The sequence below is a fragment of the Helianthus annuus genome, chromosome 4, assembly GCF_002127325.2.
Source record: "Helianthus annuus cultivar XRQ/B chromosome 4, HanXRQr2.0-SUNRISE, whole genome shotgun sequence".
Classification (NCBI taxonomy): domain Eukaryota; kingdom Viridiplantae; phylum Streptophyta; class Magnoliopsida; order Asterales; family Asteraceae; genus Helianthus; species Helianthus annuus.
The window spans coordinates 73,970,635-74,037,841 of NC_035436.2; the positions used below are offsets into that span (position 1 = coordinate 73,970,635).

A 67,207-nucleotide genomic window follows, 5' to 3' on the forward strand; every position below is an offset into this window, starting at 1 on the left:
CGCAGATTCAAAGTTACCAGTTAATTTCTGGGGTGAAGCTGTTTCTGCCGCATGCTATACGCTCAACAGGGTTCTCATTGTCAAGAAGTTCAACAAAACCTGCTTTGAGCTGATCAATAATCGCAAACCGAATTTGAAGTATCTAGAACCGTTCGGGTCACCCTGTACAGTTATAGAGCCTTATGGAAAGTTTGGTCCGAAGTGCATTGAGGGTATTTTTGTGGGATATTCAAGTCCTACACGACGTGTCTTCGTTCCAAGTGAGAAGCGGATTATTGAAGCTGCAAATGTTGAATGTCAAGGCTATACTATGCCACCACAAAGTCCAGGAGATTCATGGCGATATCATTACGACAAGTTGTGGGAATCGTTTGACATGATGAAAGAAGAAGAAGAAGATTTCTTTGACGAATTGGATATGTTGCGTGAATACGAGTCACAGCAAAGGTTCCCAGCTGAGTATTCAAGACGACCACGGGACACTTCGAATGACAATGAAGCAGGTCCGAGTAATGCTGGTGAACACGATGATGTCCAACAGAATGAAGTTGCTCAAGATAATTAGTCAGATCAGAATGATAATCAAGAATCAGAGAACATGTCGATCTTTGATCATGGAGATTTAGATTCTGAGGGGGAGCAGATTCAGGATTCAATTCAAATAAACCAAGTTGGTGAACAAAGTGCAAATCAAAGTGTTACTCATCTGGAAGGTGATGTAGATGTTCCAAGCGAAGTGATGCCGCAAACTCTTTCATATCATCCAAAGGAGTTGATCATAGGAGAATTGCATTCAGGCGTTCGCACGAGACGTTAAATTGACCAGGGCTTAACATGTTTTTATTCTACAGTAGCACCCTTACAAACTGAATTTTCACTAAGTTGTTTCATTTCGCAGATCGAACCGAGAACTTATAAAGAGGCGTTTACTGAAGACTCTTGGGTCATAGCGATGCAAGAAGAGTTAAGTCAGTTTGAAAAGTTGGGAGTGTGGAAGTTAGTGGATTTGCCGGATGGTCATAGAAAAATCAATACTATATGGGTATTTAAGTGTAAGAGAGACGACAGAGGAGTTGTTGTACGTAACAAGGCTCGACTCGTTGTTCAGGGCTTTAGTCAACAGGAGGGGATTGATTTTACTGAAGTCTATGCTCCTGTGGCACGACTAGAGGCAATCAGAATTTTCCTAGCATTTGCGTCTTGGAATAACTTCAAAGTTTATCAGTTGGATGTAAAATCGGCGTTTCTTTATGGGAAGGTCAAAGAGGAGGTTTATGTCGGTCAGCCGCCAGGCTTTACTGACCCAATCCACAAAAACAAGGTCTACTTATTGGACAAAGCGCTGTATGGTTTACACCAGGCCCCGAGAGCTTGGTACGAGACTTTGTCTCAACACCTACTAGCCAACAAGTTCATACGTGGAAAAGTGGATGCCACTCTCTTCACTAAAGAGGTCGACAGACATCTTCTGACAGTTCAGATTTATGTGGACGATATAATTTCTGGGTCAACGAATGAGAAATTATGCAAAGATTTCGAACAGGTGATGAAGCAAAAATTCGAAATGTCATCAATGGGGGAGATGAAATTCTTTCTGGGACTACAAGTTGAACAACTACCTGAGGGAATTTTCATTCACCAGACGGAGTACGTGCATGATATTCTAGAGAAATTTGGAATGTCAAGTTCTACTCCAGCTGCTACCCCACTTGCAATAAATCATGGGATTCACCCAGATCTCACCGGAGATAGGCCTGATGAAACGTTCTACCGTTCCAAGATAGGTTCTTTGATGTATCTAACTGCTTCACGTCCTGATATCATGTACCCAATGTGCCTCGCAGCAAGATATCAATCTAACCGGAGAGCTTCGCACATGATTATTGTGAAGAGGATATTACGCTACCTGAAAGGAACTCCTACATTGGGGTTGTGGTATCCTAGAAAAGGCGATTTTACGCTCGAAGGGATTCCGATTCGGATTTCGGATGCTGCAAAGTCAATACCAAATCAACAACTACAGGATGCCAGTTATTTGGACCTACATTGGTTACCTGGCAGTGTAAGAAACAAACGTCTGTGGCGCTATCTACATGTGAAGCGGAGTACATTTCTGCTAGCAGTTGCTGCTCTCAGATCCTGTGGATACAGCAACAGATGCGCGACTACAGTTTGCAGTTTCTTAACACACCTCTTTTTGTTGATAATGAGGCCGCTATAAATATAACAAAGAATCCAGTACATCACGCTAAAACTAAACATATAGAGATTCGTCATCACCTTATTCGCGATTGCTTCGAGAAAAAGTTGATACGAATTGATAAAATCCACACTGACGAACAAAAAGCTGATTTACATACCAAAGCTTTTGATAAAAATAGGTTTAAATATTTGTTAAAACTAAATGGTATGAAGCTTCTTTCGGTGTCGGATGGTATAATTGGCGTTGATGAGAGTACTGTTGCGGATGAAGACGAGAAACAATCTGCAATGGTTTGTCGATTTTTTACCTGTTTTGGTATTTAGGGGGAGTAGATATAGATGTATATAGTTTATCTTTCAGAAAATAGAAAAACAGTAAAAATGCAAAAAATACAAAAACATGATAAAACTAATAAAGAGCTTGTGTAAAAAGGGAAAATGATAGTACATTGGCTAGACAATTACAGTATGCTAAAGAATTGTAAAGTCTAAATGAGTTAAACAGTCTCACTAATGATGTGTCGATAGGTTTTCGCACATTTAGTAGATTTATTCGGGATATAAACCTAAAATTTCAAACTTGTGAAATTCGTGGGGAACACTACTTGGATATATAGGTAACCCCTGAAATCTCGTTTGATAGGTCCCATATTCTGAGATACTAGGTCTTTATACTCAGTGACATCTGGGGTATTATTCCGGGACTTCTGCTGAATGGAAGTTCTGACCTAGTCCTCGAATAATACTTTCTGCAAATGCTTGAAACATAGCATCGCCCTCAGCAAGCTGATGAAACAATAAAATTGATAGTCGCTGCTGTTGTAACTAAAAGATCCTCTAAAGGGGACACACCAGAAAGTCGAAGCCATCATCTCTCTGCGTATACGAAAGTATCGACCTGAGCTCTCACGGCCCTCGCATTTAACCCCTTACAGATATCATTTGTGGTATACTCACCTGTAAGACTGAATATCTGGGATTCTGGATACGGGAGTATATTCAAGAGGTGGGACACATGAATGAGCTAAGTTCATAAGACATCTAAATCGTATCCTGAGTAGATTGAAATCTATGTGAGAATTTAAGATGGATCAGTATATCGACAATCGAGGTGAATTGTTTAAGTCATAGTATGTAATAAAGCTTAACGGTACTTGTAATTTGTCTGAAAAGCTGATATGATTCCCTGACACGCTCACCAAAAATAAGTTTGTATATAGTTTACTTTCTGCAATTTAAGTTTTCTGTATTTCATTTATTGGTTTAGAACACTTTATTAAAATCCAAAAAGATTTTATTTCTGCTTTATTTTTTGACAAACCAAAGTGGAGAGTTAATCGTTGGATTCACAAAGATTGAAGCAGATGCAGGAAAGTTCTGAGCTGAAGAATGAGGAGAGCTTACTTTGTTGAGGTTTGAGATGTTTTCAAAGTTAAAACGAGTTCATTAATTTGATACTTTTTATTTTTAGGAAACTGTGAAAATTGTTGTTTTAAAATCAGTTTGATTCGTCAAAAGATCAACCAAGGTCATTAAGTTGGACTTGGTAGATTAATTGAGTAATCAGGGTCATTAACTTGGACCTGAATACTTGAATGGATTTCTAAAGCTGATTAAGTTTGTGATTTATTGTTGAAAAGATGGTTTGTAATGTTTAAAGTTTGAGACACAGGTTTTTGGACTTCATTATTCCCAACGGAAGCTAAATGTCAAAGCTTGAACCAGATACCTCAGATTCTAGCATATTGAGAGGGGGAGTCTGTGAAAGGGGGAGTCTGGATCAACAGTCCAAGAGGAGTTTGAAGTTAGAGCTAGGTTGTGATCCTAAGCCTGTGAAGATAGAGTGCTTATGATGAGAAGACAGAGAGTTGGAGAAAAGACCAAGACTGAAAACTCGGAGCTGAAGACTTCGTCAACATCCAAGGGGGAGTCTGTTGGTGCATGAAATATCTGTTGACTACGTCTACATGAAGTCTTAGGTCAAGATTGGATCTTTAGAGTCAAAATTAGGGTTTATTATGAGGTTTAGCTTATTTGTACATAGGTTTATATGTAGTTTCGCTTATGTGTCATAAGTTAGATATAGTTCCGCTCATAGGGTATCAGGTGGTTCCGCTTTTATGTCATCTTGGTAGTTCCGCTCATATGGCAGTCCATATGAGCGAAACCTGCTAGACTATAAATACCTGATCAGTTCATTTGTATAGGCAGGTTGGAGCGGAACCTTGTCATACATTGTGTAACGAAACTCTGTCAAATTTGTATCAGAAAGCAATAAAAGAGAACGAATTGAATAGGAAAAGCTGTGTAACTTCATTTACGTTGATTCCGCCTTTGTATGTGAAGATGAACGTTCTCAACTGACTGTTTAGGGTCGGAACACAGTCCAACATCAATCATCAGTTGTCGAAAATCTTTTTGGATTTTTCAAAAATTTATGCTAAAACACACTCAAAATCTTTTTGGGTTTTTTGATTTTAAATAAATGCAGTAAAGAAATATTTACATTCAATCTTTTTGTGAGTTTGTGTAAGAGGATCATATCAGTTTATGAGACAAATCACTAACACCGTTAAGCTTTAAACATTTTCAGTTCTAAACAATTCACCTAGATTATCAGTATACTGATCCACTTAAGTTTTCACACAAAGTTCAACTGTTTCGAGATACGAGATTAGTGTTTTAAGCACTTAAACTTATTCGCGTGTCCCACCTTGAATATACTCCCGTATCCAGATCCCAATATTCAGTCTTACAGGTGAGTATACCTAGATGATATCTGTTAAAGGGTTAAATGCGAAACCATGAGAGCTCAGGTCAGAACTTCCGTTCGTGCAGAGAGATGATGGTTCGACTTTTGGTGTGTTCCCTTTAGAGAATCTTTTCTTCAATAGCACATGATTAGCATTTTTCAATGTTTCATCATTTTTTGTACTGAGGACTAGCTTTAAAAATAAAGCAAATGCAAAGTATTATACGGGGACTAGGCCATTGCAAACAAGATATCACTGAGTATAAAGACCTAGTATCTCAGAAAGAGGGACCTTTCAAACAAGATTTCAGGGGTTACCCATATATCCAAGAAATGTTCCCCACGAGATAAGCAAGTTTGAAATTTAGATTTATATCTTGAAAACAATTTACTAAATGTATAAAAACCTACTGGCATATCCACAGTGAGATTGTTTATCACATTTGACTTTTCAATTCTTTAGCATGTTGTGATAGTCCACTGATGTACTATCATTTCCTCTTTTCACAACAAAACTCGTTTTGTTTTATCATGTTTTTGGTTTTTTCAAATTTTCTAATGTTTTTTGGATTTTCTGAAATTTCTTACTCCTCCTAAAATTCATAAACATTTAAAGAAACTTGAAAACAAACTGTACAAGAAACTGACAACTGTTGAATTACTTCAATTCTCCATTCACTTGGCATAAACAATTAGAACTCCCCCTTACAACAAACTATTTTCCCATTATGATTGCAAAACAGTTAAGTTTATTTTAATCAAAATGGTTTTTCTGGAAAATAAGTGTTGTTGATGTTACCATTTGTAGGTTCGGGGTTCAATTCATCACCTTGTTCAATTTTAACTTTTTGAAAAATTTAACAATTTTAGGTTTCATAATTAATTATCACTTGTAGAAAATCAAGTACAACTTAATGTCCCTGATTTACCACTTGTAGATCAAACCAATTACCAATTGTAGGTATGCACAATCAAACCTGATACAAAGAATGATGCCGATTCCTGCTCCACTCTTACCAATCTGGGAGCTCCGGCAAGTCAGGTTTTTAATCAAAGAATATATCCACCCAAGCCTGACCAGCCTTCTTCTCGTAAAATTCCTTTACCCCTTTGACTTTATGATCAATCATTTTTTCCAAAAATATTTTTCACCTTGGGGTTAAAGACCTTTTCAACATCAAATTCTTTCTTTTCAGAAAAGAATTGATTTGAAATCTCAACTTTTCCAATCTTTTGTTTAAAATTTCCAGCCCTCAATGGTGGAAAATTTGCATCATCCATTGCAGGAACTGAGTTTTCACCTTTTGGTTCAACCTGTGGCTCTTCTGACTTTGTGGAATCAGATTCATCGCCAGAAAATAGCTCCTCTGATTTTGATGAATCAGAATCATTGCTAGAACTATCCTCAGATTTCTTAACAACCCATTTTTGGTTGTCAAGATTTGCTTTCCTCTTGTAAAACCTCTTCGAACACTCACCAACCTCAAATTTCGAATTTTTGAAAATTTTAGATCTTTCAATTGGTGGTTCAAACTCAACCACTTTTTCTTTACTTTACGAGACACTCCCTGTTTTGATTGAATTGCCTTAGAACAATTCTTGGCAATATGACCACTTGTTTTGCATTGAAAACAGGTTCTCGTTTCCTTCTTCTGATCTATAGTCTTCATCTCTTCTTGCTTCTTCGCAAGAATTCTTTGTTCGTCTGCTTTCTGAACAAAATTTCTTTTTCTTCTTCAGAAGATGTACCTGAAACAAATACAGTTTTTGGTTTATAAATTTTCTCATTTTTATGGTTTTCTGGTGGAATAAAACCCAAACCTTTCTTTTTGAAATTACCATTATGGTTTGGTTTCTTTCGAACACCAGAACCAGAACCGTAACCCTTTTTCTTGTTTAAACATTGTTGGACTCTTGAGGTGTATGTTTTAGGTTTTTCAGAAAGATTTACATCTTTTATTTTAGAAATATTAATTTATGTTAGTTTGAAAACCTTTTTGATTATTTCTAGTTTAACACCTCTTATTGGAAATTCCTCATCAGAATATAATTTGTCAGAATCATTCAAAGTATATACCACTTTAAATGTTTCGTCATTCAAATTAGATTTTGATAACAAGAATTCTTTATTGTAAACTCTTTTGCCCTGTTGGAGGTTTGACTTGACGTGTCTAACTCAGACTTTGACTCTGATTTTGACTCCGACATTGACTCCTCTGACTCATCCTTTTCCAACACCTGATCGACCACTTTCTTTATTAACTCAGACTCATGACCAGTGTCAGATGATGTAAAAATGATGTCAATGTTTTCTGGCAAATTAACTGAAGGATCAGACTCCCACTGTAAGTTTGTTGCCTTTTCAACTCTTTCTGAATTTGGATTTCTTGGCGAATATCCATTTTCAAGTGGGGGTGGACACTTGTTGTAACTGACACCTTGTTTCTTACCAGAATTCTTCACTTTAGTACACGTTTTCTTCTCAGAGTTCTTTTTCTCAGATGTCTTTTCTCCTGTGTCTATCTTCTTTTCTTCAGAAGTGTCCTCTTCAAAAGCCTTCATGCCTTCCACAGTTGGATAAATCCTGTCAATGACATAAGAAGTACATGAGTAACTTTTTAACAATCTATTAACTCTTTCTGTTTCAATTCTTTGTGTTTCCAATTTCTGTTCCAGAGCAGTACACTTCTCGATGTAATTGTTGACAACTTTCTGTTTTGTCATGAATGCTCCTTGAAGTGTCTTCATTGCTGTTGCCTGTTCATTGCTTGTTTCGTTGTACATATTCATGGCTTTGTTCAGAACATCGTATGATTCTTTCAGTCGGTTCATGTTATTAATCAATTCACTGTTTTTCTTTTTTATGATCTCACAGTTTTCACAAATCACCGGAATATTTTTCGCGTCAGCTTCTACATCAACTTTGAAAGCTGGAACTTCTTTCACTTTCCTTTTGATTACTGGAACTTCTTCATCATCATTGCTGACTGGTGTTTTAATTTTCTTCTTTTTCTTTTTAACTTTTTCATCATCACTGTTACTCTCTTCTAACATTCTCAAGTGCTTCTGCATTCGTTTTGCATAATAATCATCATCATTATCACTGTCTTCAGCAACTCGAGCAACAAAAGCTTTGTGATTTGAAGTTTTGTTAGAATCATAGTTATCCCAACTGAAATTCTCCCAGCTAAACCCTTCTGGTAACTTTTCATCATCTTGATCTATCAAACACGCTTTACCATCAGCTGAAACATATTTGTCCCAACTGAATCCTTTAGATGAGTTGTTATCTTCTTGATTCACCATACGTGCTCTCTTTGACGATTCTTCAATCTCCTTCCTGGCATGAGCAGTTTGTAGTTGTTGTTGTTGTTGAGAAACTTGATGATAGATTGCTTTCCGATAGTAGTCATTGTTGTTGAACGGATTTTGAGCTCCACCTGCTACGCGATTTGTGCACTCTCTTTTGAAGTGTCCTTTTTCCCTGCAATGAAAACAAGTAACTTTAGATTTATCAAATCCTAAAGTAGAAACATTTGCATCACGGAAGTCATCTTTTCCTGTGATCTGTTTGAATTTCTCAGCTCTTCTCAACACACTTGCCAAACACCACTTTATGTCTATTAATTCCATCTTTTCAGCATCGATCTGATCGTAATCCTCTTTTGTCAGCATTGGATTCCTGATCCGACCTGCAACTAAACTACCATATGACTCCAACACAGTTCCAACAAAGACATATGACTTTTTGCAACTTCTTCTGAGTAATCCTGATCATTTTCAAGATTCAAAACAATGTTGCATTGTAACTTCTTGCCATTCTTTGTTGTTGTCAAGTTTGGATCAAATGAAGGATATGACGAAAACTTGTTTTGCTGTTTGATCCTTTAGATGAACCTCCCGATGAACTTTTTGCATTGAATGCCATTTCAACCTTTGGTGACATGTTGGTTTTATCACCGATACCTCCTTTGTAATGCAAACCGATATCTTCTTCACCATCGAAGTCTTTCATTCTTGAAATCTTCCTTTGTTCCATCTCTTGAGCTTCCAATTTCTCAATGAACTTGCTCAAAGTTAAATTGTTAAATCCTTTCTTATTTCTTAACATCATCAAGTATGTGCCCCAAGTTTCATGTGGCAACGCATCTGCTAATTTCTCAATCAATTCTTCATTGTCCTTATTGATGCTCACCCTTTTCATGTTTACTAACAAATTGCAGTATCTTTCAATTATCTGCTTTGTGCTTTCAGTTTTCAAACCATGAAATAGATCAAACTCCTTTTTTAGAAGCGATTTTTTGTTCTTAATTATTTCTTTACTTCCAACAAACGGCTTGTTGCAGTAAACTGATCATCATTTTTTCAGTAAACTGATCATCATTTTTTCATTTTTGTATTTCTTTTTCTCATCCGCACTAAGATCTTTGATAGCAATATCCTCTTCGTCATCATTCGTTGGTCTAACATATTTCGTTTCAACGCATTCCCAAGCATCCAAATAATTTGCTTGCACACAATTTTCGAAACGTTCCTCCCATCCTTTATATTCCTCGATGTTCATGAGCTTAGGCGGTTTTTGCATAGTCCCCGTTTCATTTCCCAACATTGCTTGCTGGGTAATAGTAATCGGGGTAGCAAAGGCGTTATAAAATTCCTCTTCCATGTTTAGGTTTTCAAAGTTCACTAATCAGTCAATTCAAATGAAATTACTTTTCAAGCGAAATTCCTTTTAAACGAAATTATCCAGTCAAACGATATTAGCTTTGGAACGAAATTACCCTAATCTCGTTCGAAGTAACACTCTTTCAAACGGAATTGTGATTTCGTGCGGAATTATTAAACGGAATCAGTACTTCAAGCGAAATTACTAATTTCGCGTGGAACCTTTCAAACGAAATTAACTTCTGGAACGAAATTAACCCCTAATTCCGTGCGGAATTATGCTGATGTCATCATCTCGAGCTGAATTTTGTCAAATTGATCAAGTTATTAGCCGATTTTAGTTCTGAAACTATCTAAGGTTTGTTAAAACAGTAATGTGCATATGATATGTGAAATTCAAAGCATTTTGACCGTAAAATCAAGTTTAATTTGAAAAAGAAGGTGTAGAAATCAGAATTTGCAGCTGAATTGGTATGAACTCTTCCTTCTGAGCTCTGATACCACTTGTAGGATCATTTTCAGACCCGAACGAGTCGATCAGAAGAGTTTTTGCTTGATACGAGAGGCGGAAACAAACGTATTAAGTTCAATTCAGCTAGAAATACACCTAAACTGTCTTCGTGATTGATTTGACAAAGTTTTACAGCTAGTCGACACTTCGGCAGCACTTCGGTACACAAGCCGGAAAGTGACAAATGAAATCAAGGCACCACTATATATAGGCTGAGTAATTCCGTGTGGAATTACTCACACGAAATTACATCCAAACGGAATTAAGTTCCATACGAAATTAGATCATTATTTCGTGCGGAATTACCCTAAGGGTAATTTCGTGCGGAATTAGCTCCAAGCCCATATTTGACATTTTCTCGTACTACGTGCCCTAATCTATCTATCTAAATACATACAAGACTCTATACAAGACGAAGTCGACAGACGCATGCACTAACAAGATCTGGCCCTTCTTGATGGTTTTTCCATGTTTAACCCGAAATCACACAACACTTTGATTAGATACATAGATTCTAGGTGAGATGGTTATAAAAACATGTGAAAATCACTCAGATCTGAGTTGTTCATGGTGAATTGAGGTCACACTTTGAGGTTCATATGAACTCTTGATGACAACATCTTAGAACATCTCAAATCAGTAGATTTCACGGTTAAAAGTTGATTTTTATAAGATGGAAAGGTGTAGGATTGAGTGTAGATCATAGAAGTACAAGATTTAGGTTGAGATCTTACCGGATTCACGAGAAATTGAGAGAAAATGGCCCCAAAGCGTGCTGGTAGAGTGGGAGCTGTCACATCACTGTTCAAGTGATGTGACATGTGCTATTTATAGGCAAGAGAGGAGAGAAGGCGGTGCAGTGTGTTGGATCGGATGGCTGTTCGATCGGATGGATGTCCGATCGAATGGCTGTCCGATCGGATGGCCATTCAATCGATGTGCCATTCGATCAAACGCCTTCGGTGAGCTGAGTTTTGGCGTTCCGTTTCGATCGTTAAGCGTTGCGATAGTTTGGGTATGCATTTTCATCAACATTTTTGTGTATTTAGTATAATTAGTCACATTGGGTCGTATATAAATATCCATATTTCATATCCTGTGATAATCGAGTCACGCGTGCCTGCGAGTGCGTTTTTGAGTATTGAGTTGCACTGCGACACTTCACGGCTATCAAGGAGGGTAGAATTGGTCCTCACTTGACATCTTCGTGGTTGTCAGCAAGTACAATGTGATGTGATAGCGATAAAATATGCGTAAGATGCGAAAATACTTCGAAATAGCGGTGTATGCGATGTAGCTACATGATGATCTGAATCTCTTGTGTTAGGCGTACCGAGTATCACGAGCAGTAACAACGCATGAACGTGCGGGTTGTTACAGTCTCCCCTGCTTTAGGAAATTTTGTCCCGAAATTAATCCACAAGAAGGGTCACGAGAGTTGATGCGAATGAGTAAGCGATAAAAGCGACGAGAAAGCGAGCGATCGACAGAGAATTAACACGCGAGAGCATTGTGAAGACTAAGCAAGAGCGACAAGTTAAAGCGATTCGTATGATCAAAGGTGAACACACACACAAGAATGCGATTCCAATGCGATTTAAATTTTCGAAAAGTTGATTAATTAGGAAAACTTGTTTATGAAAATCTTCCCGCAGTACGACGTTAACTTGCTTCGATGTTCACACCAGCGCTATGAATGTGGTTTTACTAGGTGATTAAAAAGATTTTAAGGGCGTTAAAACTCGTTTTACGAAATTTTCTCGTCACGCGGTGGTAACTTAAGTCGATTGTCACACCAACGTTACAAGATAATCTCGTTTTGTACAAGGGTTTTGATCAAATGTTTAGAAAAAGTTTTTTGTAAGAAAAGATTTGTTTAAAAATTTGTGTAAACATAGCCTTTTAATAAAGCCAAAAATTTAAATTTAAGGTCGGCCCCGCATGGCACCTTTCTACGAAAGTTCGACAATATGGTTAAAACACTTATATATAGGAAGTACCATCGGCGTATCCACCATGCTTTAGCCATATGGCTTCTGTCTCGTGAGGCAGTGTGATACGTGTCGACATAGTATAGACAGACTTGCGATGACTCGATCCAAGCGAGAAAGGGTTGGATCAAGTCTTGAAAAGCAAACTGAGGGATGAAGTCGTTTTCGAACTTAGTTTAGCGATACGAGCGAGTGCGGGAAGCGATAAGTGGTACGCGATAATTGATAACGCAACACCAAACACCAAGCATAGTAAGTGAAGACGGCGGCGATAAGCGAAAAGCGGTAAGCGACAAGCGTAAAGCGATTAGCGATACGCGACAGTCGATGCGTTGCAAGTGATGGAGACATGCGATTAGATTTTGATTAGATTAAGCAACACCATAAACCTCAACTAACAATAGACACCACATGGCCTTTTTCCATGAAAGTCTGGTGATACGGCTAAAACACCACCATGTCTTAGCCTTATTAGCTTCATCTCGTGAAGCGAGGTCATGTGTGCTAACATTACGCAGATAACACAGATAACACAAATAGCAATAAGAGATAGCGATAAGCAATAAGGGCATTGAAGCGATGAGATAGATGCGAGAAGCATTAAAGCGAAGAGCGGTGAGTGATTAACGATACTTGTCTAGCGATCCACGATAAGCGATTCACAGCAAACGATACACAGTAAGCGGTAAGCGAAGAGCGATACACATGTAATAAGCGATTAAGCGAGAACACACCAAGAGCGATAGCGATTCACACAATAAGCGATAACCAACGGTAGAGATTGCGAGATACGCACAATACGCGATTGCGATTTCGGGCCACATAATAAGCGATAGCGCGAAACACATAATGAACGATTGCGATTGTGAGATAGATTCCAGCGATAATGCGATTGCGAGCGTGTTGACTTACGAAAAGTCTTGCGATCACACGCTTGAGTTGCGATTGAGTTTGTTACGCCTTGCGATATAGTGTAGTGTGTCGAAAATAACCACAATTGTATAATAGGTCTACGTTCCAACTCCACATGGCACTTTCTTCATAAAATTTCGGTTAGCATGCCGAAACACCGTCATGTTTCCACCATACGCCTTCGTTCCGTGAATAGGTGTCACACTTTGTCAGACATGGTCAAGACGCTTATATATAGGAAGTACCAGCGGCGTATCCACCACGCTTAACCATGTCCTGAATGTTGAGGCATCATTGAAACTCACTACGATCTCCGTGCACTAGCCAAAATAATCCCGTGTGCACCCGTGATTAATCTGATCCTTGCACGTTTATCGTACCTTATCTCAAGAACGCATAGTAGGGGTAAAATACATTATATAGTACATAGTGCTAGCATATAGATTGTGCGCGAGTATAAGGGAGAAATAGAATCCACATGCGTCGAGAGATAGAATAAGTTCAACACATAAAAGAAATTAACGGCGAAATTCGTAGCATTACAACAATATTGGAAACAAAATAACGTTGTTGTGGAGGACTTCTGCGGACACTTCGGTTGTTGCTGGAAATTCTCAAGGCTGTGGCCCCGTGCGACAGTGCTGCGTAAGATGACCATACCAGTTACAATTTGCGCAATAGCGACAACTAGCTTCTGGCGGGTGATGATACGTACACGTGAAACACAAGGGATGAGCTCCGTTGTAGGCGCGTTTCAAGTGAACTGGAGCTGCTTGGAGAGGTTCTGGTTGCGACAGTCTAGTTGTTAAAGAATCTGGGCTCATGGTCTTTCGTTTACGGCTGGGCTGAGCTTCTTGAGATGATGCAGTGTTGTCGGCGGATTCGTCGGATGATTCGCTGGAGATATCATCGGAGGAATCTTCAGAAGAATCATCGGTACAATCGTTGGAAGAATCGTGGGATGATTCGATTACGATTGCTGGATGAGCTTGCTTGACAGGATTCTTGGAGAAGAATCCGTCCAGGACTCATTTGTCGTTGATTTCTGCGGCCAAACGGTAGGTTTCTTCGATGGTAGCGGGTCTTGCAGCTTCAACAAAATCGCCCACACATTCAGGTAAGCCGCGAATGTACTTCGTGATGGCTTTTTTTGAAGTGTTGACTTGACTTGGGCAGGTTATGCTAAGCTGTTTAAACCTTGCGGTGTAGCCATCATTGTCACCTTCGACTTGCTTGATTTTCCAAAATTCGTCTTCCAGCTTCTGGATTTCGTGGGACGGGCAGTACTCTTCCTTCATGAGCACTTTCAGCTCATTCCAAGAGAGAGCATAAGCCGCGGAGATCCCACATTTGTTACGTTCGGCGGTCCACCAGTCGAGTGCTCGCGATTGAAATACTCAGGTAGCGCAAGTAGTGCGAAAACCATTGGGACACCCACTCTATCGAAGGGTAACTTCGATAGAATCGAACCACTGGAGTAATTGGGACACACCTCCTTCACCCGTGAACTCCATCGGGTCACAAGCTTTGAAGTGTTTGTAGAGGAAAGCAGATTGCGGCGCTTCCGTCTTAGAGTCTTCCGGGGTTCGAGAGTTGCTGAGAGAGTGCAATTGAGCGACAATTTGAGGAATGACCTTGGCCACTTCCTTGGCCACAAGCGAGGCAATCCTCTTCTCGGCGCTTCGTTTGGCTCTTCTCCTAGCTGTACGTCTCGAGGTAGAGTCGTTGGAAGGCATCTGGACAGAGAGATATCTGGAGTGAGATCCGATCATAATAATTTTTGAGTTTGCGATGCGATTGAGTGCGATCAAAACTTGTAGCGTATAATATATTAGATTTCACATAGGAGCCACCTAGGAGACACGAGATTCCTAAGTTCTCACACAATGATTTGTTTTGTATATATAAATAGTTGTAATTTATACTTACCCACATACATATCGGTGTAGAATACGCGAGGACGCGATGGGAGAGAGAGAGCGAGAGCGTAAGCGAGTAATTAGACATTAGTTTTTTTGCGATCATTCGGTCTTCGTTTTAGATTGCGATGGCTGTGCGAGTTGTGCTTTTGTAAAACAAGGAGCGAAAATTGATAAATTGAGAAATCGATAAGGCGTAAAATAAACACATGAAGCGTAATTAAATTCGTTAAAGCGTAAAACCGGCGAGTCGTAGGCTTAGTAAAATAATTGGAGTGCCTCGGGTGTTTAAGCGTCGACTACCCAACGTAACCCAACTATACCCAACAAGTTCGTCCAAGCGCGTTGACCTAGAAGACTTATGCCTCCACTGGGATGTAGCTCATGACATTCATCCTCCTAGTCATCGCGTGGCTCGAGTCATCGTTATTGTCGAGTCCTTGGTGAGAGCTTTTCGAAAACCATTTTAGAGAGTGGAACGGTTTATTAAGATACGGGTTTCACCCCTAACTTAACAACTTCGTTCCTGATTGTGGTAGTGCTCTTTGAATAAATTCATGAGTTCCACTAGATTCTGACAGTGAGACTTTCGTCGAGATGTGGATGTCACCCCTAGCTTGATGAAAGGTTCTCGTGCTAGAAAAATGCTCTGAGTGAGCGATCTCATCGGGAGTTCTTGGTTTTCATGTAGGATCGTTTTCACGACCGAAACGAGTCATTCAGAGTGTTCTTCTCAATTCAAGAGGCGGAAACTAGTGAATTGAGTTCGATACAACTTGATATTCACTTTAATTGTCCTTTTGATTGATTTGACAACGTTTTACAGCGAGTAGACACTTCAGCAGCACTTCGGCTTTGGAATCGGAAAGTTACAAATGACAAGGCACATAAAGTATTTATAGGTGAGCTGATTTCACACGAAACCATTCATGCGAAATGACTTTGCTATTTCGTATGCTATTTCGTGCGAAATGAGCATTTCTTATTTCGTGCGAAATCAACTTCTTAACATGTTTTCTCGTTTTGTGTGCCCTGATCTCTCTAATACACTACAAGTGTAACACCCCATGTGTTCGAAAGTCAAAGTCAAAGTCAAGATTGAAGCCAAAGGAAGAAAAGATCGCTAATTGCGATCTGTCTCTCCTTGTTCAATTCCTGTTTTGACTTCTTTGACTGTAGTTAGTTATTTTATCATACGTTGGTTGTATTATGTGGAGTAATTATTAATAATCGAAGTAATCGAATGTTTAACGCTACGAATCGCTTTACGACTATGAATAATAGGAAGTAACAATGCGATAAAGTTACCTAAACGCTAATCGAAAGCTAATCAACATCACGCTCGCAAACTCAAAATACGCATTTTGGTTTACTGTTATACGTGTGTGTGCCTTATGTGTTACTTGTAAATGTTTAATTTACGTTATGTGTGTGGTAATCAATCGAATCGCAATCAAAACTCAATCGCAATCGAATCGCAAACGCTAAACGCAAAGTGAAGTAGGATGATTGTACGTTAGATATAGTAGTTGGGATTAAAAGTAATTTGAATAGGAAACTCTATCATATTCTCATCAATCGCAATGGAAATTGAAATATCAAAAATTGTCGCACCGAACACTCGAATCTGGCAACTGATCGATCAGGCTGACCAGCCGGCCGATCGGACTGCTGTCCGATCGGACAGGCTGTCCGATCGAGCTGCCTGGCCGATCGGCCATCACTTTCCTCATTTGGAAGCCTATAAATACCCCTGTCATTGTCATCATTTCCACTTTTGGAAATCCTCTGACCGACCAGCTCGTGCTCTCCATCTTTTCTCAAATTTCTCACGATTCCGGTAAGATCTCGTCCTAAATCTTGTACTTTCTTGATCTACATGCACTCCTACACCTTTCTATCTTTTAAATCTTAACTTTTAACTGTGAAATCATCAAGATTCAAGGTATTCTAGGAGGACGTCATCATGTGTTCTTGAAGAACTTCATGTTTTGGCCTCAATCCACCTAGAATAACTTGGATCTAACCGATTTCCACATAAACAAACAGCGATCTTTCATAGATCTAAACATATTCACTGTGAAAGGGATTGAAAGATGGATTTCCAACTTCTTTCAACTCTTTTACACTCAATGCCTTCAAAACCGATAGAAACGGAGCTAGTGCCGACTTACTAATCATTCCGGTGGTTGCGTGGCCCAAGATCTGGATTCTATCCATGAGGTTCACCGATTTCGGGTTAAACGTTAAACACCGTCCCGAACCGTTCACCGACCGGATTCGGGTGATTCCTGTCTGATCAGGAGAACTAAGTAATGACGAGATTTCTATTGGTTGACTCGTTATCAAAATACCTCGATAAAACGACGATCAATCAAAACAACCAAGTGTTAGACGAACAGCCCGACCAGGACAAGGTGTTGTCCGATCGGACTGCTGTTCGAACAGACAACCAGCCGAACGGACAGACGGCCGAACGACTGGCCAGCCGATCGGCTAGCACATGGGTCCCACACTTAATCGACTTATTTGAAATGGAGTATTGAACGAACTGCTATCCGATCAGACTACCATCCGATTGGATAACTCTTCGGATCATGAGATACTTGACTTCAACACTTAAACGATTTTCAACATGTCAATGTACTAGGAATGCCACCCGATCGAACTGTTGTCCGATCGAGTGTCTTCTGCTGAGAACTTGTTTATACTGAGGTGCCTAGCCGATCGGGTTGCCGGCCGATCGAACGACCGTCCGATCGACCGACCTGAAAGGTAAAGATACTTCAAGGTTTTCAAATACTGCAACAAAAACTTCGAAAGTCAGACCATCATACACAAACACATCTTACTCAAAGGAAGAAACAATCCACTCGAACAGCCATCCGATCGGACTACCGTCCGACCGGACAACTGTCTGAACGGACTGTCAACCGCACGGTCAGCCGACCGATCGGACTACCATTCGATCGACCAGCTGTCCGATCCTTCAGCACTTGTTTCCGTTTTACGCGTACTTATCATTATGCTGTCGAACCATTCAGGCTAACTCTACTCTCAGGCACTCCCTTCAATCCATCAACCGCTGTGAGTATACTCGATCCCTTTTTAAATCACAATCAAACACACTATGCAATACATTTAAACGCAAACCGTTATCGCATGTTATACATGACTTAATGAATGCTTGTTTGTTATGTTTACACATGGAATGTTGTCTACCTGCCTTAACGACGATAGTATTATAGTTTGGACTCAGCACCCGCTCATGCGGGGGGTTGTTAAGGACAATTATTTGCATGGATTACAGTGGTGATCATGTATTACGAACTGCCTTGGGCAGTCAACCCGCAGTTATTGGTATCGATAGGTTCATGTCGATAACTAACATGCTTCGTTTTCCGCTGTGTACGTGCTGGTTATGCGTAAACTATTTCGAACTCTATATGCTATTATCAAACTTGTATACTTGCCTTTACACTATGTGTATTGACTTTATTTTAACGTATGTGACAGGTGTTTAGGATGCTTATCTGCTAGGAAAGCGAGGCTAGAATAAAGCTCTAGAGTCCAACAAATAGTTGTCTGTAGTAATTGAATCAAGGGTCTCTAGAAGCAGATAAACAATTGCTATATTTAAATCCGAGTTGTCGGAACAGAATTAATTGCCTAGATTTGGTCTGTAATAATTTGTTTACTATTTGAGACATGGTATGGGACCTGTTATTTCAAATTGAATAGTAATGATAATTGTTATGGAAGCTTCTGGACAATCTGTTTCGCTCAGTGCCATGCCCCGATGATTCCTCCATCGGTTGGGGTGTGACATATTGGTATCAGAGCCATAACTATAGGGAATTAGGCAAGACTCGACCTAGTCCGGGTCGATGTCTTAGAGACCTAGTTTATAGGTGGGAACCAACAGACCAACTTGTACAAACCTTAAAGGTTTAGTACAAGCTTATGTGCTATATCTCACCATTCTCGCTTACACTACACCATCATCACACAATTATACGAAACCAAACAAGTAATTTCATCAAGATTTGGTGTGAAAACCGCAAACTCTCGATTAAATTGCTTGTTGATCTGTATTTTTCTATAAAACGCGAGAATTCGCATTGAATGAGGAGTGAAATCCATACTTTAACGCGGATTTTCGTCACTATTTTTAACCAAAATCAGGAACAAGGTTGTTAAGCCAGGGGTGAAACCCGAACCTTAACGACCTATTCCGCTCAATTTTGCTTTACCAAAACTATCACCAAAATCTCGACAGACTCCAACGACCTGAAGTCACGATATGACTATGGGGATGCGTGCCGGATGCCCAAGAATCGAGGTAGAGGCTGATCATGAAAGTCAAAATGTGCACGACAGATCCTTGAGAATAGTCGAATCACTTTGGTTAGTCGATGTCTAATAGCCGCAGACAATCTACTCCTCGATTTTAATGTGTTTCGATTCTGAGCTCGCAACTGCTGACTCTGATAATTCGTCGATTTTATGTGTTTATGTGTATTTACCTGTTTATGTGTTAAATTTTTTTTGGAGAATTATTCGGTTTTTGCTACCACTTCGATCGACACGCAAAACTACACTACACGTCTATCTCGAACTGATGATCGCTTATACCATACTATACTCTACAAAAATCGCAATCGCTAAAAAGATAGAGGTAGTCAGGATGCTTCTAGGTTTTCCGTGTGCATCTAGGAGAACTATGTGTTTATATCTACCTCTATGATTACATACGTATGTGCTTCTGTGATTCTGTGCTCTACGTGATTTTGTGTTCCTATGTGCTTATGTGCCTCTGTGATTACGTGCCTATGTGTCTATATGGTAGAACGTGTTCCTAAGCTTTAGTAAGTGTTAGACGTGTGAGGTGAGAATCGGTTATGACTTGTCTAAGACCTACGACAATGTCTATTGCAGAAAATGTCAACTGGACCATCATCAGGATCCCGTCACCCACTTACTCGTCAAGAAAAGAGAGACAGACGTCTTGCTGCTATCATTGCCAAACAAGTAGCAAAAGCTGTGAGTGATGTCTATGAGAACGTTAGCAAGTCATCTGAGGAGTCGAGAACTGAAGCTCCCAAAGAGGCTGCCAAGACTGCTTTCAGCTTTAAACAGTTCAAGGCATGCGGACCAAAGGAATTCACCGGAGAATATGGCCCAACAGCTATGTTTCAATGGTTCGATTCCGTCAAAGTTACTCTGCGCCAAAGCGGCTGTCCTGAAAATCTCCGTACCCTAAATGCAACCGGCGTCTTCCAGTCTTGCGCTCTAGACTGGTGGACGGCCGAACGAAACAAACGCGGGAATGTGCAGCTTATGAGTTGACCTGGGAAGAGTTGAAAGCTATCATGATGGACGAATTTTGCCCTCCCCATGAACGCCAAAAGCTGGAGGAAGAGTTTTGGAACATTAAGCAGAAGGATGGAGACAATGCTGCCCTGACTGCTCGCTTCAAGCAACTCAGCATTATCTGCCCTGACCAAGTCAAAACGTCTGATATGGCAATCAAGAAGTACATCCGAGCTTTACCCAACTGTGTTGCGGATTTTGTTCACGCCGCGAAGACATCATCGATTGAAGAGACTTACTTGCTTGCCGCTGAAATCAACGACAAGCGAGTAAAAGCTGGTTTTTGGGATAAGCCCTCCAAGTCTCTGCATCAAGCTACCACTGCGCCAACCGCTGAAACTTTCAACGCTCAACCGTCAAAGTTGTCATGTCGCAAGAAGAAGAACAACAACAGCAACTCCAGCAACAAGAACTGTGTTGTCACTACCACTGCTGCTCCTCTCCAAGCCGTACTGGCTCAGCAGCAATCTCATCACCGACCAGCATTAGTAACATATGCGCCGCCAGCAAAGCGTGCATACACAGGCCCCCACCCTGTTTGCCCAACATGCTCATATCATCATCCGGTGGGTATTGCCTGTCGTTTTTGCACTCACTTCAACATGTACGGCCATTTCACTGCTAACTGCCGTACTAGTCCTCGTCAAGCCCCAGTTCAAGCCACTACTCATCAAGCTCTGCTCCCAGCCCCGCAAGGCCAACACGCGGCTCAGGCACCCGCGATCAACGCCCGAGTCTGCTTCGCATGTGGTGATCCTAACCACTTTGCGAACATGTGCCCGAACAGGGTTGTGAAACAAGAGCCCCAGCAGCAGCAGCCTCAGCAGCAGCAGCAACAAGCAGCATGCGTCAGAACCTTCAACATCAACGTGCGTCAAGCCCAGGCTGACAACAACGTGGTTAATGGTACGTTCCTTGTGAATGGTATTTATGCATCGTGTTTGTTTGATACTGGAGCCGATAATTGCTTTGTGTCGTTCGAATTCGAGAAGCTCCTTAGTCGTAAGCGCTCCCAACTCTCCTCAACGTTCGATGTAGAAGTCACCACTGGAAGAACTGTCGCCGTTAACTCTGTTCTTTGTGATTGTACTCTTGAGCTCAACAATCACATCTTCCCAATCGACTTTATTCCGATGCAACTCGAAAGTTTTGACGTCATAGTAGGCATGGACTTTCTTCATGAAAACCATGCTGAAGTTGTGTGCTTCGATAAAATGATTCGATTCTCGCTCGCAAATGGTGATTTATTGTATGTGTATGGTGAAACTGCTTCGAAAGGTCTTAAGCTCATGTCGTGTGTCCAAGCTAGCAAGTATCTCCGCAAGCAATACCGAGCTTTCTTGGCTAACATTGTAGTAGCGGAGAAGGAAAAGAAAGGTACGCCGGGAGTAAACGATGTCCCCATTGTGTGTGAATTTCCGAATGTGTTCCCCGAAGACCTTCCAGGTCTGCTGCCAAGTCGTGATATCGACTTTCGTATTGACCTCATTCCTGAATCCAATCATGTTGCCAAAGCCCCTTATCGACTCGCACCGTCCAAAATGCGTGAAATCTCGAACAAACTCCAGGAATTACTTGAAAAAGGCTTTATTCGCCCGAGCAACTCTCCTTGGGGCGCGCCAGTCCTTTTCGTTAAAAAAAAGGATGGGTCGTTCAGGATGTGCATCGACTATCGGGAGTTGAATAAGTTAACTATCAAGAACCGCTATCCCCTGCCTCGTATCGATGATTTGTTTGATCAACTACAAGGTGCTACGTGTTTCTCGAAGATCGATCTACGCTGAGGCTATCATCAACTACGCATTCAAGAAGAAGATATACCCAAAACAGCCTTTCGCACTCGCTACGGCCACTATGAGTTCGTAGTTATGCCTTTTGGTTTAACCAACGCACCCGCGATTTTCATGGATCTGATCAATCGCGTGTGTAAGCCATTTCTAGACCGTTTCGTCATCGTGTTCATCGACGATGTCTTAATCTATTCCAAATCGAAAGGCGAACACGCGCAACATCTACGTTTGGTTCTCGAGCTACTCCAGGGGAATCAACTCTATGCCAAGTTCTCCAAGTGCGAATTCTGGTTAGAGGAGGTTCAGTTTCTGGGTCACATCGTTAATAGTCAAGGTATTCATGTCGATCACACGAAGATTGAAGCAGTTAAGAGTTGGATTATGCCTAAGAACCCGTCTGAAGTCCGTTCTTTTCTCGGATTAGCGGGCTATTATCGACGATTTATCGAAGGATTCTCAAAAATCATTGTGCCGCTTACCGCTCTTATACATAAAGACAAGCCTTTTGTTTGGGGAACCGAACAAGAGTCTGCTTTCCAAGCCCTTAAACACATGCTTTGCAATGCTCCTGTTCTTACATTTCCCGACGGAAACAACGACTTCATTGTCTATTGTGATGCTTCCAACCTTGGTCTTGGTTGTGTTCTTATGCAGCGGGACAAGGTTATAGCTTACGCATCTCGTCAACTCAAAATCCACGAGAAGAACTATACAACCCATGATCTCGAGCTAGGCGTGGTTGTTTTTGCGTTAAAGATATGGCGACACTACCTGTATGGTACCAAGTGTACGATCTTCACCGATCACAGGAGTTTACAACACATCTTTGATCAGAAAGAACTTAATATGCGTCAACGCCGATGGATAGAACTTCTCAACGATTACGACTGTGAGATTCGTTATCACCTGGGCAAAGCCAACGTTGTTGCCGACGCCCTCAGCAGACGGAGTTATTTGCTCAGCATCCGCAATACCCAAGCCCAACACGATCTTGAAACCCTCATCCGCGAAGCTCAGCACGCTTGTTTTAATGAACGCACTCTGAAGAAGGAAAAAATCTATCACGATGGAGCTCAGCTTGTAAGTAAGTCGAATGGGATCTTCTATTTTCTGGACCGAATTTGGATCCCTAAGTAGACCGAATTGTGAAAGATTTTGATGGACGAAGCCCACAAATCACGATATTCTATTCATCCCGGTGCCGACAAAATGTACCAAGATCTTCACTATAAGTACTGGTGGCCGGGCATGAAGAGGGATATTGCTCTCTATGTTGGGAAATGCCTGACTTGCGCAAGGGTCAAGGCTGAACATCAAAGACCCTCTGGCTTACTCGAACAACCGCCAATCCTATATGGAAGTGGGAGAGTATAGCTATGGACTTCATAACGAAGCTTCCGCACACGTTATCAGGTCACGACAGCATTTGGGTTGTCGTTGATCGTTTGACCAAATCTGCTCACTTTTTGCCAATACGGGAAGACTACAAGGTGGAACGATTAGCCCGGATCTACACTGACGAGAGCATTTGTAATCATGGTACGCCTCGCGACATCATCTCTGACCGTGATGCTCGGTTTACCTCGCAATTGTGGGAAACGTTTCAAGCGGCCTTCGATACGAAGCTTAACTTAAGTAATGCATTCCATCCTCAAACCGACGGACAGACTGAAAGAACAATTCGTACTCTTGAAGACATGCTCCGTACGTGCGTCATAGATTTCGGTGGTAATTGGGATAAATACCTGCCATTAGTCGAATTCTCGTATAACAGCAGTTATCATACCAGCATACAAATGGCACCATTCGAGGCTTTATACGGAAGAAGATGTCGATCGCCTATTGTGTGGCACGAGATCGGTCATTCGCAACTAACCGGTCCCGAGTTACTACAAGAAACGACTGACAAAGTCCTCCAAATTCGAGACAACTTGTTGAAAGCTCGAAGTAGACAGAAAAGTTACGCCGATAGAAGACGCAAGCCCCTTGAATTTAACGTTCGCGACTACGTACTCCTAAAGGTATCACCTTGGAAGGGTGTGGTCAGATTCGGCAAGAAAGGGAAACTAGCGCCTTGATATGTTGGACCTTTTAAGATTCTGGAAAGGATCGGAAAAGTCGCCTACAGACTCAAACTGCCGGAGGAACTTAGTAACGTCCACCCGACTTTCCATGTGTCAAACCTCCGAAAGTGCCTGGCTGAGCATGATTTAATTGTACCCCTCGATGACCTCCAAATAAACAAAACACTACACTTCGTGGAGAAGCCTGTCGAAATCATGGACCGCCAAACCAAGCAACTCAAACGCTCGCGCATTCCTATTGTGAAAGTCCGATGGGAAGGAAAACGAGGCGCAGAGTTCACTTGGGAACTCGAAAGCGACATGAAGGCGAAGTACCCGCAGTTGTTTGAAAGAGCTTGTTCTAGAGAGTGAAAGTCTAGAGAGAAAAAGTTCTTCAAAAGTGATTCACGGTGTTGTACATTTTCCAGCCTAATTTCGGGACGAAATTCCCTAAACAAGGGGAGGCTGCAACACCCCGTGTTTTCGAAAGTCAAAGTCAAAGTCAAGATTGAAGCCAAAGGAAGAAAAGATCGCTAATTGCGATCTGCCACTCCTTGTTCATTTCCTGTTTTGACATCTTTGACTGTAGTTAGTTATTTTATCATACGTTGGTTGTATTATGTGGAGTAATTATTAATAATCGAAGTAATCGAATGTTTAACGCTACGAATCGCTTTACGACTATGAATAATAGGAAGTAACAATGCGATAAAGTTACCTAAACGCTAATCGAACTAAGCTAATCAACATCGCGCTCGCAAACTCGAAATACGCATTTTGGTTTACTGTTATACGTGTGTATGTGCCTTATGTGTTACTTGTGCATGTTTAATTTACGTTATGTGTGTGGTAATCAATCGAATCGCAATCGAAACTCAATCGCAATCGAATCGTAAACGCTAAACGCAAAGTGAAGTAGGACGATTATATGTTAGATATAGTAGTTGGGATTAAAAGTAATTTGAATAGGAAACTCTATCGTATTCTCATTGACGTGATATCGTGGTCACAATCAAATTTAATCCCAATAACAACTATATAGATAGTGGCAAGTGGGTATCGAACACAGGGAGTTTGTGGAATATGTGTTATTTGAAAGTTTATCTAATTTAACTAAATTAATCTAATTTCAAGAGAAATGAAATTCAAGAGTTGGTTTGAATGGATTGGTTTTTAAAACTAAGATTAACTAATTAAATTGCAAAAGAAAAGTTTTGGTTGTAAACAATTAGAGACGAGTAACCACCTTTAGGTTCTGGTTTGCTTCAACATTTGTGCTATCATTCACTAGAAAGAACTACATAGACATAGTTCATGTGCAATTACTTGTTGTGATGAAAGGGAACTAAGTACTCGGATTCCTAGAACGTGAGGTTGTTACCCGATGACCAATTGACCCTTACCCGATCCTAGTTCTACCCATGATATCTCGATTGCCAACGGCACCAAGAACGTATGTGTAACAACTGCCACTAAAATCAATAATTAGGACGATAATTAGTCAATAAGAAAACCCTAATTGAGACACCCAATTAATTCTGCACTAGCCCTAAAATTTTCAGAACAATCGGAATTAGGATCAGGGCCCCTAAAACTCGAGGGGGCAAACCCTAGTTGATAATTATCTAAATTAAAACGTTGCACAGTTCTGATTGGTTAATTTCTTGAGTCACCTAAGCTATAACCGAGCCTAGGCAGCCTATGAATTAGACTGCTTAGCTTACGGACCGCAAGGGAAAGGGCTTACGGTCCGTAAGCGAGCCTCAAAAATTCCTATAAATAGCCGACATTGGCACTTAGCTTCTGGTATTAAAACGTCGCACAAATTCTGTCTGTACGACGAGTTAGAGTAATTACAGTTCACAACACACACACACGATCACGAGGTGCTGCCGCAATCAGGGTAATAACTCGATCGCTATTACGATTCAACGTCCGATCGATTATAACTATCCAACGATTGTCCGAGTGCTGCTCAAATTGAGCTTGTACTTTGTTATTCATTGTGATTTCAACTTGAATGTTTGAGTGCTGTTCGAATTCGGACTATGCTCTGTCATTCGTTGTGAATCCATTGAATTATTAAGTATCGCACTTGATAATAGTTGTGAGGGTTTAATCTCGTGAATTGACGTAACTGCTGAATTAGTTACTAATCCCGTTTGTGTGTGCATTGTTATTTAAATTAGGTTAAAAGGCTAATCAGTAAAGCTTTTACTCTGCTCGTAAATCTGCAATGTGAGTCATTCTCTTTTTATCAACTGTTTTTTACAAAACTCCAAATTATTTTCAGAGTTATAGTTACAGTGATTAAGTCTATGTAATCACCAAGTTACAGCCGGTATGTGGGGTTTTGTATACATTACTTATTTCCCGTCACACTTGGACAACGAGTTAGCCAAGGGGTGATCTGACCACAGTCACAGACACCATTTGGACAACGAGATAGCCAATGGGTAGTTGAGTGACAAGTACTGTGGGTAGTTGGTTTGATATCAGAAACATTGTAATTCCCCTTAATACTGTAAATTATAACAAAAGATGTCGTTTTCAGTAAAATGAATGATTCACTCAGTATTTTCCTGCTGACAAAACCTTTTTCAAACATGTTTCAGGTGATCTGGTATGAGCAAAGAAAAGTGCCGTGGAGCACTCCCAGCTTAGAAAAGTGGCTCAATATAATTAAATAAATGAACATGTTTTGAAAATAAAGATTTCCCTGAGAAATCACATTATTGTAAATTTCGGGAACTTATCCCTAAGTTATGAAACGAGCAGTTTAAATTATTAAAAGATCCTGTTTTAAAAAGACTTCAGTTGTCGCCTAAATTAAATACCACGGGATTCCTGTCCCGCGGCTCCTGAAACGGGTCAAACCGGGTCGGGGGCCGTGACAGGAAAAAGGTGGTATCAGAGCCACTGTTTTAAGCTTACTGATTAAGCTCACTGTTCTAATTGATATAAGCCTATTAGGAAAATTTTATTTGTCATTCTGTGAATATATGCTTATTAACTGATTAATTGTTAAAATTACAGTATGGGTAAACAAAAGATTTCTGCTATCTATCGCAAATTAGATAGTACACCTAAAGAACAGGGAACCTCTTCCTCCAAATCTTCCATCGAGTTAGAGGAAGGAATCTTTGTTTGTAAGGCAAATTATGAAAACCCTCATACCCCGGAGAAAAGGAATTCAATTCTTAGAAAAGGTCAAGAGAAAAAGAAACCCCAAACCAAGAGAGTGAGGTTTAACCCAGAGACTCAGGAAATTCGCAATAATCCACCAGGGGAAAATAACCTCGATGAAAAATTGGCAAATCTGTATCTGCTCGCTACAGTAGCAGAAAATGCAAATCTTTAAACTTTAAATCTAGAAATAAGTACTTCCCAGTAAATAAATAAATAAATCTGAGTGTGTTCTCCTTCATGTTATGTTGTACAAATTGGTGTGCAATAAAAATGTTTATCTGTTAAGCTTTGTTCCAAAGTTTTAACTTAACATTTTGTGCATTTTGTATATATGCTACACAGCATGAGTGAGCTATCTGAGGCGTTTCAGAACCTCAACCTCTATCCTGTGCCAATTGAAGTCTCCCACAACTTCACTGGTTACATTGCTGACATAGAGGAACCTCTGGAATTCCAAGCTCCACCGCTGGAAAAAGCAAAACCTAAAAAGAGGAGAAGATATGTAGGGTGGCGAAAGGTGCGCAGAAGGAAACCTAGGAGACTCCCTAAAATAGAAAATCCTGTAAGTGTGAGCAAGGGAAAGGAAATAGAAACCGGAGAAAGTTCCAAACAAGCAGGGACAGAAATAGGGATAGACCTAAAGCAAAAGGGAATAGAGATCGGAGAAAGCTCTAAACAGGAAATCACATTCCAGGACGAAATCGACCGCCTACTGGATAATTGTGATATACTAGAGCCTATCAACGATAATCTCTTCTCTTATCCTGCTACAGCCCAATTCCCAATAAACCTAGGACCAGCTATTCCAGACCCACTAGTTCACACCCGGCCATTAGGCCAAATGGAGGAATGGTGGACCAATGACTGGCAATTCCAAAATATAGTCAATAGTCCCTATAGTTTTCTCCCACAATTTGATCCAGAACCTATCCCTAATCCGCCAATGAGCAATGAAAATTTAGCTGAACTGCGTCAGTTTGGTGAAGAACTGATAGGCACCGGGAATAGGATTCGGGAAATGGGGGAACAAATCTCCTGGAAGTACGATGAGAGGGAGCGTCGTTACTGAAACTGCCAGTGAACCAAAAGATAGGAGGGGTTTGGAGAAGTTTGTTTGTATTATAACTAATATAGTAAAACTGACTTTGTAAAATGGGCAATAAAACACTGTAAGATAAAAAGTGTGTATTGAAGCAGGTATAATGTATAAAACAAAACAGAAGTCGAGGCATCGACAATTTTGGCTATGCTTGCATGTTATACTGATCTATGTGTTTATCTGTAATTTTGTTATCAATAATTAGACACTGATAATTTCTATTAATGCTAATTAGCAGATGGAAAACGCTAATAGTGAACCAGTTAATGAAGTAAATCAGTCTGAGCAAAATCAGGAAGATCAATATATAACTAGACAAGATATTGAGCACTTTATTGCTCAAGGAATAGCCAATGCTATTCCAGAAATTGTGGCTGCTGTTCAAAAACCTGCCGAACCACAACACTTAATTCCTAGTAAACGTATTCCGGAAGATAACGGCAGTAACAGCATAAATGGAGGCGGTAATCATAACGATCATGATCCACAACAGGCCCCACTCCCTAAGAGAATGAAAGCTGCAACACCTGGTTGCACTTACAAAGAATTTCTTGCTTGTATACCCGCAGAGTTTGCAGGTAATGAAGGGGCAACTGCAACACTGCGTTGGTTAGAGAAAACCGAGGCAGTAATTGCAATAAGTAAATGTACTGAAGAAGATCAAGTGATGTATGCTTCGAATCTATTCAAAGAAGGGGCGCTAGAATGGTGGAACACGGTGCTACAAGCAAAAGGAAGAAGGGTGGCCTATGCAATGAATTGGGAAGAATTTAAGAGTCTTGTCGAAAGAAAATTCTGTCACGAATACGAGAAGGAACAAATGGCAAACAAGTTCCTGAGCCATCGTGTGATAGGTATAGACTGTCGAGGATATACTTTGACATTCTTCGAATATGCGAGTGTGGTACCTTCCCTGGCTTCGCCAGAACCGGTACTCATTTCCCGTTATATTTGGGGATTAATCGGAGAAATCCGTAACATCGTTAAAGCTGCGAGACCACGCACGATTGACGATGCTGTGGAATTAGCTAATACCTTAACCGATGAACTAGTCCGCACAAGAAAAGAAGATCGTAAGAAGGAATTGGCTCAGAAGATTACCCAAGGATTTCGTACGGGTAATAATAATCGCTTCAAACGAAGAGGAACAGGACAATCCTCGTCACCTCCTTTCTGCAGAAATTGCAAAAAGAAACACTATGGACAGTGCAATATATTTTGCAACTTCTGCAAGGCGAAAGGACATCGGGAAGAAGACTGCAGAAGGAAAACAAGAATCTGTTATAACTGCGGAGAAACAGGGCATATCAAACCTGAATGTCCTAAGTTAGCCCAACCAGCAGACAATAAAACTAAAACGGCCGATGGAATAACTAAGAAAAATGCGCGTGCATTCCAGCTGACCACTCAGGAAGCCGAACTTATTCCAGACGTGATAGCGGGTACGTTCTTAGTGCATAACGTTTATGCAAAAGTATTATTTGACACTGGTGCAAACCAAAGCTTCATTAATACTGCATTATGCCAAGCTCTTAACTTACCTCTAACTCACCTTAGGCGGTTTTATACAGTCGAAACAGCAGAAGGGAATTTTGTTAACATAGATAAGGTTCTGCAAGAAGGAGAAATAGAACTGTTAGGCCATAAATTTTCTGCAAACCTGTTACCTATGAATTTAGCCGGATTTGATGTAGTATTAGGAATGGATTGGTTAATTGCCAACCATGCTCGAATCCTGTGTGATAAGAATTCCGTAGAAATCCATACCCCCACAAGAGAAGTAATTCTAATTACAGGAGATAGACCTCGAAAGCCACTGAAATTCATTTCAGTAATGAAATTGGCTAGTTATTCAAGGAAACAAGAAACGGTGTATATGATTTCTGTAATCATTAACACTAAAAATAAGGAACTCCAGGACATCCCTATAGTTTCAGAATACCCAGATGTTTTTCCTGAAGAATTACCTGGTTTACCACCGGATAGGGAAGTAGAGTTTAGAATTCATTTAATTCCAGGTACTACACCAATAGCTAAGACACCTTATCGATTAGCACCTACCGAAATGCTAGAATTGAAAAAGCAATTAGATGAATTACTAAGCAAAGGATTCATACAACCTAGTTCATCCCCTTGGGGTGCACCAGTGTTGTTTGTGAAAAAGAAAGATGGATCAATGAGAATGTGTATCGATTATAGGGAATTGAATAAAGTTACAATTAAGAACCGATACCCATTACCTAGGATTGATGATCTTTTTGATCAATTGCAAGGAGCTAGGTATTTCTCTAAGATAGACTTAAGATCAGGATATCACCAGTTGAAAGTACAAGAGGAGGACATACCTAAAACTGCTTTCAGAACTAGGTATGGTCATTATGAGTTTACAGTCATGCCCTTTGGATTAACAAATGCTCCAGCTGCATTTATGGACATGATGAATAGGATCTGTAAACCATACTTGGATAAATTTGAAATCGTGTTCATTGATGATATACTTATTTATTCCAAAAGTCAGGAGGAACATTGTGAGCACTTGCATGCACTCTTAACATTGTTAAGAAAGGAAAAGCTTTATGCCAAATTCTCGAAGTGTGAATTTTGGCTACAAGAAGTGCAATTTTTAGGTCATATGGTGAATCACGAAGGAATTCACGTAGATCCTGCTAAAATAGAAGCAATCACAAATTGGAAAGCTCCACGAACGGCCATGGAAATTAGAAGTTTTTTAGGACTAGCTGGATATTATAGACGATTTATTAAAGATTTCTCTAAGATAGCTGTACCTTTAACTAAGCTGACCTGTAAAGCCGTTAAGTTTGAATGGGGACTTAGACAAGAAGAAGCTTTTAAGATTCTAAAACACCAATTGACGAACGCTCCAATTTTAGCTTTACCCGAAGGAACAGAAGATTTTGAAGTATACTGTGATGCTTCAAAATTAGGATATGGATGTGTGTTGATGCAACGCAAAAAGGTAATTGCATATGCCTCTAGGTAATTGAAAAAGCACGAGGAAAATTACACGACTCATGACCTAGAATTAGGAGCCATAATTTTTGCCCTTAAAATTTGGAGACATTATCTGTATGGAAGTAAGTTTACCATCTATACAGATCATAAGAGTTTAAAGTATATATTTGGGCAAAAAGAGTTAAACATGAGGCAAAGAAGGTGGATGGAAATCTTAAGTGATTACGACTGTGATATTCAATATCACGAAGGAAAAGCGAACGTAGTCGCAGATGCCTTAAGTCGTAAGTATCATGAAAAGCAAAAACGAGTCCGTGCTCTTAGGTTAAATCTACAATTAGATTTAATGGAACAATTAAAGAAAGTTCAAGGAACGGCAACTAAGGACGATGCCGAAGGAATGAAAGGTTACCTAAAGGAACTAGAACAAGGAAAGGATGAAATATGGAGATTCCACAGGAAGCGAATTTGGGTACCTAAACAAGGAGAATTAAGAAATAAGATTTTAGAAGAATCTCATAAATCAAGGTATACTGTACATCCAGGGAACAATAAGATGTACCAAGATTTAAGAAATAATTTTTGGTGGATAGGAATGAAAAAGGATATAGCCGAATACGTATCTAAGTGTTTAACCTGTTCACAAGTTAAAGCCGAACATCAGAAACCTTCAGGACTACTACAACAGCTAGAAATGCCTGTATGGAAATGGGAACTCATAACAATGGACTTTGTTACTAAGTTACCCAAAACCAGAAAAGGTAATGATGCTATTTGGGTAATTGTGGATCGATTAACCAAATCAGCTCATTTTCTACCAATAAAGGAAACCTTTAGCATGGAAAGGTTAGCCAAGTTGTATGTAGATGAAGTAGTATCCTTACATGGAGTCCCACTCTCCATTGTATCGGATAGAGATAGTCGTTTCACTTCCCGTTTCTGGACAAGTTTCCAGGAGGCAATGGGAACTCGACTTAATTTAAGTACTGCATATCATCCTCAAACAGACGGACAAAGTGAAAGGACGATACAAACCTTGGAAGACATGCTCCGAGCATGTGTAATTGACTTTGGTGGCAATTAGGAAAACCATTTACCATTAATTGAATTCTCCTATAACAATAGTTATCATTCGAGCATCGAAGCTGCTCCATTCGAAGCACTGTATGGACGCAAGTGCAGAACTCCCGTTTGTTGGGCAGAGATAGGAGAAAGTCAGTTATCAGGTCCAGAGATTGTACAAGATACCACAGACAAAATAACTCAAATCAAGGAAAGACTGAAGACTGCTAGAGATCGCCAGAAAAGTTATGCGGACAATCGCCGCAAGCCATTAGAATTCCAAGTCGGAGACAAAGTACTATTAAAAGTATCTCCTTGGAAAGGAGTTGTACGATTTGGTAAGAAAGGAAAACTGAGTCCCAGATATGTTGGACCATTCCCAGTGATCCAACGAATAGGACCAGTAGCTTATCGTTTACAACTACCAGAAGAGTTAGCTGGAGTACATGATGTGTTTCATGTATCCAATCTCAAGAAATGTCTATCAGACGAATCCCTGGTAGTACCTCTTCAAGATATAGAGATAAATGAAAAGTTGAAATTCATAGAGAAACCCCTACAAATAGAAGACCGAAAGATCAAGTTTCTCAAACACAAACGACTAGTGCTAGTAAAAGTCAAATGGGAATCCAAGAGAGGACCAGAATACACTTGGGAACTGGAATCAGAAATGAAGCGAAAGTACCCTCATCTATTTCAGTAAATCTCGAGGACGAGATTTTTCTTAAGGTGGGAAGGATGTAACAACTGCCACTAAAATCAATAATTAGGACGATAATTAGTCAATAAGAAAACCCTAATTGAGACACCCAATTAATTCTGCACTAGCCCTAAAATTTTCAGAACAATCGGAATTAGGATCAGGGCCCCTAAAACTCGAGGGGGGCAAACCCTAGTTGATAATTATCTAAATTAAAACGTTGCACAGTTCTGATTGGTTAATTTCTTGAGTCACCTAAGCTATAACCGAGCCTAGGCAGCCTATGAATTAGACTACTTAGCTTACGGACCGCAAGGGAAAGGGCTTACGGTCCGTAAGCGAGCCTCAAAAATTCCTATAAATAGCCGACATTGGCACTTAGCTTCTGGTATTAAAACGTCGCACAAATTCTGTCTGTACGACGAGTTAGAGTAATTACAGTTCACAACACACACACACGATCACGAGGTGCTGCCGCAATCAGGGTAATAACTCGATCGCTATTACGATTCAACGTCCGATCGATTATAACTATCCAACGATTGTCCGAGTGCTGCTCAAATTGAGCTTGTACTTTGTTATTCATTGTGATTTCAACTTGAATGTTTGAGTGCTGTTCGAATTCGGACTATGCTCTGCCATTTGTTGTGAATCCATTGAATTATTAAGTATCGCACTTGATAATAGTTGTGAGGGTTTAATCTCGTGAATTGACGTAACTGCTGAATTTGTTACTAATCCCGTTTGTGTGTGCATTGTTATTTAAATTAGGTTAAAAGGCTAATCAGTAAAGCTTATACTCTGCTCGTAAATCTGCAATGTGAGTCATTCTCTTTTTATCAACTGTTTTACAAAACTCCAAATTATTTTCAAAGTTATAGTTACAGTGATTAAGTCTATGTAATCACCAAGTTACAGCCGGTATGTGGGGTTTTGTATACATTACTTATTTCCCGTCACACTTGGACAACGAGTTAGCCAAGGGGTGATCCGACCACAGTCACAGACACCATTTGGACAACGAGATAGCCAATGGGTAGTCGAGTGACAAGTACTGTGGGTAGTTGGTTTGATATCAGAAACATTGTAATTCCCCTTAATACTGTAAATTATAACAAAAGATGTCGTTTTCAGTAAAATGAATGATTCACTCAGTATTTCCCCGCTGACAAAACCTTTTTCAAACAGGTTTCAGGTGATCTGGTATGAGCAAAGAAAAGTGCCGTGGAGCACTCCCAGCTTAGAAAAGTGGCTCAATATAAATAAATAAATGAACATGTTTTGAAAATAAAGATTTCCCTGAGAAATCACATTATTGTAAATTTCGGGAACTTATCCCTAAGTTATGAAACGAGCAGTTTAAATTATTGAAAGATCCTGTTTTAAAAAGACTTCCGCTATCGCCTAAATTAAATACCACGGGATTCCTGTCCCGCGGCTCCTGAAACGGGTCAAACCGGGTCGGGGGCCGTGACAGTATGGTTTCAAAATAGAATAATCGTAAGCATCAACAATTTACAAACAAATAAGAACACACCATGATAAATAAAACATAAGTTCATTTACCATTCTAGAAATATGAAATCAAGCACAATTGTCTTTACAAACCTTCAACTAAAGATGAACATAAAGAGTTTAGCTATCCATGGCTTGAACAACCATCCTCCACCAAGTCCCAAATTTGTTCCCTAACTAAGTGTTGTGTGACCGATTTACATGATTATTGGAAACATAAAAACCCATCAACATGACTCATTAATGCGTGAGTTACAAAAGTTCTCCAACCGGTGCCAAAAAAGAAATCTGCCGCCCCCTCTCTTCATGTTGGACAATGTGATGATGATTTAATGATGAGTTTTAACCCCCAAAATAATAATCGGCCCATAACGGGAAGTCAACACAAATCTAAGATGTCGGCCCACTAATACCTTTCACATATCCACTGTGTGTGGTTATTTTATTCTTGACTTCTTCATGTGTTGTTGACTGTTTTTTTTCTTTTTGTAAGTCCCCTAACGCGTGCGGATCGTAACAGAATCGTCGATCCAACCTAGAGTGCGGAATCCTCTAGATCAGATTTCACAGAAAAGTGTAGAAAACAGAAATCCTTCAAACCCGATCTTTATTGATTATCTTCGTAACGATTAAAATCAATCAAGATCCTAATTCGTCCAAGCCTTTGTCTTTCACGAATTCTCTCCAAGTGATTAAGGTGATTAGATGACTAACCTAAACCCTAATGCTAAGATTTGTTTATATAGGACAAAGCTTTGCATATGGGCTAGGTCTTGGGCAAGGCCCAATTCGCAAACCCTCCCCCATATGTGGGTTTGGTTTGGCCCAAACACTCTTAATTCACTATAACAAACTATTACAAAGCTAAACCCACTAACTGTTTATCGTTTTACTAATTACAAGATATCCAAAGACCAAATCTAAGATGTTGTCACAAAACTTGCACCAACAAACTCCCCCTTGACAATAGCTCGCAAAGGTAACTTCAGTCTTCAGAATCTTCAAGTCTTTTGGTCTTTGGATAGCTTCAGCTTTAACAGCTTCTGTCAGCAATAGACTCCCCCTAAGCTGATGCATCTAATCACCAAATCTTCAAAACATTAGCGCTTGAGTAAACTCCAGTTCAGCATTTGAATAGCAATCTTCAACTCTTCAACTCTGTCTGCAATGTAGAAAGGAGGTTCTACCATGCATCCAAGCAAACTCTCATCTTCACAGCAACTCTTCAGCAACACACAGCTTCAATCTGTATACTATAAAACAAACATCTCGAGAAACCATAAGAATTTTTCAACAAAAGTTAAACAAATTATTATTATTCAAGAGATTTGTTAAACTGTGTTACAGATTAAGCATTTTCCATTTAGCACCAACACGCACAAATTTTAAACAAACACTTTATAACCTGCTTGATTTGAAAATTCTGAACTCACTTACTAACACCGTCTCCCCCTATCAGTAACAATTCCTCCAAGAATAACAGTTTTCCGTACGTTAAGAATTTTAAACAGAAAAAGACACTATTTTTGGATTTTTATATTTTCTGAAAGCAAGAAAATACAAAAGCAATAAACACTCTATTTTTGTGAGAATCACCGGTAAGAAGATCATATCAGCAAAATCAAACTGTTTCACACAATTAGTTAATTCTTTATGTAATGTTTTAGTGAAAAGCAGTTCAAGACGATTACCAGTATGTTTGTCCATCTAAACAAAATGCATGAACATTTCAAGTACCATTACCGTATGATACGTTAAGGTAATTTTATTATACCGAAATACAAGCGTGTCCCACTTCAGGATGTACCCCCGCGATCAAGGTATGCACAAAGATTCATCGTAGTAGGTGAGTATACTGAATTCATCTGTTTTAATTTTCAACGATAGATAATTGGTGAACAGGTCAGTACTTCCGTACAGCAGAGAGACCAAAATATCTTATCGAGGGCTAAGACAGATACCATTTTTGGTACGAATTGTGCATTTTGCACTTATTGAATGACTCTCTTTGAGAGCTTTTTCATTTTCAGGGTTTTGGCATTTTTAGCTCTTTTAAGATATCCTGGGTGTGTCTAGGTCAGCATGTATCTGGATGCAGCAGAAGGACACCCATGATATCCCCGGATGAAATAACAGTATAAAGACCCAAAACTTCAGATTTTGGCACTCTATCAACACAAGAATTAAGGTCCTTAAACCATACACCACTGATGTGTTCCCCACTCATACTCAGTGCATTTAGGTTTATATCACTTTGGTAAGTTGATTATTTCATGCTTTTGCCTACTGGTACATCATATAATGAAGCTGCTATCACACTTAAGCAATTGTGGTACAATTTCAGTGTGACAGTCTTACTTGCTGATGTACTATCATTTCTTCTTTTTCACACAGTGATAACTCATTTTTGATTTTCTATATATTTTTTTTATGTTTTTGATTTTTCAATGTTTTTGTATTTTTTATTTTTGAGAAAGCAGTAAACTATTTACCAAATTCTTATGAAAAACCAGTTATTCAGGATTCCTCATCCCATTGAGTTCGACTAAGTGTTCAAAGCGAGCTCGATCAAAAGCTTTTCTGTAAAGATCAGCAAGGTTATCTTCTGTGTCGACTCGATGTAATTCAATTAGTCGTTTTTCAGCACAATCCCGTATAAAGTGATGACGTATGTCAATATGTTTAGTTCTACTGTGCTTTACGGGATTGTTTGTGATTGATATAGTGGCATTATTATCTATCATAATAGGAGTACGAGTGAAATCCAAACTGTAATCGCGCATCTGCTGTTGAATCCAGAGAACCTGAGAGCAACAGCTACCCGCAGCAATATATTCAGCTTCACACGTAGAGGTTGACACACAGGATTGCTTCTTGCATTGCCAAGACACGATCCTGCCTCCTAAGAACTGACAACCACCTGTAGTAGACTTTCTGTTTGATTTGCATCCTCCAAAGTCTGAATCAGTGTAAGCAACGAACCTCAGATCACTATCAGCTGGATACCATAACCCAAGTTTAGGTTTCCCCATCAAGTAACGAAGAATACGCTTCACTGCTTTCATATGTGACTCTTTCGGATTCGCCTGATATCTGGCACACAAGCATACGGCAAACATGATGTCAGGTCTTGAAGCAGTCAAGTACATTAGAGAACCAATCATCGCCCTGTAATGAGTTGGATCAACATCTTCAGTACTCTCATGATCTGGGCCAAGATTGTGATTTTCGCATACAGGTGTGTTGGAAGTAGAGCAATCATTCATTTTGAATCGATCTAAAATGTCATACACATACTTCGTTTGATGAATAAACATCCCATCCTCCTTCTGTTCAACTTGTAATCCCAGAAAGTAAGACAACTCACCCATAGCACTCATTTCAAACTTGCTCTTCATCACCTGTTCAAACTCCTTACACATGTTCTCATCAGATGACCCAAAGATGATGTCATCTACGTATACCTGTACCAGCAGAAAATCTTCCTTCTTCCTCTTAATGAACACTGTACTGTCAATCTGACCTCTTTCAAAACCATTCTTGAGCAGATGTGTAGACAGTGTCTCGTACCACGCCCTGGGAGCTTGATGTAACCCATACAAAGCCTTATCAAGTTTATACACTCGATCTGGATAGTCTGGATCAACGAACCCTTCTGGTTGTGAGACATACACCACTTCTTGGACTTTTCCGTAAAGAAATGCACTCTTCACGTCAAGTTGGTAAACTTTGAAGCCCTTGAATGAAGCAAAAGCCAGAAACAAACGAATTGCCTCCAACCTTGCCACTGGTGCAAACACTTCATTGTAATCAATCCCTTCTTGCTGGTTAAACCCTTTAACAACTAACCGAGCCTTGTTGCACGTGACAATACCTCTTTCATCTTTCTTGCACCTAAATACCCATTTAGTGCCAATCTCTCTTTCACCTTTAGGAAGGTCCACTAACTTCCAGACCTTCAACTTCGCAAACTGGGCCAATTCCTCTTGCATAGCTTCAACCCATGAATTGTCTTTAAGAGCCATATGAATATGCTTCGGCTCCTCTTGGGAAATAAAGCAACTATACAAGCACTCATTCACTATCCCAGTCTTCTCAATCGAAACAAATAACCCAGAATTCGCTGCAATGCTTCTTCTTGTCTGAACACCTGCAGTAGGATCTCCAAGTATCATGTCAACTGGATGATCTTTATTTGCTCGTGTAGTAGCAACAACATCGACTTCCAGATTATCACCCAGGTTTGATCCAACCTCCCCTTGAATATTCTGATTTGCAAATGGATTAATGAAATCCTCCCCCTGATTGGGTTCAGGTTCACTATCACTTGAATCAGGATCAACAGCACCATGGGAAGTTTCCGGAGCATCTGACATATCAACATTCGATCTAGGTATGAACTCGCCTTCATCGTCTTCACCAATCATTGTTTGAATCATCTGAGAATCATCTGCATCAGAAACCTCAGGAATATTAAATGATTTAAAAACACTTTCATAATCATATAATATAGCAGGACCACCCGTTGATTGTTGAGGTTTGTAGAAAGTAATTTCCACATTAAAAACAACCTCAATTTTACCAGTTTTTAGATTAAAAACCCTTTTATTCGGTGTGCCATGCACGTAGCCTAGAAAGTAGCCTTCGTCTGCCACCTCATCCAATTTTTGTTTATCTTTGTTTTGCACAATGGTGCAGGGTAATCCAAATGGTTCAAAGCCAGTTAAGTTTGGTTTTTCGTTAAACATCAACTCATGACAAGTTTTGTTAAAACGTTTAACGGTCAAAACTTTGTTTAAGACGTAGCAAGCTGTATTCACAGCTTCTCCCCAGAAAAGAACTGGTAGCTTTGAATCTGAAAGCATCGTCCTAGCGGCTTCAATCAACGTCCTGTTTTTCCTCTCAGCGACTCCATTTTGTTGAGGAGTGTAAGGAGCAGAGTATTGATGTTCTATTCCCTTTCGAAGACAGTAGAGATCCAGAATCCGATTCTTGAACTATGTGCCATTATCACTCCTTATCCTCTTGATCCTTGCATCATGGACGTTTTCCAATTTTGTAAAAAGATCAACAAGCATCTCTGCTGTCGCATCTTTTGTACCTAAAAAGAAAACCCATGAATAACGTGAGTAATCATCAGTGACAACAAGACAGTAGTACTTTCCACCTATGCTCCTTACGTTCACTGGACCGAATAAATCCATGTGAAGTAATTCATAAGGGGCATTAATGGAATTTACTGTTTTAGACTTATGAGGTTTCTTGTGTTGTTTTCCCTTTTGACATGGAAGACATTTATCTTCCACTTGAAACCTCAACAATGGAACCCCTTTCACTAGCTCATTTTTGATAATGTAATTCATTTTGCGGTAGTGAATATGAGCCATGCGTCTGTGCCACAACATAGATTCAGCTTCAGATGCTTTTGACAGTAAACACGCCACCGCAGTAGTTGGATCTTTGGCACCCATGTCCATGACATAAGTATCATTTTTCCTTGGTGCACGCATTACTATCCAATCGTCCGGAATGACCAAACCCGGTTTCAACACCAATGCCTCAGTATTTGTAAAATGGACCGAGTGACCCTTGTCGCAGACTTGTGACACGCTCATCAGATTGTGTTTAAGCTGCTCAACATAGTTCACTTTGTCCAATGTGATCTTCCCATTCGTCACTTTTCCTCTTCCAGTAATCCTACCACCTTTAGCACCAGCAAAATTAACATGTCCACCATCATATTCTTCAAATTCAGAAAACAACCTCGCATCCCCCGTCATATGGCTGGAGCAGCCACTATCAACATACCATAAGTTGATAATCCTCCTTAGCAGCTCCTGCACACACCAACCAAAAGATTAGTTAGAGTGGGGGGACCCAAGCCTTGATGGTCTTGGGTCGTCCAGATTCATCAACTACAGGAACATCCATCCAATGTCCATCACTCCTAACTGGAGTCTTGGATCTTGGACCTGTTGATGGAAATGGGGCAGGATTTCCATAAGGTCTCTGGTCCTGTGGGTTCCTATATGTGTTTGGACTATGTGACCTTTGAAATCTTGAGTTTTGATTCCAAGAAGCTTGATTGTTATAATTTCTAAGGCCATTGTTATAAAAAGTTCGACCACCATTATTATGGTATCGATTTTGATATTGACCTTGACTTCTGAAATTATTTGAATTTTGATTGTTCATTCTTGGTGAACTACTTCTAGGTCTCTCATATCTGCCTGATGTAGATTCAGGCTGAAATCTTGGTTGATTTCTTTGAAAACGAGGAACTTGAGGAGTTCCTTTTTCAGCCTTATCTACACCACTAGCAACACCCTGTTGTTGCTTTGGAGCAGATTTCTTTGGAGAGTTAGACTCACTTTCCTTTTTATCACCATTCTTTTCTGGTGACTTCCCTCTTTGTTTCTCACTAACTTGTGCTTCAACCTTTTTATTAGGACAGCAGCTGGCTACATGTCCCTTTGTGTGACATTTGAAGCACGATCTCTTTTTCGAAGACTTCTCACCTGAAGCCTTTGAACTAGATTCTGGTTCTAATGATGATGCTTTAGAAGGATTTTGATCAGTTTGCTTAATTTCAGCTTTTTCTATGTTTTTGTTTTTAGCAAACTCTACATTTGATTCTTTTTTGATAACAGTTGTTTTGGTTTTCATATCACTTCCTTGAACAAAATTAACCTTTTTAACAAAAGTTTGATTATTGTTTTTAGAGGGTGTATTTTTCTTTTTCAAAACAGGTTTGCTGTTATTTTCCTTCTTAGCATCATTATCTTCAAACACATCACCTTGACTGGATGTGAAACTACTTGGTGATGTTGACAAAAAGTCTGTGAACTCATCTTCATCAGGTAAGAAAGAATAGTCATGACTAAGAGGAGGTGGGACTTCATTAAAGCCCTGGAATCCCACGGTCTTCTTGTCATTACTCTTCTTTAACCCACCCATCATATGTTTCATAACAAAAGTAGAATCCCTGAATTGACCTAATTTCTTTTCAAGTTCAACAATTTTAAGTTGTGCATCTGACAACTCTTTGTTTTTATCAGAAATCTCTTTTGTTTTCTTAGCCATCATGTCATGAGCTAAGTCAATGACTTGAAGTTTTTCATTCAGTTTGCAGGTTAAAGCATCAATTTCAGCTTCATAGCCTTTTATCTTTTTCAAATATGATGACTCATTTCTTTTAGCAAAGAAATTTGATTCTTTTACGTTAGACATTTCGCTCACAAGACTTTTGTTTTGAGTTGACAATTTGTCAACTTCACCCTGTAGTTCACGACACTTTAAACAAACAGAAGTAGTAGAGTTACTTACCTCTCCTGTCGATTTTTCTGAGTTGGCCATAAGAGCAGCAAGTTGAGCTCCCAGTCTTTTGATGATTTCATCTTTCTCGTCATCTTCCAATTCATGCTCAGACTTTGGCTTTTCTTTATCAGCATCAGATGTCTGATCAGCCTTATCTTCCTCAGCTTCAGTCTTTTTCTCAACTTTAGCATCATCTACTGTAGCTTCACTCTCATCAACTGGCACGATCTTTGCCATAAATGCTTGTGTAACATTCTCATCATTTTCCAAGTGAATGCTCCAGTCATATGAACCCTCTCTTGCAGTAGAGATCAACGCCCTTGAGTTAGAGTTGTTTGATGAATTTCTATTGTTTGAACTCTGGCTCGAAGTCTCATGCTTTTGTTTCTGACATTCCCTTGCAAAGTGACCATAACTCTGACAGTTAAAGCACCTAACTTTGGCCTTGTCAAAACCTACATTCTTCCCCACAAACTTCCTTCCAGTTCTGTTCATGAACCTCTTCACACGTCTCGAAATCATGGCCATCTGCCATTGTAAATCCATCTCTTCTAGATCATCAGGGTCAATCTGATCATAGTCTTCATCTAAAGTAGTTGGATCAGATATCTTCCCCTGAATGTAGTTCTCATAAGAGGCAACAAACGAAGCAAGTAGTGCAAGGTGTTCTTCAGCAGACTTCACACTCATAGGCATTGACTTTGCACTGCTTGTTTGCTTAGAAGCTGATGGTCTCTTAACTCCTGTTGATCCTCCTGAAGCAGCTACAAAGCACACATCACCATCTTCATTAACTGTAACCTGCTCATTATCACACGAAAGAAATGCAGTAGCAGAGTCGCTAGAAGCATCATGTGATGAAGAAGATGTAAGCCCATTGTAGATCCCTGGATCTTGAACCTGATCATATCCAGTGTCCTTCTTCTTCATACTGAGCTCATAAGCTCTTAGCTTTCCAACAACTTCTTCTAATTCCTTTGTGTCATAATCTGCTTCTCCTTTGATCATTAGGGTGTAGATATCCCACTTAGCAGGAAGAGCATCAAGCAGCTTATCATTTTTCTCTATGTCAGTATAGCAATCTACATCATAGTTATCCAGTTCTGACATCAGATGGTAGTATCGAGTGATGATGTCCTCAAGTGTCTCATTCTTCATGTACTTAAACACAGCAAACTGCTTCTTTAGAAGATCAACTTTGTACTTCTTGACATCAGGATTTCCTTCATATCTCTTCTCCAGAGCATCCCACATTTCCTTTGAAGTAGTGTACTTCTTAAAGGTATGTTTGATACTATCAGGTAGGGACATCTTGATGGCAGCCAAGGCTCTCTTTTCAGCCTCATACATCTTTTTATCATTCTCCTGCATGTTCACATAGGCTGTGACACGAGGTCTGCCTTCAAAGTCATGTGTAGGGTTTGTGTACCCATCAGCAATACAGATCCACATGCGAGTGTCCTGATATTCAATGAAGGATTGAAACCTATCCTTCCATGTCAAGTAGTTTTCCACCTTCATCATCTTAGGTGGTTTGTTGGTTGTGCCAACCTCATGCTCCATCCTTAAGAGTTCATTCAATTTAGTCATGCTCGACATTTTAACGTTAGCAGACTGGTAAAACCGTACAAATTGTGTCCGAAATCTGTTTTTATCAAATTATACCGTTAGACTCGTCTTGAGGATACGACTCCAATGATATATAATGTCGAAGACCTTTTTCCGGATTTTCCAGAGTCTTTTTTTTTGTCCTAAAAATCCAAGGATTCCAACGGTGCAAACGGTTTGTCCAAATGAGTTACGGATAGTTTTCTAAACGCGAAACAGTGAAATTTTTCTTACGCAAGCCAAGAAAAATTCCACCCCTTCCGAAATGATCAGAAAGGGTCCGAAAGGGTCAGGAATGATGATGCTTATCTGGAATGGTCCGAAATGGAGATGATTTTCCGAAGTGAACACCTTTCTGTCCGAAATGCACTAGTCAGATCCGTAATGTAACACTCTGGTCCGAAATCAATCACTTTCTGATCCGAAATGAAACAGATCTGGTCCGAAATTCAACAGTTTTGTCCGAAATGGTTGAATTCTGGTCCGAAATGCAACCCTTCAATCCGAAATGCAGGTTTTTGGTCCGGAATGCAAGCCTTCAAATCCGAAATGGTCCGAAATTGATTGTTTCTGGTCCGAAATTGATGCTGATAATCCGAAATGACTGATTTTTGGTCCGAAATCCAAGTATTTTGATCAGTAATGATCTGAAATGCTTGAATCTTATCCGAAATCAGCAGCAGAACACGAACTCAGCCTCCGAAAACGTCCAAAAACACCGATTTTTCTGCAGAAACGATTCTGAACCAAGCCAATCAAGAGCCGAACGCTCTGATACCAATTGTAAGTCCCCTAACGCGTGCGGATCGTAACAGAATCGTCGATCCAACCTAGAGTGCGGAATCATCTAGATCAGATTTCACAGAAAAGTGTAGAAAACAGAAATCCTTCAAACCCAATCAATCAAGATCCTAATTCGTCCAAGCCTTTGTCTTTCACGAATTCTCTCCAAGTGATTAAGGTGATTAGATGATTAACCTAAACCCTAATGATAAGCTTTGTTTATCTAGGACAAAGCTTTGCATATGGGCTAGGTCTTGGGCAAGGCCCAATTCGCAAACCCTCCCCCATATGTGGGTTTGGTTTGGCCCAAACACTCTTAATTCACTATAACAAACTATTACAAAGCTAAACCCGCTAACTGTTTATCGTTTTACTAATTACAAGATATCCAAAGACCAAATCTAAGCTGTTGTCACAAAACATGCACCAACACTTTTAATGTTCCTAAAGTCCACGTGATCCTAAGCACCTAGGGTTTGAAACCCTTTTAATTCTTTCACACACCCCACTATTAATGATGATATTTATGTTGTTGACTTTTCGATCCTTGTTCTCTGCAGCCACGAGATGATGATGATTTTTCCTTTGTGTGATCATGTGATCCAAATATGGCGGCCCAATCCATAAATTGGCTGCGTCTTATTCGTGTGATGTTGGCCCAATCAGGATAATCCACAAGTCTCCTCATAGGCCCATGTCAGCCGCCAAATCCAAATTGTTCTCAACCGCCACTTTGGTCTACGTGAATTATGATGATGATTTGATTTGATTTCTAAACAAAACAAAAACCAAAGTCACATGATGGTGATGATCTCTCTCACGTGCGTCTGCCTTCATGCTGGCGGCCCAATAAGTCTTCACAAGTCCACCACTTGTATTGGCGGCCCAATCAAAAGAGACTCCCAAACTCCAAGATGTCCAGCCCACATGTGTCGTCCAATCCAAAAGTCAACATATGGTGCCGTAAGCTACGGCACCTGCCATAGCTTACGGCGATCAGCAGATCCTTACGCCACTTTGCTTCTGTCTTACGGTGGTGGATGTTTCACAAACATGGGAGCCGTAGCCTACGGCCAGAGCCGTAGGTTACGGCGCTGAGTCTTTCTTTTCTTCATTTCTTCATGCAATCTTTAACTTTTTCTCATATTGTTTATGCCCGGCTTCCATCAACCATTCAAACTTCCTTAAACCCACATTTCAAGCACTTTAACACCTGCAAATCCAAACATCTAGTGGTTACCAAGTTCAAGCAATTAACCGAACAAAGTATAGAATGTGCATTGTATTAAACCTTTTAAGGGTTGTCCTACAGACCACCCGTCACATCCCCACACTTACCCGTTGCTTATCCCAAGCAACCCATTTAAGAACTATTTCAAAAACATACGCGATCAACATAAACCAAGCAAAAACATATCATCCTTTATTAACCCTTTCTTAACACCCAAACAACACACCCCTTTCTAAATCTCTCCTCTCAGCTACAAGCAAGCACTAGCAAAGATAAGCTAGACACACAAAAGGCAAACGGGTGATTGCACAATTATATGCTTGTACCTAAATCGGTCCTTCTCCTACAGCGTGTCAAACATGAATGCAAATCAAAGGGACCTTACGGTTGTAACGTGGCTAGGCATATGGTAGGAAATGGAATATATATGTGGTAGCGAAGGACTTACCCGGTCTTTTATTACATAATGAAACAAACAAACAAACAAACTTAAACTTATATACAAGACAACTCAACATTCTTTTTTTTTTCATTGCTTTTTCCATTCTTTTTTTTTTTTTTGTTTTTTTTTGTTTCTTTTTCTTCATCACTCTTTTTTTTAACAAACATTCAACATAACATCGAACGTATCTACACACTACTAAAATAACTACTAACACTATAAGACCAGGTCAAGTCGGGTAAGTTTTTAGGAAACTAGCTAAGGGGTAACAAACGATAGGCTTTAGGCACAAAATTAGGCAACTAAATGTCCAAACCCCCACCCCTCTCGCAACCCTGCTCATATATATAGTTAATGAGGTCCAACCCCCCAAATCCCACACTCGCACTCAACAAAACGAGGCTACCTAATTGCCCTTATCCTTTCTACATTCACATTTAACTAAGGACTCAAACCGTATTAAGGCACAAGTTCTAATGCACCCCCACCCGTTGCCACTCACATCAAAGATAAGCATTATTTATGTACAAGTGTGGCTTCAACCCTCACCAAGAACAAAAGGGTATTAAGGGTTGCCTGTGCATCATTTGGGGTTAATCCAAGGTGTTCAATTTTTCCACGTTTTGCTTGATAATTTTTTTTTTTAAACCTCAAAATTTCTCCCCATCCCCACACTTGGGATACATTGACCCCAATGTATGGTTTTGAGGAAACTTGATCGCTAAACCTTTTCAACGCCAACCAAAAGGCTCCACACTCAAACCACAAATTTTTTTTGGTATTTTCATTTTATATTATATATATATATATATATATATATATATATATATATATATTTTGAAAACATGACACCACCAACTTTCACACCCATAAACTAAATACATCAACATCAAAACATATAAAACACCACCCAACCGCCCAACCAAAAACTTAAACATGAATATATACAAAGGTGCACAAAATGAGAACAAGACACAACCTGATTAGTAAATCAGCAGTGTTGGTAGTGATGCAGCTGCGGTAATCGGACCGGTTCATAAACATCTCTTGGATTCGCCGATATCTCAAGAGGATGTTACCAAACATCCCCACACTTGAATTATTGCATCCGCGAGGGTTGAAACGTAATAACCTGCCAAAGCACAAACACAACACCAAAACATAACCAAATAAAGCAAAACAAAACAAAACAAAACAAAATACAATACTCTACATCCTCGGGCTGCCTCCCGAGAGCGCTAAGTTTAAAGGTCTTCAGCCAGACCATACCTAATATTCGTTATGGTGGTCTTAATGCACACTTACCCGCAGCATTTCCAACAAATGCTCGGAAATTTACATGCCATCTCCATAGATTTGTCAGTGTATTTGGCATGTTAAAGCTGCTCCTACGGGCTTTGCTAGTCCACTTCATGACATATACCTTAATGTCTGGTAGTTTCACCCTTCTCATCTTATTCCTCGAACCCTCTTCCCCACACTTGTTAATTTGAATCATTGATATGGGAAGAGGTTCGGTACACATATCCATCTCATCAGCCTGCTCTACCTCATAATCTGCACACATCATCTGATCTACAAGTGACTCTTCATCAGATAAAGGACTCATTGGTGTGGTATTATCCTCCACAACCTCCTCCTTCATGTGAGAATAATCTCTAATATCGTCAGGTAATGGTGAGAGGCGTTCTTCTATCTCTATCTTCAATTTTAAAGTATGACACTTAGAAACTAAGCAGCTGATTCGGTCTTCATCGGACAGGTTGGGTGTTGCTAAATATTGCTCGAGTTTGGACAAAGTTACTTCCAACACAGCAAGCTCTTTTTACTCCTCGCTCTCATAAACATAAACACCCTCGGGCTCAGAATATTCTTCGGGATGATATTGTCGATATCCCTGATACGGTCTATAGATGCGCGCTTCCATCATCTTTTTATTCCAATACTTTGGGTTTTCTGAATACACCGTGCACACATCATAATCATAAGTGTGATCGCGACCGCAACAAAAACATAGACTATCCATCCTTGCCTCATAATAAACTTCCTCATCCCGATCGTATCCATATGAATAATAGTCATCCTCCATTTCTGATTCATAATCGTCAACGTATGATGGAGGTGGAAGCTGTGAAACATAAGACACCGGTTTTCCATGTGCCCTCCTGTAGTGGGCCTCGTGGCAACCAATACATGGATGTCGTGGACCCCTGCACAATCTACACGTAAATAAGCTGAAATTTGTGTAATGCCTTGTCATCCTGCACAACACAACTCAACTACCAAGTGTAAATCAAGAACATAAAAGAAATCTTTTTAGGATTTTTTTTTCAAACTAATACACAAGATAACACACGTTGCGCACTACTCCCCGGCAACGGCGCCAAAATTTGACGTGATATCGTCGTCGCAATCAAATTTAATCCCAATAACAACTATATAGATAGTGGCAAGTGGGTATCGAACACAGGGAGTTTGTGGAATATGTGTTATTTGAAAGTTTATCTAATTTAACTAAATTAATCGAATTGCAAGAGAAATGAAATTCAAGAGTTGGTTTGATTGGATTGGTTTTTAAAACTAAGATTAACTAATTAAATTGCAAAAGAAAAGTTTTGGTTGTAAACAATTAGAGACGAGTGACCATCTTTAGTTTCCGGTTTGCTTCAACATTTGTGCTATCATTCACTAGAAAGAACTACATAGACATAGTTCATGTGCAATTACTTGTTGTGATGAAAGGGAACTAAGTACTCAGATTCCTAGAACGTGAGGTTGTTACCCGATGACCAATTGACCCTTACCCGATCCTAGTTCTACCCATGATATCTCGATTGCCAATGGCAGCAAGAACGTATGGTTTCAAAATAGAATAATCATAAGCATCAACAATTTACAAGCAAATAAGAACACACCATGATAAATAAAACATAAATTCAATTTACCATTCTAGAAATATGAAATCAAGCACAATTGTCTTTACAAACCTTCAACTAAAGATGAACATAAAGAGTTTTGCCATCCATGGCTTGAACAACCATCCTCCACCAAGTCCCAAATTCGTTCCCTAACTAAGTGTTGTGTAACCGATTTACATGATTATTGGAAACATAAAAACCCATCAACTTGACTCATTAATGCGTGAGTTACAAAAGTTCTCCAACCGGCGCCAAAAAAGAAATCTGCCGCCCCCTCTCTTCATGTTGGACAATGTGATGATGATTTAATGATGAGTTTTAACCCCCAAAATAATAATCGGCCCATAATGGGAAGTCAACACAAATCCAAGATGTCGGCCCACTAATACCTTTCACATATCCACTGTGTGTTGTTATTTTATTCTTGACTTCTTCATGTGTTGTTGACTGTTTTTTTTTCTTTTAATGTTCCTAAAGTCCACGTGATCCTAAGCACCTAGGGTTTGAAACCCTTTTAATTCTTTCACCCACCCCACTATTAGTGATGATATTTATGTTGTTGACTTTTCGATCCTTGTCCTCTGCAGCCACGAGATGATGATGATTTTTCCTTTATGTGATCATGTGATCCAAATATGGCGGCCCAATCCATAAATTGGCTGCCTCTTATTCTTGTGATGTTGGTCCAATCAGGATAATCCACAAGTCTCCTCATAGGCCCACGTCAGCCGCCAAATCCAAATTGTTCTCAACCACCACTTTGGTCTACGTGAATTATGATGATGATTTGATTTGATTTCTAAACAAAACAAAAACCAAAGTCACATGATGGTGATGATCTCTCTCACGTGCGTCTGCCTTCATGTTGGCTGCCCAATAAGTCTTTACAAGTCCACCACTTGTATTGGCTGCCCAATCAAAAGAGAGTCCCAAACTCCAAGATGTCCAGCCCACATGTGTCGTCCAATCCAAAAGTCAACATATGGTGCCGTAAGCTACGGCACCCACCATAGCTTACGGCGATCAGCAGATCCTTACGCCACTTTGCTTCTGTCTTACGGTGGTGGATGTTTCACAAACATGGGAGCCGTAGCCTACGGCCAGAGCCATAGGTTACGGCGCTGAGTCTTTCTTTTCTTCATTTCTTCATGCAATCTTTAACTTTTTCTCATATTGTTTATGCCCGGCTTCCATCAACCATTCAAACTTCCTTAAACCCACATTTCAAGCACTTTAACACCTGCAAATCCAAACATCTAGTGGTTACCAAGTTCAAGCAGTTAACTGAATAAAGTATAGAATGTGCATTGTATTAAACCTTTTAAGGGTTGTCCTACAGACCACCCGTCACTCATCAATCGCAATCAAAATCGAAATATCAAAAATCGTCGCACCAAACACTCGAATCAGGCAAATGATCGAACAGGCTACCAGCCGATCGGACAGGCTGTCCGATCGCGCTGCCTGGCCGATCGGCCATCACTTTCCTCATTTGGAAGCCTATAAATACCCCTGTCATTGTCATCATTTCCACTTTTGGAAATCCTCTGACCGACCAGCTCGTGCTCTCCATCTTTTCTCAGATTTCTCACGATTCCGGTAAGATCTCGTCCTAAATCTTGTACTTTCTTGATCTACACGCACTCCTACACCTTTCTATCTTTTAAATCTTAACTTTTAACCGTGAAATCATCAAGATTCAAGGTATTCTAGGATGACGTCATCATGTGTTCTTGAAGAACTTCATGTTTTGGCCTCAATCCACCAAGAATAACTTGGATCTAACCGATTTCCACATAAACAAACAGCGATCTTTCATAGATCTAAACATATTCACGGTGAAAGGGATTGAAAGATGGATTTCCAACTTATTTCAACTCTTTTACACTCAATGCCTTCAAAACCAATAGAAACAGAGCTTGTGCCGACTTACTAATCATTCCGGCGGTTGCGTGGCCCAAGATCCGGATTCTATCCACGAGGTTCACCGATTTCGGGTTAAACGTTAAACACCGTCCCGAACCGTTCACCGACCGGATTCTGGTGATTCCTGTCCGATCAGGAGAACTAAGTAATGATGAGATTTCTGTTAGTTGACTCGTTATCAAAATACCTTGATAAAACGACGATCAATCAAAACAACCAAGTATTAGACGAACAGGCCGACTAGGACAAGGTGATGTCCAGTCGGACTGCTGTCCGAACGGACAGACGGCTGAACGGACGGACGGCCGAACGGACAGACGGCCGAATGGACAGACGGCCGAACGACTGGCCAGCCGATCGGCTAGCACATGGGTCCCATACTTAATCAACTTATTCGAAGTGGAGTATTGAACGAACTGCTATCCGATCAGACTACCATCCGACTGGATTACTCTTCGGATCATGAGATACTTGACTTCAACACTTAATCGATTTTCAACATGTCAATGCACTAGGAATGCCACCCGATCGAACAACTGTTCGATCGAGTGCCTTCTGCTGAGAACTTGTTTATACTGAGGTGCCTAGCCGATCGGGTTGCCCGCCGATCGAACGACTGTCCGATCAACCGACCTGAAAGGTAAAGATACTTCAAGGTTTTCAAATACTACAACAAAAACTTCAAAAGTCAAACCATCATACACAAACACATCTTACTCAAAGGAAGAAACAATCCACTCGAACAACCATCCGATCGGACTACCGTCCGACCGGACAACTGTCCGAATGGACTGTCAACCGCACGGTCAGCCGACCGATCGGACTACCGTCCGATCGAGCAGCTGTCCGATCCTTCAGCACTTGTTTCCGTTTTACGCATACTTATCATTATGCTATTGAACCATTTAGGCTAACCCTACTTTCAAGCGCTCCCTTCAATCCATCAAACGCTGTGAGTATACTCGATCCGTTTTTGCTTTAGCACTTTTGGGTGTTACATACGCTACTTATTCTAAATCACAATCAAACACACTACGCAATACATTTAAACGTTAACCGTTATCACATGTTATACGTGACTTAATGAATGCTTGTTTGTTATGTTTACACATGGAATGCTGTCTACCTGCCTTAACGACGATAGTACTATAGTTTGGACTCAGCACCCGCTCATGCGGGGGTTGTTAAGGACAATTATTTGCATGGATTACAGTGGTGATCATGTATTACGAACTGCCTTGGGCAGTCAACCCGCAGTCATTGGTATCGATAGGTTCATGTCGATAACTAACATGCTTCGTTTTCCGTTGTGTACGTGCTGGTTATGCGTAAACTATTTCGAACTCTATATGCTATTATCAAACTTGTATACTCGCCTTTACACTATGTGTATTGACTTTATTTTAACGTATGTGACAGGTGTTTAGGATGCTTATCTGCTAGGAAAGCGAGGCTAGAATAAAGCTCTAGAGTCCAACAAATAGTTGTCTGTAGTAATTGAATCAAGGGTCTCTAGAAGCAGATAAACAGTTGCTATATTTAAATCTGAGTTGTCGGAACAGAATTAATAAACAGTTGCTATATTTAAATCTGAGTTGTCGGAACAGAATTAATTGCCTAGATTTGGACTGTAATAATTTGTTTACTGTTTGAGACATGGTATGGGACGTGTTATTTCAAATTGAATAGTAATGATAATTGTTATGGAAGCTTCTGGACAATCTGTTTTGCTCAGTGCCATGCCCCGATGATTCCACCATCGGTTGGGGTGTTACAACAAGACTCGATACAAGATGAAGTCGACAGACGTATGCACCAACAGACTCCCCCTCGGATGTTGACGAAGTCTTCGGTGTTGAGTCTTCAATCTTCAGCCTTTATCAGTCTTCTCGATCTATCTCGAAGTATCTAACATTGTAAAGCATCATCAATCTCTCTCTTTTCTTTTTCATCAGCACCAACAGATAACCTCCCTTTGGATGTTGAACTTCAAAGAATCTGAATCTCAATCTGGCTCTCAATCTTTCTAATTCTCTTGATCAGATCTCTTGATTCCTTAAGTTCATCAGCATCGGCAACTTGTGTGAATTTCAGTTCTAAGATCAGAACTTGGCTCTCATAGAATCAGAATCGTGACCTGGCTTTCTATTCAGGTATCAAAACCTGGCTAACCTGCACACTCTCTACCTCACAATAAATTTCACAAATTTAAAATTTTGACAAATTTATAATTCATATGCAGGTATCTATCCAGAATGATTTATCATTTAAAAGTTTCTGATGTCCTCTTGTAGGCAAACATTCAAAATTTTATTCATTTTAAACAGACTCCCCCTCACGAAATGTTCATCATGTATAGCACTCGGAATTTTGAAAATCAGCTCTTCTACGTCAGTTGTCGAAAATCTTTTTAGATTTTTCAAAAGTTTATGCTAAAACACACTGAAAATCTTTTTAGATTTTTTTATTTTTATATAAATGCAGAAATATTTACAAACAATATTTTTGTGAGTTTGTGTAAGAGGATAATATCAGTTTATGAGACAAATCACCAACACCGTTAAGCTTTAAACATTTTATTGTTTTATGAGACAATTCACGTAGATTGTCAGTATACTGATCCATTTAAATTTTTACACAAAATTCAACTGTTTCGAGATACGAGATTAATGTTTTAAGCACTTAAACTTATTCACGTGTACCACTTCAGAATATACTCCCGTATCCAGATTTCTATATTCAGTCTTACAGGTGAATGTACACTGATGATATCTATAAATGGGTAATGCGAGACCGTGAGAGCTCAGGCTAGAACTTCCATTCGTACAAAGAGATGACGGCTCGACGTTTGGTGTGTCCCGTTTGGGGATCTTTTCTTCAACAGCACATGATTAGCATTTTTCAACGTTTCATCATTTTTTATGCTGAGGGCTGGCTTTAAGATTAAAGCTTATTTAAAGTATTATACGAGGACTAGGCTATTGCTCCCGCAAAATCAGAAGTCCTGGTATAATACCCCAGATATCACCACGCACAAAGACCTAGTATGTCAGAAATAGAAAATCTTTCAAACAAGATTTCAGGGGTTATCCATATATCCGAGAGATGTTCCCCATGATATAAGTAAGTATTCGATTTTATGTTTATATCTCGAAAACAATCTACTGAATGAGTAAAAATCTACTGACACATCCGCAGTGAGATCGTTTATCACATTTGACTTTTCAAATCTTTAGCATGTTGTGATAGTCCACTGATGTACTATCATTTCCTCTTTTTCTCAACAAAACTCATTTTTAATTTTATCATATTTTTGGATTTTTCTGGTTTTATCATGTTTTTGTATTTTTCAAATTTTCAAAATGTTTTTGGATTTTCTGAAATTTCTTACTCCCCCTAAAATTCAAAACCATTTAAAGAAAATTTTGAAAAACAAACTGTACAAGAAACTGACAACTGATGTAATTTACTTCAAATCTCAATCCTCTTGGCGTAAACAATCAGAACTCCCCCTAACAACAAACTATTTTTAATTTTATCATGTTTTGGATTTTTCTGGTTTTATCATGTTTTTGTATTTTTCAAATTTTCGAAATGTTTTTGGATTTTTCAAATTTTCGAAGTTTCTAAATTTTTACTCCCCCTAAAATCAAAATATGTTTCAATTTTGATTTTCTTGGAAAAATTTGAAAATAAACTGTACAAATAAACTGACAACTGATTCGAATTGCTTCAATTTTCCATCCACTTGGCATAAAATATCAGAACTCCCCCTATCAACAAACTATTTTCCCATTATGATTTCAAAACACTTAAGTTTGTTTTAATCAAAATGGTTTTTCCGGAAAATAAATTTTGTTGATTTTATCACTTCTAAGATGGGGTTATGGTCATCATTTTGTTTTCTAAATCATTTGAATGAAAGTTAAATCAAGTTCAAATTAATGACCTTGATTAACCACTTGTAGATGAAAATCTCGTTTTCAACCACTTGTAGGTTCAACTCTACCAGTTGCAAAGCAAAATATAACAATTTAAAGAACAACTACCACTTGTAGATTAAAATATCACTTGCAGGAATAATGCCGATTCCTACTCCACACTTACCAACCTGGGAGTTCCGGCAAGTCCACAAATTGTAGAATTTTTAACAATTTTAAATCTTTCACAAAAACAATTTTTCAAGAATGATGACGATTCATGCTCCACGATTACCAACTTGGGAGCTCCGGCAAGTCAGGATTTTTACTTATGAAAAACTGCCATCCAAGCCTGACCAAACTTGGATGTGACCTTTTCATTTTCAACCGGGGTTTCAACATTTCTTTTTTCTTCGTAAAAATCTTTTACCCCTTTGGCCTTCCCATTGACCATTTTCTCAAAAATGTGTTTTACTTTTCCATTAAACGCTTTCTCGACATCAAATTCTTTCTTCTCAGAATAGAATTGATTCGAGATTTCAACTTTTCCAATATTTTGTTTGAAATTTTCAATCCTCAATGGTGGAAAGTTCACATCATCCATTGGAGGTACTGATTTCTCATTTTTAATACCAATTTGTGGCTCCTCTGACTTTGTGGAATCAGATTCATCACCAGATTTCACATCTATTTTCTTAACAACCCATGTTTGGTTGTTAGATTTCACATTTCTTCTGTAAAACCTTTTTGAACACTTACCAACTTCCAATTTAGAATTTTTTAACAGTTAAAACTGTTCGGTTGGTGTTTCGGTTTTATCAGCAACTTTCTCTTTCAGTTTATAAGAGACTCCCTGTTTTATTTTTGTTGCCTTTGGATAGTTCCATGCAATGTGACCCACTTCATTGCATCTGTAACAGGTTCTTGTCTCTTTCTTCTGATTAGCTCCATTCTTCATTCCTTCTTGCAAGAAATTCTTGATTCGATTGCTTCCAGAATGAGCTCTTTGCTTCTTCTTCCGAACTAGATCCTGAAACAAATTTAGTTTTTGGTTTATAAATTTTCTCATTTTTATGATTTTTCAATGGAACAAATCCTAAACCCTTCTTTTTGAAATTACCGTTATGGTTTGGTTTCTTTTGAAAGCCATAACCAGAACTGTAATTCTTTTTCTTGTTTAATATTTTGTTTACTTTTTCTTGATCTCTTGAAGTGTATTTTTTAGGTTTTTCATTAAGATTTACATCTTTTATTTCAGAAATATTAATTTCTGTTAGTTTGAAAACCTTTTTGATCTTATCAATTTGAACACTTCTTATTGGAAATTCCTCATCAGAATATAATTTGTATGAATCATTCAAAGTATATGCCACTTTGAATGTTTCATCATTCAAATTAGATTTTGATAACAAGAATTCTTTATTGTAAACTCGCTTAACCGATAACTTTGGACTGTCAACTGATGATGATCTCGAACTTTCAGACTCAGACTTTGACTCCGACTCCTCATCTTTATCCAACACCTGATCAACCACCTTTTTTATTAACCCAGACTCATGATCAGTGTCAGAAGATGTGAACGTGATGTCAATGTTTTCTGGTAATTCATCAGTTGTTTCGGATTTTAACTTTATATTGACAGCCTTTTTGACTTGCTCCTCATTCGGTTTTCTGGGAGAATACCATTCCCAAATTAGAGGCAGACACTTATTATAACTGACACTCTGTTTCTTACCAGTATCCTTTTCTTTCGGCTTCTCATCTTGAAAGGCTTCTAGACCTGCAACAGTTGGATAAATTCTGTTAATTAGATAATCAGAATTAGAATAACTTTGTAACAACCGTCTGATTCTTTCATTCTCTAGACCTTCCAACTCTTGCTTCCACTTTGAACATTCTTCAATGTAGAAATTTATGGCTTTTTGCTTTGACATCATCACAGCATTCATCATAGTCAAAGTGTCTTCTCTTTCAGAATTTGTCTTCTGTAGACCAGTTACTGTTCTGTTCAAAACATCATATGATTCTTTGACATAATTGAGATCAAACAGTAACTTTTCTTCCATCTTGTCAAGCTCATTCAACTTCTCATCTTTCTCTTCACACTGCTTGCAAGATTTCATACACTTTAAACATGGTTTGATGACTTCAACAACTTTTTCAACTTCAATAACCTTCTCAACTTCAACCACCTTCTCAGCGATTTTGACTTCTTCACACTTTTCACTTTTCTTTGTCTCAGCAACATTCTCACATTTCATCTTTTTCAGTTCTTTTGCTGCACGTCTCTCCTTCAGCTTCTCCAATCTATCTGCAAAATAAAATTGAAAACTTTTAGGAGATAAAGAAGTTTTTCCAATGTTTATTTGTGTCTCTTCTTCATCATCACTGTGATCAGATGATGATTGATCAAAAACTTGAGTATTTTCTGAACTATCTTCTGAAGTAACAAAATCTCCATCTTGATTCTTCTCATCACCAGCAATCCCGTTCATCCATTCCTTTATCAAATCTTGCTCTTGAATGATTTGTGCACTGAGAGCTATCATTTTTGAATCAGGTGGGATGTATTTGTCCCAGCTAAAGCCTTCTATAACTTTTTCATCTTCTTGATCAATTATACCAAAATAAGCTTTCTTATTTGCTTCTTCGATCATTTTAGCATGAGCAGTTTGTGGTTCCTTTTGTTGATACGGTTGATGTGCAACTTGTTGATATATGGCTTTCCGATAATAATCATTGCTTCCAAATGGATTCTGTGCTCCACTTGCTTCTTTATTTTTACATTCCCTCTTGAAATGTCCTTTCTCCCTGCATTTAAAACAAGTAACTTTAGATTTATCAAAACCCAAAGTAGAAACATTTGCATCTCTGAAATCATCTCTTCCCGTAATCATCTTAAACTTTTCAGCTCTTCTCAAAACACTCGCTAAACACCATTTAACGTCCATAAGCTCCATCTCTTCAGCATCTATCTGATCGTAATCCTCTTTTGTCAGCATAGGATTTCCGATCCTTCCAGCAACCAAACCTTCATACGATTCTAATACTGTAGCAAGTAATGACATGTGACTTTTAGCAATCTCTTCAGAAAAATTTTGACCATTCTGAAGATGCAACGCGATGTTGCAGTTTAAAACTTCAGCATTACTGCTATTTGAGCTTTGAAACTGATGACTTGAGGTTGAACTCTTCGGATTAACATTTGGATATGAAGAAAATCCACTGCTGTTATTTGAACTTTGATTTACTGATCCTGATGAGTTTTCAGCACTAGAAGCAGTTTGAACCTTTGGACTTGCTTCAACTTCTTGAACACTTCCTTTGTAATACATTTTAATATCTTGTTGGCCACTCGGATTGTTCATTCTTGCAATCTTTTGCTGTTCTAAATCTTGACCTTCAATTTTTTCAATGAACTAGGAAGTTGTCAAGTTGTCATACTCTCCAGTATTTTTCAAGATCATCAAATATGTACCCCATTCTTTCTGAGGTAAAGCATCAGCTAACTTATCGACCCATTCTTCTTGATCTTTGTTAATATCCAACAATGACATTGATCACACTAAATGGCAATATCTTTCAATCGGCTTCTTTGAAGATTCACCTGGCAAGCTCGAAAACAAGTCAAATTCTTTCTTAAGCAATGCTCTCTTACTCCTGATCATCTTCTCGCTACCCTCAAACTTAATTTTAAGCGCATCCTAGATCGATCGTGAAGTACCATCATGTTGAAGTAAAATAAAGAGATCTTCTTTTATAGCCTGCTGTAGTAAACTAATCATCATCTTTTCTGCTTTATACATATCTATTTCTTTGTCTGTCATCTCAAAAATCTTTTTAATAACTTGTAAATCCGTACGAGGCTTAACATACTTTTTCTCGATACATTCCCACGACCTCAAATGATTAGCTTGAACCCAATTCTCAAATCGATCTTTCCAACCATAATACTCCGCAATTCCCATTAGCTTCGGGGGTTTTTGCAACGTTCCAGTTTTGTTTTCCATGTTCATGCTTTGAGCAATGGCCGCCGGAGTAGTCGAGGCTGTAGAAAATGCGTTATAAAATTCCTCTTCCATGATTCGATAACAAGTTTTTCAAATACAGCTTTTCAAGCGGAATGACCTGAAACACAAAACTCACACGAAATGATGAGTTCAAACGAAATACCAGTTCAAATGAAATGAACTTTCTGATGCGAAACAGACTTTCGTATAGAACAATTCACACGAAATACCCTCTTTCACACGAAATATTTGATTTCGTGCGAAATGACAAGCTGAAAGATGATTTCGTGCGAAATAGAGAGATTTTCACACGAAATGAGCACTCTTCGGTACGAAATAGTGATTTCGTATGAAATACTCACACAAAATACTGATTTCATATGAAATACTCACACGAAATACTGATTTCGTACTAAATAAACAGCACTTTCAAGCGAAATCAATCACAAAATGTGATTTCGTGCGAAATCAAAGCTCTATTTCGTGCGAAATACTGCTGATATCATCATCTCGGCCATATTTTTGTCAATTTGATCAGGTTTTAGTTCTCGAATTTTAGTCCAAATCTTTCAAGGCTTTGTTAAAACACTGTTTCGCTTATAATGTGAGAAATTCAATCCATTTTAACCGTTAAAACTTGTTCAATTTTGAAAAGAAGGTGTAGAATTTAGAAAAATGATGAAATCAAGTTGAATTCGGTAAGAACTCCTCCTCCTGAGCTCTGAAACCAGTTGTAGGATCGTTTTCACGACCGAAACGAGTCATTCAGAGGTGTTCTTCTCAATTCAAGAGGCGGAAACTAATGAATTGAGTTCGATACAGCTTGATATTCACTTTAATTGTCCTTTTGATTGATTTGACAACGTTTTACAGTGAGTAGACACTTCAGCAGCACTTCGGCTTTGGAATCGGAAAGTTACAAATGACAAGGCACATCGAGTATTTATAGGTGAGTTGATTTCGCACGAAACCATTCATGCGAAATGACTTTGCTATTTTGTACGAAATAGCCAAGTCTATTTCGTGCGAAATGAGCATTTCTCATTTCGTGCGAAATCAACTTCTTAACATGTTTTCTCGTTTTGCGTGCCCTGATCTCTCTAATACACTACAAGACTCGATACAAGACGAAGTCGACAGGCGTATGCACCAACATTTCACACCTGGTCTCGACTGGATCACTTGGTTTCATTATGCGAGTATTTTCGAAAACCTGTGCATTGTGTTAGCCTTAGGAAAGGCTAAGTAGTATTTCAGCCTTAGGAAAGGCTTCTTCGTGTGAAGCTGTAGTACGCGATGTTCACACAAAGTTGTAGTTTTTAGCAGTTTCGTTTGAGGGTATTGGTACTTAGACTATAGACTAGACTAGGTCATTTCTAAGACATTGACCCAGACTAGGTCAAGTCTGGCCTAATTCCCTATAGTTATGGCTCTGATACCAATCTGTCACACCCCAACCGATGGCAGAATCATCGGGGCGCGACACTAGGCGAATCAGATTGCTCAAGAGAATCCATAACAACTATATTGCGATAATATTTATTACATTCGTTATCCCATACTAACAAATAATACAATCACATAAGTTATCACAGATTTCTTATCCTCTCGAACAATACAAATCCGACAACCTAGATTTTAGGCGAGTTTCTAGACTTCCTAGCTTGATTTGATGTGGATAGCGATCTAACCTGCAACATACGTTAAAACAACGTCAATACAAAAATATTGGCGAGTATACAAGTTTGATGGTAGCGAAAATAGTTTAAAAACGATATAAAAGTGTTGCGAATACCACTTACATAAACGAGATATGCTAACACATAAACACCAGACAGTTACTACCAGCTAGGTCTCTCGAGCTGCGATTGCGATTGCTATTCATCCTAACTAGACCATGTCGGGTGCTATAGTACTATACTAGTTAAGGTGGGACCTCGCGAGTAACAGTCCTATCACTTATGTAACTAGCATCACGTATAAATATGTAATTTAGTATTCGCAAGTGACTGATAGATTAACTTTTAATTAATTCAATTTAATTTGATAGACGTATGCTACACCCAAAATGCGATAAAAAGGGGTTCGAGTATACTCACAGTGCGTATTCAGCGAGAACACAACTTGACAGGATCGGTTGAGAGTGCGTCTGAGTTAGCCTAAACATGGAATGGTATCGTAAGCCATGCACGGTGTGCTAAACGTGAAGAGTTGAGTAATCGGCCCAGTGGCAATCCGATCGGATATCAATCCGGTCGGATGGCTTAAACCGAATGGTCAGTTTGATCGGACAGTAGTCCGGTCGAACAGTATTATACTAATGGTTTGTCCGGTTGGATAGAATTAATGAGCTATCCAGTCGGATGGCACCGGGTCGGATGACCTATCCGGTCGGATGGCACCGGGTCGGATGACCTGTCCGGTCGGATGCCATCGAGTCGGATGACCTGTCCGATCAGATGGCACTGGGTCGGATGACCTGTCCGGTCGGATGGCATCGAGTCGGATGACCTGTCCGGTCGGATGGCATCGAGTCGAATGATATGTCCGGTCGGATGGCATCGAGTCGGATGACCTGTTCGGTCGAATGGCATCGAGTCGGAGGATCTGTCCAGTCGGATGGCATCGAAATTGATGGGCAGTCCGTCCCAACGTCCTGATCAAACTGTACTTGATGGTTTTTGGAAAGAGTACAGGTGGTTTGACCGAGACGGTGTGACATTGTCACGGCCCCCGACCCGGTTTGACCCGTTTCAGGAGCCGCGGGACAGAAATCCCATGGTATTTAATTTAGGCGACAGCGGAAGTCTTTTAAAACAGGATCTTTCAATATTTAAAACTGCCCATTTACATAATTTAGGGATAAAACCCCGGTAATTTACAATCATTTGATTTCACTGGAAATCTTTTATTTTACAAAACATGTTTCTTTATTTTATCATGAGCCACTTTCTTAAGCTTGTAGTGCTTCACGGCACCTTTCCTGGATCATAACAGATCACCTGAAACATGTTTGAAAAAGGTTTTGTCAGCGGGAAATACTTAGTGAGTTCATTCATGTTTTTATAAAATGACCCTTAGTTATAAAATTACAGCATAAGAGCGATTACAATAGTTTATATCTTATATTTATCTGGCGCCATGTCACAATGGTGACATGTCACAATGGTGACGATGGTCATACCACTATTAGGTCAATGAACCCAAATTGTGATGATTATCCCTAGTAGGTCAATGAACTTAACTAGGAGAAAATTAGTAAGGTGCACAATACCCCACTAGGCAGTGATTCAAGATATCCATGACTTAGTCCCTGTAATTATAACTTTTGAAAATAATTTGGAGTATTGTAAAACAGTTGATAAAAAGAGAATGACTCACATTGCAGATTTAACGAGCAGAGTATAAGCCTACTGATTAGCCTTGATTAACCTAATCTAATTCACAATACACGCAAACGGGGTTAGTAACTAATACAGCAGTTACATCAATTCACGAGATCAAACCCTCACAACGATTAACAAAGTGCAATACTTAACAATTCAGTTGATTCACAACGAATGACAGAGTATAGCCCGATTTCGGACAGCACTCAAACATTCAAGTCGAAACCACGATGAATAATAAAGTATAAGCTCAATTTGAGCAGCACTCAAACAATCGTTGGATAGTTTCAATCGATCGGACGTTGAATCGTAATAGCGATCGAGTTATTACCCTGATTGCGGCAGCGATTCGTGAATCGTGTGTGTTGTTGGACTGTTCCTACGATAACTCAGCGTACGTTTGGAATTTTTACGTCGTCTCAGTGTCAGAATTCAAGTCCCAAGGCCCTCTATTTATACTGGATTTTTGCATCTCCCGCGTGTCGCGGAAGAATACGTGGCCTGTGCCACGTATCTCCTGGGGTGACAAAGTAGGGTAGGGTAGCCCAGTCACCTGCATAGCCTTGCTGAGTTGCTTGTACGATGAATTTCAATTTAGACAGCGTTTTCGGAGGATAATTATCAATTAGGGTTTAACCCCCCTTGAGTTTTAGGGGCCCTGATCCTAATTCCAATTGTTATGAAAATTTTAGGGTTTATGCGGAATTACTTGGGTTTCTCAATTAGGGTTTCCTTACTAGACAATTAGCATAATAAGTATTGATTTTAGTGAGAGTTGTTACATCCTCCCCACCTTAAGAAAAATCTCGTCCTCGAGATTTACTAGAATAGATGAGGGTATTTCTGCTTCATTTATGATTAAAACTCCCAAAGTGTATTCTGGTCCTCTCTTTGAATTCTACTTGACTTTGACCAATACTAGTCGTTTGTGTTTGAGAAACTTGATTTTCTTGTCTTCTATTTGCAGTGGTTTCACTACAATTTCAGCTTTTTATTTACCTCTGCATCTTGAAGAGGTACTACCAGAGATTCGTCTGATAAACATTTCTTAAGATTGGATACATGAAATACCTCATGTACTCTAGCTAACTCTTCTGGTAGTTGTAAACGATAAGCAACTGGTCCTATATGTTGGATCACTGGAAATGGTCCTACGTACCTTGGACTTAGCTTTTCTTTCTTACTGAATCAAACAACTCCTTTCCAAGGAGATATTTTCGATAGCATTTTGTCTCTAACTTGAAACTCCAACGGCTTTTGTCTATTATATAATTCTTCTGGCGATCTCTAGCCGTCTTCAGCCTTTCCTTCGTGATACTGAATATCATAGTCGTAGTCACTTAGGATTTTCATTCATCTCCTTTGTCTCATGTTTAATTCTTTTTGCTCAAATATATATCTTAAATTCTTATGACTCGTATAGACAGTAAACTTACTTCCATACAGATAATGTCTCCAAATCTTAAGGGCAAAATTATGGTTCTTAATTCTAAGTCTTGAGTGGTATAGTTTTCTTCGTGCTTTTTCAATTGCCTTGATGCATACACAATTACCTTTTTGCGTTGCATTAACACACATCTAAATCCTAGCTTTAATGCATTACCATATACTTTAAAATCTTCTGTTCCTTCTGGTAAGGCTAGGATTGGGGAATTTGTTAATTTATGCTTTAAAATCCTAAAGGCTTCTTCTTGTTTAGGTCCTCATTCAAACTTAACTGTTTTACAGGTTAGCTTATTTAATGATATAACTATCTTGGAAAAATCCTTAATAAACCATCTGGCTAAACCAACAAAACTCCAAATTTCCATTGCGGATTGCGGAACCTTTCATTTGGTAATTGCTGCTATCTTATCAGGATCTACGTGAATACCTTCACGATTCACCATATGACCTAGAAATTGTACTTCTGGCAGCCAAAATTCACACTTCGAGAATTTGGCGAAAAGCTTCTCTTTTCTTAACAAAGTTAAGAGTGCATGCAAGTGCTGATAATGTTTTTCCTGACTTTTGGCATAAATAAGTATATCGTCGTTGAAGATAATTACAAATTTATCCAAATATGGTTTACAGATCCTATTCATCTTGTCCGTGAATGCTGCAAGTGCATTCGTTAATCCGAAGGGCATGACTGTAAACTTGAAATGACCATACCTAGTTCTGAAAGCAGTTTTAGGTATGTCTTCCACTTGCTTTCAATTGATGATATCCGGAACGTAGGTATATCTTAGAAAAATATCTAGCTCCTTGAAGTTGATCGAAAAGATCATCAATCCTAGGTAATGGGTATCGATTCTTAATTGTAACCTTATTCAATTCTCTATAATTAATATACATTCTTATCGGACCATCCTTTTTCTTAATAAACAACACTAGTGCCCTCTCCCACGGGGATAAACTAGGTTGTATGAAACCTTTACTTAATAATTCATCTAATTGATTTTTCAGTTTTAATATTTCTGTGGGTGCTAACCGATAAGGTGCCTTAGCTATTGGTATAGTTTCTGGAATTAGATGAATCCTAAATTCTACCTTCCTATCTGGTGATAATCCCAGTAATTCTTCTGGGAATACATCTGAGTATTCTGAAACTACAGAAATTCCCTTAAATTCTTTATCTTTGGTATTAATGATTACTAAAATCATATATATTATTCCTTGCTTTCGTTCATAACTAGCAACTTTCATTACTGATATGAACTTCGTGACCTTACGTGGTTTATTTCTTGTAATCACAATTACTTCTCCGGCGGGTGCCTGAATTTCTATAAAGTTCTTATCACAGAGAATTCGAGCATGGTTGGCTACTAACTAATCCATTCCTAACACAACATCAAATTCAGCTAATTTCATAGGTAATAGGTTTGCAAAGAATTTATGACCTAAGAGTTCTATATTTTCCTTTTGCAAAACTTTATCTATGCTAACGGATTTTTCGTCTGCCATTTCTACTGTAGAAATTTGCCTAATGCTGGTTAAAGGTAAGTTAAGAGTTTGGCAGAATGAAATATTTATAAAACTTTGGTTTGCATCAGAGTCAAATAATACTTTTGTGTAAACGTTGTGAACTAAGAACGTACCAACTATCACATCTGGAATGAGCTCTGCTTCCTGAGCAGTCAGTTGGAAGGCTCTTCCATTCCTTTTTGCTTCTTCTGCAGGTTTAGCTTTATTGTTAGATAGTTTGTTCAGTTTTGGACAATCTGGCCTAAGATGTCCAGCTTCTCCACAGTTATAGCAGACTGAAAATCTCTTCCTCCTGCAGTCTTCTTCGTGATGCCTCGGAATTTTGCAAAAATTGCAATATCCTTTGCATCTTCCAAAATGCTTTCTTTTGCAAGAATTGCAAAATGGGCTAGTGGAAGATTGCCCATTCCCTCCTTTCTTGAAATTGTTATGGTTACCCGGACGGAATCCTTGGGTAATCTTTTGGGCTACTTCCTTCCTTCTATTTTCTTCTCTTGTCCGTACTAGTTCGTCAGTCAGAGTATTGGCTAAATCTACCGCATCATCAATCGTGCGAGGTTTCGCAGCCTTGACGATATTACGGATTTCAGCAATCGATCCCCAAATATAACGAGAAATAAGTACCGGTTCTGGCGAAGCCAGTGTTGGTACTACTCGAGCATACTCGAAAAATGTCGAAGTATACCTTCGACAATCTACATCCACCATCTGGTGGGTTAAAAACTTATTTGTCATTTGTTCCTTTTCATATTCGGGACAGAATTTTCTTTCTACAAAGCTCTTAAATTCTTCCCAGTTCATAGCATACGCCATCCTTCTTCCTTTTGCTTGTAACACCGTATTCCACCATTCTAGCGCCCCTTCTTTGAAAAGGTTTAACGCGTACATGACCTGATCATCCTGAGCACATTTACTTATGGCAATTACTACCTCGATTTTCTCTAACCAACGTAGTGCCGCAATCGCTCCTTCATTGCCTGCAAACTCAGTGGGTTTAAAGCAAGAAATTCTTTGTAAGTGCAACCAGGCGTTGCAGCTTTCATTTTCTTAGGGGGGGGGAGCTTGCCGTGGTTCATTCTCATGATTAGTATGATTATTGCCTCCGTTTACGCTATTACTGAAGTTATCTTCAGAAATACGTTTGCTAGGAACGATTTGTTGCGGTTCTATTGGATTTTTAACAGCAGCAACGATTGCTGGAATAACGTTGGCTATCCCTTGAGCAACTATTGCTGGAATAGCGTTGGCTATCCCTTAAGCAACGATAGTTTCTATATCGTGCCTAGTCATATATTGATCCCCTGGTTGTTGCTCAGATTGATTAACCTCATTAACTGGTTCATTATTAGCATTTTCCATCTGATAATATATTTATTAGTATTAATAATAACAATTATACATATACATAAAATAATTATATTAATTTCACAATACACATATAGCCAAATTGATTTCTTGATTTCCATTTATATTTAATAGTATGCATCAATACACACCATTATCTTACAAAGTTTTATTTTAGGTTATTTTACAGACTAATTTTTTGACTATTACTATTATACAACCACAGTTCCACAACTCCTCTATCCTTTGTCAAATGATATTCTAGTAATGGCGTTCCCTCTCATCGTATTTCCAGGAGATCTGTCCCCCAATCTCTTGGATCCTATTCCCAGTATCCATTAGTTCTTTGCCAAATTGGCGGAGTTCAGCCATATTCTCGTTACTCATTGATGGATTTGGTAAAGGTTCTGGATTGAACTGAGGAAAAAGCTTATAGGGATTGTTTTGGAACTGTATTTCATTAGTTAACCATTCGTCTATTTGCGAGTGGATTGAAGGGTTTGGAATAGTTGGTTCTAAGTTCACTGGTAGTTGTGTTTCAAGAAAGTGAATAAAAACATTTTTATTAATAGGCTTAATAGTATTATAGCTTGCCAATATAAAATCTAGCTCTTCCTGAGATGGTAACCTTTCAATATG

At 39.2% G+C, this 67,207-nt stretch overlaps 1 protein-coding gene across 1 annotated transcript; it reads right to left on the reverse strand.

The window, feature by feature from the left end:
* Positions 1 to 7,175: 7,175 nt before the first annotated feature.
* On the reverse strand, positions 7,176 to 42,270 carry LOC110941173 (DNA ligase 1-like). Its single transcript, XM_035989352.1, has 4 exons — positions 42,043 to 42,270; positions 7,737 to 8,020; positions 7,405 to 7,538; positions 7,176 to 7,192 (listed from the first exon to the last, which is right to left on the reverse strand). Exons 1-4 carry the CDS (start codon positions 42,268 to 42,270, stop codon positions 7,176 to 7,178), a joined length of 663 nt encoding a protein of 220 aa, XP_035845245.1.
* Positions 42,271 to 67,207: the final 24,937 nt, after the last annotated feature.

Bases quoted from the DNA above. Each gene is read 5' to 3' on its own strand.
- LOC110941173 (XM_035989352.1), bottom strand. From the start codon at position 42,270: ATGGCAAAGATCGTGCCAGTTGATGAGAGTGAAGCTACAGTAGATGAT. The intron at 8,021-42,042 runs GTAAGTAACTCT...AAACGAATGCAG, and splicing joins CAGAAAAATCGACAGGAGAG to AAGCACTTGAGAATGTTAGA. The intron at 7,539-7,736 runs GTACAACGAAAC...TGTCATTGACAG, and splicing joins CTGAACAAAGCCATGAATAT to GATTTATCCAACTGTGGAAG.